This window comes from Protopterus annectens, chromosome 5.part0, assembly GCF_019279795.1.
Source record: "Protopterus annectens isolate FY-2018-M chromosome 5.part0, PAN1.0, whole genome shotgun sequence".
In the NCBI taxonomy this organism is placed as follows: Eukaryota; Metazoa; Chordata; order Ceratodontiformes; family Protopteridae; genus Protopterus; species Protopterus annectens.
In genome coordinates, this window is record NC_056735.1 from 1,011,551,583 (window position 1) to 1,011,623,671 (window position 72,089).

The window sequence follows — 72,089 nt, forward strand, 5'->3', positions numbered from 1 at the left end:
CCTCCCCCCTTAGCAACCACTACTCACTGGCCATGTTGTCTTCTGCCTGCCATTGACTAAAATGGCAGAAGAGTGATTTTAGTTAGAATGCTTATTTTAGGTTTATTTACTTACCCCCCCCCCCAGGTCCCATTTGCATGCTGCTGACCTATGCTTAAACGGCCGAGATCAGATTAAAAGAAATAAGAGTTGATTTTTTTATATTTTTCACCTGTTTTCTATGCCAATGGCCTTATACTTGGCCATTGGCATGCTTCCTAGATGATATGCAACCTTTATTTGGAGCTGTCATGGCTCTGTTGTAGAATTTGCAGAAATGTACTGCGTTACTGGCAGAGTAAATTTCTACAGATTACACTAGTCCTGCACGGCCGGTTGTCAGCTTCATGGATCACAAGTTCCCCACATTTTCATGGATTTCTCCTGCAAATGGGGTAATTTGCATACAGGAGCTGAGTCCGTGCATGACTAGTGCAGGTGTGCTCATGCACGTCCCTACAGGCTATTCCTGGATTGCACGACAGACATATTGCCTGCTAGAGCTCCTGCACTGATCCCACATGTCACACAATGCTTGCAGAATCCAGGGGCCCAAGTCTTCACTGTGCAACACATTAGGCCTCCGGTATTTATTTATTAATTTATTTGTCTTTGTTGACTAGGAAAAGTCCGACTAGGTAAAACCCATTTTCAGGGGAGGACCAGGGAGAAAAGCTTCACATTTAAGTTACACATGATGTATATTTATAATTGCAGGGTAAAAACATCTATCCATGAGCTTATTTACATGATTTTTAAATATTTTAAATATCTCTTACATGAACATAGCACTTAACACAAAAATAAAAGAGAAATGATCAAATTGGAACACAAAAATAAAAGAGAAATTATCAAATTGGCTAATTATTGAATACAGAAATAACATGCAATAGCAGTTACTCTATTTACAGCATGATGGCTGCAGGGAAAAGATCATACATAATCTGCAGAAAGACAGTAGAATGGAGCTTAAAAATATAATAATGATGATAAGATAGATATGAAAGGAGAAGGTATGGAAATGATCAGTAAGAAAAATGGACAAATGAGGATTTTAGTTAGTGCTGGAGTACGAGAGAAGGAGAAAGAGTAAGAGTTTAGGAAATAAGTGCAGTATGATGAGAAGCAATAAGGTACAAAAAGATTAGGAAGCAAAGTGGCTGTACAATTTTGAGAAAAGTAATCTGAGTAAAGTTAGCCAGATGAGCAGGAAGAACAGAGCCATCTTTGGAATAGGTGCTGTTTAAGCAACGTTTAGAAACTATTTAAGTTTACTACCTGTTTTACCTGTGGGGATTTCCTTCCGGCATTTTGACAACTAATGAGATTAGAGAGAGTGTTTGAATGTCTTAGTGATACATATTAAAAGTTTATTGCTAGAGTGAAAGCCTGTAACGGGTGAATAGTACAACATAGTATATTGTAATGATGGCCATTTGTCTGGAGAGTACAGCAGGTTGTGAGCAATTCTTATTTCTCAGTGTGTAAACTAGTTTGGAGGATCAAGCTAGTTTAATTGTTTTAATGCAAGGTAATGCTGTGTTTTATAAGTTTGGTTGGTTGAAAATTTAGCTATTTTGTACTAGCAGGAGGCTCATTTAGTTTTATACATAGTTTTGATATTTGTAAGAACCGGAGAATCATATAAAAGAGAAAGAAGGAGGTATGTTGCTGCTAAGGTAATCCTTGCTTGAATTGTCAGGTAGTATTTGGCCCTACAGACAGTCAAGTTTTAAGTGAGTTTTCTTGACGGAATGAGTTATGTAGTGATCAAATTTGAGATTGTCATCTGTTATGATTCTGAGTAGCTTTGTTTGGCGTATAGTTTCTAGTTTTGTGTTATTACTTGAGGTAATATGAAATGTATATTTCTTGTTAAGCTGTTGTTTTGGAGTAAACAGCATGAGTTTGGTTTGTTTGACAATAAGCAACAAGTTATAATTTTTTTGCCATATTTCAATGTCAGTGAAAATTTTTTGAGTGATTTCCTGCAATTTTACTATGGTCGGGGCAGAGCAGAAAAGGGTTGAATTGTCGGCATATAGTATGAGACTGGAAAGTGTTGTAGTGGTATGAAGTTTATTTATCTTCTTCTTCCAGCTTTTCCTGGTTAGGGGTCGTCACAGCGGATCATCTGTCCACTCATGATTGGCAGTGGAGTTTTATGGTGTCAAGTTGCCAGCCAGGCACCCAACCTTCCACAGAAGGCACACATACGCACACTCTCACACCTAGGGCCAATTTGGAGCATCCAATCCACCTACTGCATGTCTTTGGGATTAAACCAGAGAACCCGGAGGAAATCCACATGACCACAGGGAGGACATGCAGACTCCACACAGAAGGCACCCCAGCTGAGAATCGAACTGGAGAAACTCTTGCTGTGAGGCGGCAACACTAACTGCTGCACCACCGTGGCTGCCCTATGAAGTTTATTTATAAAAATATTAAATGGAAGGGGGGGTTGAGTATTGATGCAGTGGAACATCAACAAAGATTGGTTGAAATGCTGAAAAATGTTGTTGTCATTTAGTTGCCTGCTAACGATTGCATAAATAATTGTGACACCAGGAGAGGGAGGGGTAAATGAGATCTATTATTGCAAGTTCAGAGAGGCACTTTTAGTAGGACACTGTGTCAAATGCTTTGGAAAGGTCAAGGAAAAGTGAATAAACACAGTTGCCTCATTTCTGTATTGCTTTACTGTGCTGGTGAAGTGGAAGAGGCCCCTTGAGATAAATGGGAATGACTGGTTAAGGACACAACTGTGTTTCAGCTACATGGCTTTTGATTATGCATGACTTTTTACTCTTTATTTATTTATTTATGTATTTATGCTAAGTCTTTATGGGTACATTCACGCCAATAATGCTAAATCCCACCTGCTGTAGACATGCCATGTTTCAGACTTCAGAAGCCTATAGGAGATGATGGATTCATAGATTCATAGGTTCAAAGGAGATTACTAGGCTAATGGCTTAAGAGCCCTTACAATCCTTGCCAATATAACCCGATTTATATGGTCCCTTGGGGCAAGAGGAAGATATGGATTCGAGCCTATGCCTTGAGTTTCTTACAGATTGCCCCATCCACAAGTGGCATATGGGCTATCCCTAGTGTGAATTTGTGACTTCATATCCATTTATCCAAATTGCATTTGAAGAGGGCCATGGAAGGGCTCTGCTTAATGTGAATAGGAAGCCCGTTCCAAAGAAGGTAAATCTTTAAGACACATATCTGTCTCTCCAGCATGTTTTATGTGAATTGATGACTAGGTGTATATGCCTGGATCAGGTGACCCTCATACTGTTTGACTTGTGGATGTGTAGCAGCTCCATCAGAGTTGGATTTGTGAGTGACTTGTAGGTTAGGCATAGGTCATCTCTCAAAAGCTGGTAGGAGACAGAGTAAAGATAGGGATTTTAGTCTATCCACATTGGACATGTTGTTCCCACTCTGTACTTTTTTGTGAGGAACCTCTGAGGTCACTCCAGCTGCTGTAAGTGCCTAGTTAAGTATATACCAAATAGTGCATTGCACTCAGCTATTTTTCTAATGAGAGCTGATTATAGTGGGACTATAATTTCCTAGGGCCTGAATGCCATACCTTTACTTATAAGTTGTGCCACATAGCAGGGTTTTCTCAACACTGTGGACACGTCAATCAATGTTCAGGCTACTATCTATCTGTATACCTAGATCTCTCACAACTGAGTCTACTGTTAGAGCTGTGCTATTGATGTTATCATTTGCAGGAGTTTTGACTTCACAAAGGTTATGATAATAGGTTTTTAAAATTTAGTTTTAGACCATGGTTCTGGCACCAATCATTTGTGTGAGCAAGAACATCCTGAACGATATCAACACAATAGGGGGATTCAGTGATTGTCTCCAGCTTGCAGTCTTCAGCAGACTTTGTCATACAGAAGCCTTCCACATTAGGCTTAATGTAAGAGAAGTATAATCCAAACAGCAGTGGTCCCAGGACTGAGCCCCGTAGCAAACCACTAGTAAATGGCCTCTTGCTCAATCTGGATTCACCCACTTTAACCACGTGTGTTCCATCCATGAGCAAATTGGCCATCCATCTCATGATGCAAGGATTTATGCCCAGTTTTGTGAGTTTATTTGTAAAACCTAAGTGGGGAATTGTGTCAAATACCTTGGCCAGGTCAACATAGGCAGTAATTACTATTTTACCCTCATCCATGCCTTAGTAACTTTCTTAAAGAAATCCACCAGATTCAGTAGGCATGACCTGTCCTTAACAAAGTTGAATTGGGATTGTTCCAGTGTTTGGAGGTTTCCTGTTATTATTTATCAGGTCCATGATTATTCTTTCCATGGCCTTATGTATAAGACTAGTCAAAATCATGGGTCTGTAATTTCCCAGGTCAGTAGATGGTCCCGCTTTATGCAAAATATTAACTGTTGCTGTCCTTCACTTTATTAGGATAAAGCCAGTCCAGAGGCTGTGGTTACATGGAGATCCTAATGGGCCTGATAAGTCCTGATTTAAGCTGTTGAAGAGGCAACTTGGTATATTGTCAAGCCCCATGAAAGTCATGTTTTTAGCTTTAGAGAGTGCAGTGACAACCTGTTCTTTGGTGACAATTGGCAATGGAGCATTGGAGAGTGTTTCTTGGTCATGGGGAGGTGAAATATGAGCTGAATTTGTCACCCAGCAAATTTGCTATATCTTCTGTTTGAGTATAGGTGATGCCATCTACAACTGATTCTGCACATTGTTAGCTATTGCCCTTACAATTGCCGGCATAACTGATAGATGCCTTATGGTAATCCTTAGCTTTAGAGGCAACTTTTTCCTGAAAGTCTACTTTCAGAGATTTCAGTAGTTCCGTGATTCACTAGTTTAGATAAGGGACTGCTGTGCACATACCCTCTTACTTCTCAACAGGATTTTCTTTTTTTCTTTTTTGTTTTATTACTTTCTTTCTTTTGTTGTACAACCTAGTTATATCAGGGGTCCACCAGGGTAGCTTGTTTTTGCAGTTTGATGTGGGTTTATTTTGGTCTGATACTGACGTTTCTATACAGTTGTTTATAGGGTCATACGCTGCTTTTCTATATGCCTCATGCATAGGTTTCTGTGTTTTCTGGATTTAGGGGAGCTTGTAAACTAGCTATGCCATCCCTTAATAGGGGGGTAATTTACCTTAAAGAAGTTCTTAAAGTTTTTGAGGTTAGGTACAGGACTAGTTTTACCCTTATTTCAAGGGAAACCACTTTGTGATCTGAGTTTACCAGTGAGAACATCACACAGAGGAGAGGGTACAGCACTCTTCCATATTTGTGAGTTCCAGATCTAGGATATTTGTTCCCCCAGCTGGAGTGCAAACTAGCTGTTCCAGAGCATTAGCATTTGCAAAGTCAAGAAATCTTTGAGCCAGCATGCCAGTGGTCATTTATACCTCCCAATTAATGGAAGGGTACCTAAAATCACCCATGAGTATGGAATTTGACTGGATGGTGAATGATTCTAGTAACTTTGGGTATGATGTATGGGTTTCCTGGTTCCTGGTGGGGGACCTGTAGCTAGCAAGAATATGGTAATGGATTTTTCCCATGGTTAGTTGGACATGGAGCAGCTAAAGCATATAATTTAATTTTACCAGGCTTGAGTTTTGCTTATCCTTTATGTAGATGATACACTCCTGCCTATTGATCAAACATGTTCAGTGGGTGGTCAGAATACATGAAAGGCATTATAACCATGCACTGTCAGAGTGCTTTCCATGCCTTTGAACAATGTTTTAGTAACTGTACAGACATCAGATTCTCCAGGGTGAGGACAGCTTCCAAGCAGTGTATTTCTTTTGTTGTTGAAACTCCTAGCATTATGCAGTCACACTTTAACTTGTTCTGGGTAGCTTTTATTCTTTTGGAAGGATTGATATGCTGGTTGGCTTGGCTATTAGTTTGCACCTTGATTAAAACTCAGAAAGCAGAACAGAGATAAGGGACAGGCATTAAGCAATGACAGGGCTAGTGTTCTCACTTGACATGGCCGGACACTTTTAGACCATGATTAACTGCATTTAGTGGTCTCTGGAAAATGATGCCAATACATAGGGGGTAGTCTCTCGAAGGAAAAACAAATATTCCTAGGCCAATATGTTGTAGCACTGATTAATAAACTCATTTGCTTGGTTGTAGGAGGGAATTGTAGCCTGTCTAGCCATGGAGGTTATTCTCGTTTGGAAAGATGGGACTCATTTAGTAAAGGGACACACAAGGGTGGCCCTGGTAAGGAAGGAACTATAGAGAAAGCTAGGGATCTAGAATCAGTTATAAGTTGGCCAAAATAATAAATAAGTGTTACTAAATTACATGGCCTTAGTAAATTTTTCCCTTTTAGCAGTAGCCTGCTATTGTTCACCAACTTCATAATTAGCTGAGACGAGATGGTATATATTTGTTTTAGAGTATATAAATTATACACTGTAAAAAAAAAAAAAAAAAAAAAAAAAAAACATATATATATATATATATATATATATATATATATATATATATACACACACACACATATATATATATATCTGTGTGTGTGTGTGTGTGTGTGTGTGTGCATATAAATATATATATATATATATATATATATATATATATATATATATATATATAAATATCATGTGTGAATTTTACAGTATATAAATTATAGCAGTTCAACACCAAAGTTGAGACTTCTACATGCAGTGGAGGCACTTCATACTGTCTATATTCTGTCATTGAACTGCCTTGGTCATGGTCCCCTGTTGCATATTAAGTCTTACAGCATCTTCCAAAAATAGCTGAGAATGGAATGGGTGAGCTAGAGCAAACTGCAACACACTGGCAAGGCTGTACAGAAGGGATATATTAGGTAAAAACACAGAACAAGCCGAGTTAGAGCTACAACAGTAGTTCTTTTCCCCAAGACTCGATACAATTCTGTTAATCATTCAGAAATTTTGAATAGAGCAATAATTTGTATATATATATATATATATATATATATATATATATATATATACATATATATATAGATAGATATATATATATAGATAGATATAAAATATTTTCATATTATTGTATTATCAGATGATTGAAGGTCACAACGTTGAGACCATAACCAAGAAAAATCACATAAATCACATAAGAGAAAGTTTAAAACAGATCCCAAAACATCAAAAACTGGAAATCAACCAAACCTACCATTTCAAACTTCTTTCACTCTTGCAGAGGAGTTATGCCCCCCTACGCCCCCTACACACCCTGCAAATTAAATATACCAACTCTGAAATTGCACTACTTTGACGGAAACAAAACAGCCTAACAATTGCTAAATAACAACTCTCTTCACATTTCAGTGCTATGGCACATAGCACAGTACTGACTACACCTTCCCACTTCACCAACATCTCCCTCGACATTATAACTAATACCTTTTTTTAATTAGTAAGCACCAACTGCACATACATTAACACCTACACTACTACATTAACCAATACGTTTCTACTTACAACACCACAATACCTTTATGTTAAAACTACATCTTAAAGTAATAACTACATAACAATTCTTAAAAATCTTTTGCTTTTCAAAAGTCAAACTTACCCAAACTTCTCAAAATGCAACTAAACTGTTCAACATCAACTCTGCCATACTTTTGTATGTTCTCACAACAAAACCTAAAGTGACAGCACACCACTAACTCACTTACTCTTTACAGTTTGCCTTACGGTTTGATAAGTCGGCATACAATCTGCCCTTTCGCTTATGTGATTTTTTTTGTGGTTATGGTCTCTATGCTGTGATGTTCAATCATCTGGTAATATGATAATATGATGTAGAGCCACATACACACACACACACACACACACACACACACACACACACACACACACACACACACACACACACACACACACACTCACACACACATATAGATAGACAGATAGCTTGGACAAATGTCTTCTCAGTAGTGGAAAGTGAGTGAATGAGAATTAAAGCAAGTTGGGTTTGTGGTTAAAATGCTAGAAGAGTAACTGTATGTCACTATAGGTAAATAATGACGAATTAATGTGTTTCTGAATTTAGGAGTTGCAGTGTGCATGCCTGCAAGTGTTTGCTAGTTATACAGATGTAGTAGTGTGTGTGTGTGTGTGTGTGTGTGTGTGTGTGTGTGTGTGTGTGTGTGTGTGTGTGTGTGTGTGTGTGTGTGTGTGAGAGTGTGTATGTGTGTATACATGAGTGTATGTGTGTGTACTTTGAATGTCTGTGTGAGTGTTTGTGGGTTAGATTTAGAGTAAGGCCTATGGAAGGGGGATAGATTTAGTAATGTGTGTGTGTCTGGGTTAGGGATATAGTTAGGGCTAGGTAAGGGGATTTATTTAGCATTATGTCTGTGTGATAGTGTATGTGATGTGTGCCTTTGTGTGTCTTGAGTATTGATATTTCTAATTAAATGGTTTTGGTAATGCAACGTGTAGGGCTGTGGTTAGGGTTTGTTGCAGTCATAGGGTTAGGGTTAATCACATATGACTAAAGTGGGACAAATAGGCTGTGATCGCTCAATGTATACTGAGAGTTCATCATTGCACTGAGTATGGCTAAAGGCATATATTGGAATTACATCCAAATAAGGGTATATCAAAATATCCAGCAGCATAGCCTTCTATATGGTTTTTACTTTTCCATTTGTTGGTCTGACCACTGAAACTCTGAATCAGAATGAACTTTTGGATTTCTGTGTTTTCAATTTTTTTGTACCAGGACTCTTTGTAAGCTTCTGAGCCCCCCCCCCCCCAAGCCTTTCTGTGTAGGAGGGAAGCTTTCTAGCTTATCAGTGGGAGTAGTAAGCATTAGGTAGCCTATCTACCACAAGAGGAGTGGTTCCTGGCCCAGAAATAGTAGCTATTGGTCATTTGGGCAGTTTTTTCCATCTCTTTCAATGTTCTGGTTTAAAAGCTGCACTTGCACTTGTTTCCCACCTTTCCTGTAACTAGCCTAGTCCAGATACAGAGTTGCTGTATCCAGGACTGTCGGTAAGCTTTTGAGCCCCACAAGCCTTTCTGTGTGTGAGGAAAGCCTTCTATCTTATCAGTGGGAGTGGTAAGCACTAGGTAGCCTGTCTACCATGAGAGGAGAGGTTCTTGGCCCAGAAATTGTAGTTTATTGACTATTTGGACAGTTTGTCCATCTCTTTCAACTTTTTGGTTTAAAAGACCACATCTGCACTTGTTTCCCATCTTTCCTGTGACTAACCTATTGGGTAGCACTATAAAGCCTTAAACTGATACAAGCCTTCTAGCTTAGAAGAGAGACTTTGGAGTGATTAAGTATTAGTTTTCTGTACTTTCTTGCTGAACTTAACTGTTTTCTGCCTAAACGCAGATTTTCCAGAATTTATTGTGATTTAAAAGCTTGCTCTTTTCACATAGTGTACTCATTAGACTGCCTGAACTTTTAAACAGTTGTTTTTTGTTTAAATAATTTATTTTACTGGTGTAGGCTAATCGCTAAAGTATGATAGCCTTTTCTGATCATTTGTAGTTGTTTAAAGCTGTTTTAAGTGTACTTTTTACTGTTTTTCCCTTATCTTTTCAAAAAAACAAACCCCCCCCAAAAAAATTCTGTGTTTTCCACCTTTCTAAGCTAGTATTGTCCACTTTTCAGGCTAGTGCTGAATTCAGGGCTGTGATACTAGTTTCTGAGTTGCCCATACCTTACTTGGATAGAGGGAAGTTTCTCTGTTCACCTGTGAGAGAGGGGAGCTTTAAGCAACCTATCTGTCCCTGGAGGAGTGGTTTGAGCCCAGAAGTTAGTAGTTTATTAACCATTTTGGGCTAAATTTCTATCTCTTTCATTTCCCTACTATAAAAACCACGTTTGCATGGTTTTGCACACTGGGCAGCGCCGGTTAGTTACAGTTAAATTATTCCCAGCTCCACTAAGTCTCCTCTTCAGTTTTTCCCTTGAAACTAGTCTAACTCTCAACCTAAGCACTCAAAAAGCATACTACAGCCCAGCACTTGCTCAGACCTAATAGCAAGTACTAATATACCCAGAAACTGATTGCCCAGCAGGGCAAGGCTCTTTATTCACCCCTCACCAACCAAGCAACTAAGCAGCTCACCCTACTATTCAGGCATGACAAAAGGGCAATTTCAGGTGTACTCTCCAGTCCAGCTGGTGAATCTAGGTATCCTGAGGCAATGTTACAACTGCCTCATGTACACAGACAACCCTCTCCTCCAACCACAAAACATTAACATATACAAGAGATGCAATTATACAGCCAAACTAGAAGCTAAGCTGTCTCCACCCAAGACTGGAATAGACAGTAAAGAGGAGAAGGTTAACACTTGCACCACACCTCCAGCCACACACAAACCTACTAAACCAGCACTGGCAACAAATACACATAAATATGCAAAATCATACTCTGAGGCTCAAAATAAAAACCTGCAAAAGCATCAGAGACCTCCAAAGCAGACACCCAAACAACCTGCACCTCCCGTCACAAACCAGACAACACATAAAACACAAAATCAGTGTGCAGCACAATCGCAGCCCTTAAGGCGAAATAACATACCTAACACACTAGCAATAGGTGACTTTATATTCAGGCACACTGACATCCCACTCACTAGGCTGGACAAGCAGAAGGTTACTGTTAGCTGCCAGTCGGGACCTAGAATCTGCCACATAACACAACCACTCAGGTCACTCCAGAACAAGTACAAATATGACTCTGTCATTGTTCATGTTGGTGTGAATGACCTGAGACATGCCTCCCTGGACTACATGAAAAGAGACATGGAAGTGCTTTCTCATCATGTAGCCCAGGCTGGTATGACCCTGACCCCGAGTAGCATCCTGCCCTCACCAAGAATGATACCTCAGTATAAAGAAAAAAATTATCAATTTAAACAATTGTCCAAGCTTCTGGTGTCATTCAAAGGGGATACAGTGTCTGTCAGCCTGGGACGGCATGCTCGACAAGCCGCATTGCTTTGCAAGAGACGGCTTGCACTTGTCACCCTTAGGCTTTTGAATACTGGCCAAGGCTATTGCTGCCCCCATAGTGCCTTTTTTAGGCAAGACTCAAAAGTCAAACCCACCTCCGTAAACAGCACAATTAACAAAAAACTGAGGGTTATGCTACTCAACACCAGGACTTTAAATCTCAAAATGCACGCACCCAAAGCACTCCTCAGTATGGAGAACATCAACATCTGTGCAGTAACTGAAACCTAGTTCAAGGCTCCAGAGAGCACCCCAGCACTACCAGGCTACAACTCATACCACAGGTTTCAGCCACAGAACATGGATCGAAACACAAAAGGAGAGGGGTGTATCCGTAGTCATTAAGGATATCTACACCTCCAGGTTAGTGGCGCAGCATGATACCTCTGAGATCATCCATGTGCAACTAACATCGAGAAAATCTGTAATGCAAATTGTGGCCTGCTACAGATCACCCTCCGTGACCCAGGACCACCACTCCACCTTTCTGGATACACTGGAAAACATGAAGGTCCTACCGAACACCCTGATATTGGGCGATTTCAATTACCCTACCATTCACTGGGAAAACTACTCGAGTACAAACTCCCAGGCCCAGCACTTCCTGGAATTCATCAACTCAAATGCTCTGGATCAGCTGGTAAACTCCCCTACCAGAGGTGAAAACATATTGGACCTGGTCTTCAACAACATGGGTGACAGGTGTTCCACACCAGAGGTCAACCTGTCACTGGTTAGATCAGACCATAAACTAACCACTCTGGATGTCCACACCCCACCACCACCCAGAACTAAGGAAACCACAGTAAAAATTATTTCTAAAGCAAACTTCACCTTACTTAAGACAGAGGTGGTAAGTTTCACAGCCCCCACGCTAAAGGATAACGCTGCCCAAGATGCAGAAACCTTTACAAATACACTCTATGAGCACCTACAAGGATGCATGGATCATGCCATCTCTAGCAAAACCAAGACTCACTCCTCTAAAAGAAGGAAACCAGTTTGGTGGTCCACTGCCTTAAACAGGCTATACAATAGAAGGAGGAAACAGAAAAAAAGCAAATCCCAAGAAGGAAAGACATCCCTGATCAGTATCAGTAAGAAACTAAGGTCCCTCATGAAATCATCCAAGGCTAACTTTGAAAGAAAAATAACCAAGGATTCAAAAGATAACCACAATGCCTTCTTTAGCTATGTTAAGAACCTAAGTGGCAACTTGCAGATATGCACTGAACTAGTGCAAAATACACAAAATATACTGAACTTACTGATATTGCCAACATCCTGGCAGATAGAGTCAGTGCAAACTTCACCCCTCTCTCACCTCCAAAAAATCCCACAACAATACCGGAAAAGTGTAGTGTCCTAAAAATCACAGATGCACAGGTGCAAACAGCCCTTTTGAAAGTCAAATACACAGTGTTAATGGGACTAGATGGTGTCCCAGGCTGTGTCTTGCATGAACTACAGAACGAACTAACCCCCCACCTAAACACCCTGTTCAACCTCAGCTTCTCCACAGGCTACTTGCCCATAGAAAGATGCACAGCAACGGTTATTCCTCTCCACAAAGGAGGGGCTACAACTGACCCTGGTAACTATCGCCCCATAAACCTGACTAGCCTGGTCTGCAAGGCTATGGAGTGCATCATCATGGAACTCATTAACAAAGACATTGGGAACCTCAAAACACTTGACCCAACCCAGTTTGGCTTTGTTAAGGGAAGATCATGCCTACTAAACCTGCTTGACTTCTTTGAGACAGTCACCAAGGCCATAGACAAGGGAAAGGTGGTTCACACAGCCTACCTTGACCTCGCCATGGCTTTTAACACCATTCCCCACTCGGGTATTACAGAAAAACTCACCAGCCTGAACATAAACCCCACATCATGAGATGGGTTGCCAACTGGCTTACAGGCAGAACTCACACAGTAAGAATAATGGGCTCCAGGTCCGACTCTATACCAGTCACAAGTGTTGTCCCACAATACTCGGTCCTGGGACCCCTACTGTTTGGCATATACTTTTCAGAAGTGCAGGCAAACACAGGAGGACTATGGCTAACCAAGTTTGCCGATAACTGCAAACTGGGAGTCATAATTGACTCTCCGGCTGACACAGACATCCTCGAAAAGGGCCTTACTGAGATGGACACCTAGTGTCAAAGTAATGGCCGCAAGCTAAGTGCCAAAAAATACATAGTCATCCCATTTGGGAAAAACAAAACACCCACGAATTACCACATAGGTGGCAGTCCCCTTAATACAGAAGAGGTAATAAAAGAGCTGGGGACCCAGGTAGATAGTAATCTCTCCTTTGACAATCATATTGCCAAAGTAGTTAGGAAATCCTTCTATGTGGCCCATCTAATTACTAAAGGGTTTGCATCAAGAAATAAAGAGGTTATAGTGCCCCTCTACTCATCACTCATTAGACCCATCATAGAGTACAATGCCCCATTAGGATGTACCTCACAAGGCACTTCCAACAGCTGAAAAGACCACAAAAGTACCTCACCAAGAGGATTACTGGCCTCAAACATATGTCCTATGCAGCCCAACTGAAAAAACTCTGGCTGTACTCAGTGGCATATCGCTTACTCAGAGGTGATCTCTGCCTGACTTACAAAGCCATGTCCAACTCAGACTTGATGGACATGCTCCACCTAAAGAAATCCAAGTCACTGCAAGCCATGCACTCTAGTGATCTAAACCTCACCACAACAATAAATAGAACTTGCTGGAGGGATAGATTCCTGTCACAGAGACTCCCCATGCTTTGGAACAAAATTCCAAACTACATTAGGCAGAACCCCTCACTAACACTCTTCAAGAAAAACCTTGACGAGTGGATGGGTAACAGAAAATACACCCCTGGGATCACTTCATTGGCTCTGCTTGACAAATGATCAGTTAATTAATCAATGGGGTGGTGAAAGCTGACAAACTCTGGCTAGGCTTATAAATGCCCTTGGGCAGATAGCCTAGTACCTACCTATGAACCTATGAACCTATGACAGTCTCTACAGTTCACTCAGATGTTTTGTTTATTTCTCTCCATATCACAACTTATGATTTTCTACTCCAAAGGACATGGCTTCTTTATTTTCCATATTGATGGCAGCTGTACCTTGTTATATTGATGCTAGGAACAGAACACAATGTCATGGTTGATATGCAGATTTGCTTGTGCTTGAATGTCACCTTTTCTGTGTGTGTGTGTGTGTGTGTGTGTGTGTGTGTGTGTGTGTGTGTGTGTGTGTGTGTGTGTGGTCTCATTTTTATGTCTATGCACACATGTGTATGTGTGTTTGGGGGGGGGGGTGAGTGTGCTGGTGTTTATGTGCAGCAGGATGTGGATTTTTTTAAATTAAATGTTGTTATCCATTTTACCATATCCGGTCAATTAAATGTCAATGAATATCACCTTTCTGGGGTTATTTTGTTGATGCTTAATGACTGGCTTTTATGGAAATTTGATGACAAGTTTGAGATTTAGAGAAAATAGATTGACATTTACCATACAAGCATATCCTGCATCCACACTGAGTTAACTACAACATTTTCTGTGTGTAGTAGGTACACAACAGTGCTTTGCGTTTTTAAATCCACACTTGCTTGAACAATATATGCACACTGAGTATGATAATACTGTGCAACACTATTGAACTAGGTTGAGCACACATTGCATGTGTGATTCATTTTTTTAAATGACAGTGGCTGAATATGGTTTCCTTTATCTGCATTTCTAGCATTTTCTGAGCATGGTTACCACTTGTAAGGTGCATGCTTGCAAGGATCTCCAAGGCACCTACGTAGTTTGAAAAGGCAATATTTTTTCTCTTGCAATATAACTATTATGTAATTGATTATTTTGTGAATTTGCTTTACAGTAAATGTGGTCCTGTGATATGAAGATGAACATTTTCCACTGACTGTCTGTACTACTAGTTATCCTGAGAAACAGCGAACCCTGCCACCAGTGCCATTTAGCATACCTGTATGAGCAGAGGACAAAGATCAAGCAAGCGACTATATATACAGTAGGGAAGTTAATTAATAACTTAAATGTATACAGCTCTTTTACAGCATGATCTTCATTATGTAGCATAGTATATTCAGTTCATGCAGCTGTATTTTGGTGAAAATCTATTATATAGGTTTTCTTCATTGCTGCATTGTATATGTTTACTTATATTTGTTTACTAGGGTAGTGCACTGATCTCATTGGACCATTTGCAGGTACAGCATTAGCAAATATGATCACATAAGAAATTAACAAAACACATTGACAGATACAATGTATGACAGCCCACCACCTCTGGGCCAGTAATCAAGGATCCTCAATCCTCACCACTGGTACCAGGGGAGGACATTCACTGGGAAGATAACAGGGACACACACAGTATCTCCAGATGCAGCTCTCTACATTAAGCGCAATCCAGGAGCCTCAATCCTCACCACTGGTACTGGAGGGGGGGGGCATCCACTGGGAAGAAAACAGGTACACACACACACAGTATCTCCAGATGCAGCTCTCTGCAACAAGCACAGTCAAGCACAAGTTCCATTAAGAGCACATGGGGAACACAGTCTGTCCACAGCTGGTTTATCTATCTTTCTCCAGATCCCCAGTAAGACTCCCCACTGGCACAGCTATAGAGTTGAGATCTCAGCTGAGTGTCAAACCAAGACCTCCAGCACCCTGTCTGTTCAAACAGTGTTTCATGTCCCAGATCAAGTAGCTGATACAAAACCTCTTTGAGATTTGATTCACACACACACACACACACACACACACACACACACACACACACACACACACACACACACACACACACACACACACACACACACACACCTGAAAAAGGCTGGTACAGGTTTAATAGCTATTCCCTCTTCTTGCCCAGACCATAAGGTAGTTACTACTGCCACTAGACACTTCTGCCAGCTACTTTAAGGTTCTTCCAAGGGTACCCAATATACTGAGTGAAATTAATATTAATCCAAATGGCAGTCTGACCAAGAGCAAGGCTGTTAGCAGTGGCCCACACAGTGTCACCAAATAAATATGCAAGTATTCTCAAAAACTTAAATATCTCTGCAAAGATCGGCCACAATGAAATGTTTAAATATATTTAATAAATAATAAAAGAACATGAAAATACCAAGTATATTTTCACAGTGACATCAAAGTTCAACATCACAGGAAATACTTAAAATAACAATGAAGGACAGGCTCAAACAAATAAAGAAAAACAATATCTTTACTAAGCTTCTCTATATTACTGACTGAATCTAAGAGAATTATACTATTCCCTACTTACTTAATACAGCATGGCAGATGATGTGGTGAATGTCTTGTTGTCAGACCAAAGACAGAATTCAGAATGCTCAGTCTCACTGAAATACGTCTTAAAACAATATCTAAAATATTATTTCTGGGATAGCTTGCAGAATGACATCACTTCTGGTCATCTAATTTCTAGCTCATATGTACACCCCCATTGCTGAAAGTTGGCAGGATTTAGCACCTACCTGTAAAAATACACACACAAGGGCTTTTGCTCAGATCTGTAGCAGGTACTGTAAGTCATAAAGCAATTTCATACCTCCATGCTTCCAGAGTAGTAATTAGTTCACCCCAAAGACAATACAGAAAGCTTCCTAGTACAGACTTTGTGTCTCTGGCTGCATTGAAACCTATGAGATACCATCTTTATGGTGTAGCCTGTAAAGTGGTTTAATTTCAGATATATGTTAATGTTTGCTGGACTGATATTAACCTTCCAGTTTTCTCTGTTAAATTATCAACATTAAAACAGTTGCAATAGTGCATGCACATTTCTGTTCTCTCCAGTAGGGAACACTGTGCATACATTTCAAACACAAGCACTTTACAAATACCTTTTCAGCACAATAATCTATACTAATCAGTTTGATGTACACATAACATACAGTTCTAATACATTTTTAACATAAGCATCTTGTATAAATCCATTTGTTATTCACAAATGACATATCGTTATTCACAAAATTCCAGCTAGCTGTACTGGCTTGTCATACAAAGATATGCTAAAAACAAATATATATATATATATATATATATATATATATATATATATATATATATATATTAATCAATTATTATACCCAGGTCAATCCATCACACCAAACCCACAAGGCACAGAGAATCTCAAGCAGACTGTTAATGCCTTTAATACCTTTTTCACTGAGGCCATTTAAACTCTTGTCAGTCAGTTATCTACTCAGAACTTAACTATATCCAACTCTATCTCTAAGCCATCCCCTCCATTTCTCTTCCAACCATTACCAACAACATATATTTTTACCCTTATCCTAAAACTGAAACCGTGCACTCCTTCAGCAGACCAACTATCTGCTGAATATCTACAAAAGGCAGCCAAATCCATCGCCTATCCCATTTCCATTCTCACCAATAGAACCATTAGTGAAGGACACAACCCTAAAATCTGGAAAGTATCCCATATTATCCCCCTTCACAAGGGTGGGAACTCTACTGAACTCTCCAATTACCGTCCCATAGCCCTACTTTCTCCCTTAGCAAAGATCTTGGAAAAATTCATCAACAGACAATTGCTATACCACCTAATCCAAAATAACTTATTTTCAAACTCTCAGCATGGTTTCAGACCTTCCCACAGCACTACTACTGCCCTCCTTTCCTTTACTGACTGTATTAACAAAAAACATAACCTCGATATGCTTTCCTCTGCACTATTTATAGATCTGTCTAAGGCATTCGATATGGTAAATCACCAGATACTTTTAAATATCCTCAAATCCCTGTCACTAGATGCACTAGCTATAAAATGGTTCCAGTCCTAGTTAGATAACAGACAACAGGCTGTACTTTGGCATAACATTCTATCTACCCATCTGCCCGTTAACATTGGTGTTCCTCAAGGGTCCATATTAGAACCTCTCCTGTTTTCTATATTTATCAACGACCTTCACCTGGCAATCCCCCATGCTACATGCATACAATATGCAGATGATTCCACACTTATATGCTCAGCCACATCTATATCTGAACTTCACTCCCTTACCAAAAATGTGTTTAATGCAGTTGAACAATGGTTTACACAGTGCTGTCTCCTTCTGAACCCACAAAGAACTAAACTCCTCCTTTTTACTCCTACTTGTAAGTCCCCCCCAATAGACTTCACAGTAACATCCAATAATGGTACTCTCATATCCCCAGATCCAACTACCAATCTACTACGTATCACCATAGATAACAACCTTAACTTTGACACCCATATTAACAATACTCTAAAATCTGTTAATAGAAAACTAGGCTCTCTCCACAGGATCAAACCCTTCCTCTCTCCTGCAGCTAGAATAACTATTGCTCACACCTATCTAATTTCTACTCTCCTCTATGCCTCACCCATATATACTAATCTCTAAAAACAACCTTAATAAAATGGAAAACTCCTACAATAACATAGCCAGATTTGCTACAGGTAACCCTTTCAAAACCCACCACTGTTTTAATCTAAAGCAGCTAGGATGGCTTAAATTACCACCAACTGACCATTGCCCATAAAACCCTTTATCAACATACCAATACCCCTATACTATCTACCCTCATTACCCCCTACAACAATCTAAAGACCTTACGATCATCACATAAACTTCTTGTAAATATTTGTAAATCAAACAACAGGGCTGGGGACTCTTGCTTCTCTAATACTGTTGGAAAATCCTGGAACCTTCTTCCTAATGAACTTTCCTCTCTTCCCTCTATATCACTCTTTAAAACCAAAATGCAACTTTTTCTTAGAACACACTGGTTGTGCCCCTGTACTAAACTTGACTGATCAATTAGCTCTTCTTACTTGGTTCAACCTACCCTCCTCTTCTCAGTAACCAAGTTCCTTTTCTTAATAACAACTTACTTTGTCCTTCTATACTATTACTTACATCTTCAGAATCTCATTAAGGAGACTACTTTTACTAATATATTGTATAATTTCAACTCCTACTTTTTCTTTATGACTACTTGTATACTAATATATTGTATAATTCTGCTGCCATCTTTTTCTTTATGATGTTTTGCAACTACATTTTATATTGTACTAATCGTATCTGTATATTTTGCACTATGTTATGAACGAATTACCTATTTGATTATTCTCTGTACTGCACCTGCAATGTTCATTGTATACATTAATTTTTGTATATGTGATTTTGTTTGTTTCCTCGGAGCTTATCTCCCCGAGCCTCTACTGAAAATGGACATGTATCCAGTTAGACTAGCCCAGTCAACAAATGTAAAATAAAAAAAAATATATATATATATATATATATATATATATATATATATATATATATATACATACATACATATTCACAAATGCAAGAATATGCTACAGCATTTAGTTCAAGAAGCAGCTTACAACATCAATACATGGATGGAAAAATGGAATTATGCAGATCTTTATGGATAAGATGTAGCCATAATGACTAAGATGGCTTATGCTACAGGGATAAAACATTACATAGATATGTAGATCTTAGAAGAGACAAGTTGCAAGAAAGAATTTTTAGAGGCATACTGAGGAATCCTGAGACTGATGTGTGTTCATGATTATAGACTGTGTTTTTAAGCCATTTTGTTGTAGGAGTATTTATGACATGCAGAGGATGTGAGATATGCATATTCAGCACTGTAGTGCTGATTTGTTTATTGATATTCATGTGGAATGAATATTTAATATACATTTTATAGTGGTATACTTGTATAATAGGTACCAATTAGTGGTACTGGAGTCTATTCAATAAAAATATACAAAATAAATACCCTCAGTTCATCACTTATTCTGATAGATGCAAAACTTTACATATATGTATACTTCATTATAGGCATAAAAAAGTAAAGTCTGTAAGTGCATACAAAAATGTTGGTATTAATTACTGCATATCATTCTCTCATTTAACATGAGAAGACACGGATATGATAATATCAATTGTAATACTTTTTATTGAAAAACACAATTACGATGGAATTATATAACTCAAATGATTTCTAGAGTTTGGAATCATATGCCAAATGATATTAGGTTGTCATCCAATACTGAGCATTTTAAAAGCAAATTTGATCACTGGATATGTGATATTGTGTTTGTAATTGATTTTAATGAGTGTTCTTTATGGCCTAAAGGCCTGAACACTGAAATAAACCAATGAAAAACCCATAATGCAAAGTTTTGTTCACAGTGTTACACATTTCTAAAATTGGTTCATGTTAAACAAGATCTGTTTTGACTGCTGAATGGTTCTATGACATGATTTTTTTGTGAGTGTGTGTGTGTGTGTGTGTGTGTGTGTGTGTGTGTGTGTGTGTGTGTGTGTGTGTGTGTGTGTGTGTGTGAGTGCGTGTGTGTGCATGCGTGCACGTGCGTATGCATGTGTGTGTCTGTGTATTTGTGTGGATGTCTGATGGTTACATTTTCATGAGTGAGGGTGTGTAGAATATGTGGGTTTTTTTTTTGTTTCCTTTTTGTCATTGTTATTTGCCAAGGCTGGATGACTGCATTGCCTGCACATGGAGAACATGTATGCTATTGCGCAGAGGATACAACACAACTACTTTCCTTGCATAGTGTCTGCGGAACTTACTGTGCTACATGCCCAGCTGTACCTTGTCAGTTACTTTGATTCTGCTCTGTTAGATATTGCAGTGGTATCACATTAGGTGTGTATGTTTTTCCTATATTACATACATTTGCCTAAGAACCTATGTTCCTGTACACATATATAATGTCCTGAACTGCATATTCACTGGAAATAACAGTGCATACAACAGCATATAATATTTGGACTGACGTTCAGATATATAAAGCAATGGTCATTGCTGATATTACATAATTGTATTTAGAAATATAGATATATTCCTTATAAGTTAATTTGAGTTTGATTTTTTTCCCAGACGTACTGTCAGATAAAAAAAAAAAAGCCGAATGGATATTATATGTAGTATTTAACCCTGGGAGACATACAACAGCTTTGAAACACACCACAGGTTTGTATATTTTTCAGCTGAAAACCAGGATATATATTAAATAGTCATCATACTCTGAAATGTCTTCAGATCACTGTACAAATTCAAAATGGGGATGATGGAAAATAAGCCATAAAGAGTGTAGAGGTGGACTACAATACATTTTAATGTGGTCACACATTGACATCCCAAACTCAATATGTGTTCCTAAACTTACTCCACTATTAATCCCTAAGTATTTCAGATTTGTGGCATATCAGCCTTGGCAATGAGTTTTAGCATGTTGTAAAATATCATATCTGCATATCAGTCTATGATGCACAGCTGTATGATGTAGCACAGAATAACACACACTAATGTATCTTTATGAAACCTACCCATGCCATAAGCAAGTGAGATTGTTGAAATCTAGCTGTAGTCTTTACTTTTAGGGTTATCTCATTTCTTGTTTGTATGCTAATGCAATTCATCAACCGTGTGATTCAGAAATGTTATTGCCAGTGGTAATCCCTATGTATTACTGAAGGTAGTGGTTTCCAGTTCAACGACAGCTATACCACAATGTTTTATCTCAAGGATTTGAAATACCCTAGTGAGATGGCCTTCTGGCTTAGTGGAAATGTAATTGGAGCATTAGAGTCATCTGATAATGAATCATATGTTCTCCACAGAAATGTATGTGATATCTGATCTATGCTACCAAGTAATTCGTGAAACTGCTCAACTGCAAAATCGAACACCATCATAGCCAAAAGTCTGCACTCATTTATTACTTTCAATGGGAGAGATCACATTGGAGTTAAGTGGGATTTTAATGGACATGAAGTGGGGAAGGGAGTGGCTTTGTCTGTCTGTGTGTTTGTGTTTGTGTGTGTGTGTGCATAGCCGGCCTTAGGCATAGGCCAACTAGGTGGCTGCCTAGGGCGCTGCTCTGGTACGGGTGCTTTTCTAGCAATTATTCAGTGTAGTTAGACCAGGATGGGGGCACCAGGTAGTGTGGTTGGGGGCGGTGTGGAGTCCTTTTGCCTGGGGCGCCAATTGACGTAAGGCCGCTCCTGTGTGTGTGTGTGTGTGTGTGTGTGTGTGTGTGTGTGTGTGTGTGTGTGTGTATACATGCGCGCACGTTCATGTGTGTTTGTGTGAGTCTTAATGTGTATATTTATGTGTGGGGAGGTGCTTATACAATGCATGATCTGCCAGTGGTCATTACCTCAGAAAAGTGTTTTTAATGATTGCAGTAATAACCAAGTGATTCAGAGATATGCAAGTTAGCTGATAATATATTTCCTCATTGCAGGCAATGTGTATTAGAATTAGTGGTTTCCATTAGTAAGTTAAAGGGACTTGTTTGCCATATCCTCACACTTGGGCTATTTCTGTATCCTGTACCAAGAAATATGTATGTTTTATTTCATCCATTGTAGGGATCAATGTCTGGTAATGATTTAACAGCTTGGAAAACAGACTAAAGACTGACGCCACAAACATGGACACATATATAAAGTACTCACCTTTTCCAGTGGTGGATGTGTGTGGATGGGGCACCATAAATTCTTACCAGGGGTAGAGCCCACAACTCTCCTTGACATAGACAGTCATCATTAAATGCAATTTTGGGTATTGACTAGCATTTCTATGATATTACATTGGGATGAAATGGCTAGGCTTAATATGACCTCCAGGTCGATAGCCTAGTAATCTCCTATTATCCTATCCATGAAATACTGATATTGTAAGACAGCATTCTTTTACAATTTTTTTTAAAAATAAACTTTAAAGTAACTTTTTTTTAATTTATTTCTCTTTTGTCGATCAGGTTGATCAGGTTAGAGCCACTAGGCTAGTGCCTCTTCAGGGAGACCCGAGGTGGTACTTATACTACTAGGATAAATTTGGCCAGGACATCAAGAAACTTCTGTTACTCTTTGTAGCTGCTAGATGGTGCCAGATGGCTACTACAACAAGAGCAAAGAGGCCTACGAGAAGCATATCCATGGAGAAGGAGAGAAAAGCTATGGAGAGACTGGAGATGGAAAATGAGTATTTGGAGAAAAATGTGTTAGATGTGGCATATCAGAATGCAGATATAGATTTCTGTGTGGTGCATGATGCCAATGGGTATTGTTTTAATGCCTTAATGGAGAATGAAGTAAGTTGACTCCATTACAGCAGTGCAGATAGCAGAACTAGTATAAGGAGGGCCTGCAGACAGTGTTCTGATGAAAATAATCAAGCTGGGTGATGCAGGAGACTGCTGTTGGCAGATTTTTTTGGATGTACTGAGTATGGTAATGTGGAGAAAGAAGTAGGTGATGTGGCAGAAGAAAATGCAACAGTTAAAACTTATAGAGCAGGAGCAGAATGTAAAGGAGGAAAGCAGCTACGAATTAACAAGGAGGATGGTTTTGCGAAAGCAGAGAGTGCAATGGATAAAATGTATTCAGCAGTGTCAGCAGGAAAACAGCAACAAACTGTAGGTAAAACAGTTTTTAAAAAGAAGAGAAAGCCAACTGTGAGAATAAGAATAAAAATGAGAGTGTAATTGATAGATATTATATATGGTGCAATTCAGTAAATGTTCTTGGTAGTTAAGGCTTAAAAAATTTGGCCTGTTATATATAGAGGGACAGAGACTTCTTGTGACTTAACATTTGAAACTGAGGGACTGATTATGAAATTTCTCTAACTATGTAACAAAAAGGACGTTTATCCATGGAACAATTATTTGTTTTCTAGTAGCACTTAAATGTTTAAACAATCTTACTTTGCAGCATAGAACTGATTAACTGGAAGAAGATGTTAAAAATGCATGCAGGGTTTGTGTGAAACTGTTGATAACATTGTGAAAGTTAGAGATGAGAGAAACTTATGGAATGGAAGGTAGAGGTTGAAAGTTATTTTGAAATGTGAGAAATATAGTGAAACACTTGCCAAGTGTCATTTGTATAACCAGTTGGAGAGTGACATTAAGATATGTTGGCCAGCCTAAATATTTCTTTGATTGGAACTTTTCTCATTTAATTAATGATTGTGACAAGATGCAATGTAACCAGTGAGATGAAAAAAGACATACAGCAAGAAGTTGTGTAGCTGACTGCAGGTTGTGCGAAAGTAGGACATTTTGGGATGGACTGTCAGAAGTAAACAGTAAATAATGAAAAAGAAGGGGAAAGGAAAGAAAACATACATGAAAAAGGACAATAACACAGGGGTGAGGGTTAACTAGTTGAAGAAGAAACTGTAGAAGAAGAAAATATGGAGGAGAAAAAGGAGAAGAGAGTTGGGATACAGAAACTGAGGTCAAGAAAGGTACTGATACTAAAATTGTTTTTGAAGTTCAAGTTAGAGGAAAAATATGATTCTGGGGATCAAGGATTATTTTTATATAAGCCCAGGAAAATATTCAGTAGAGGAATGAATAAAAATTAGAAAACAAACATTTAAAAATATTTCCCTAAACTTAAGGAAAAGGAAAAAAAAGAATTTTAGTGTACTTTCAGTAAATGTGAACAGTATTATTAACATTATAACAAAGACAGAAGCACTGCAATGGTGAGCTAAATATGATGTGGGTGTTATTCTTTCAGGAGATATATGATTCATGACAAGTGAATAAAAACTAAAAGCAGAAAACAAATTGGTGATGGAAATTTAATAAGGACCTTAGGAAGTGAAAGTTGTTTTGGAGTAGCTGTGTTGTTACAAAAACAGTGAAAGTACTACATGTAATGCTGGTAAGGATGAGAAGGTTAACTGTTGTGGATGTGAGGTGGAGAGAACATGTCTATAGAATGATAGCATTGTACGCATGTATAACTACCAATGAAAGAGATAATCTGTTTCATCAAACATTAGACTACAAGGTGGTAAATATGAAAACAACATTTTCAGGGACATTAATTGTGATATAAGTGGAGAACATAAAAATAAAAGAAAATATGTAAAAATACATGAAGTGATAAAATGTGGTTAATTTTCTGTGTGAAACAAAAGTCAATGAACTTATAGAAGGGAGAGAGGTTACTTGGATCTGAAATTGATTACTTTGTATTATTGGAAGGTTTGGGTGTAGTAGATGGTGTTACAGTTGTGATGAAGTTTTTCAGACCATTTAGCAATACAGATGTTGCTGATAGAGTATCTTAAAATAAGAGAGGGAATAAAACAGAAGAAATGAGAAGTTAAGAAATTGGAGAGTGGGAACAAGGAAGAACCTCTATAAAAACTGGTGTGAATGGTAGACTGAATTTAAAAATAAGTATAAAAAGTGTTTTTCCCCCAGTGGCAGAGTGATATAAAAAGGAAGAGAAAATGAAGTATAGGAAAACTTACAGAATTGTATTATAGAATTTATAGAATCATTCAAGACAGTGGGCCATATTCACGAAGGCTTGCACGGAGTCTAAGAGTAGTGTAAGACGTCAGACAGGCAATATGTCTGCCGGGCGATTCAGCAATAGCCGGCAGGGGTGTGCATGAGAGCTCCTAAAACTACTCTTGCACGGACAGTGTTATGGTATGCAAATTACCTCATTTGCTGCTGAATTGTATGCAAATGAGGTAAATTTGCGATCCTGGAACCACTAACCTGTCCGTGGAAGAGCAGTGTTATTTGCAGAAATGTACTCCGTTGATAATGGAGTAACGTTCTGCAAATAGCTAAATGGAGCTATGACAGCTCCAAATAAAGGATGCATCCAGTTGAGGAAGCATGCCAATGGCCAAATATAAGGCCATTGGCATTTTTATAGGTTGTAAATTAATAAAAATTAATTTTTATTTTTTTCCCCGATCTCCGATGTTTAAGCATAGCACAGAACTGCGCAAATGTGTGGCACTTTAAAAACCAGAAAATAATAAAAAATAGCCAAAACTAGGCATATTTAATAAAAAGATTATTTTGCCATGCTGGTGAATGGCAGGCTGAAGACAACATGGCTACTGAGTAGTGGTTGCTAAGGGGGGAAGCTCAGTTTGAGAGATGTAACCAAGCATTAGTAGGCAATCCTATGCAAATGAGGATAAGGATAGTGAATCCCAATTTACCCTGGCATGTGAGCCATGTCCCTAGAGTGTAAGTGTAGGAGTAGGGGAGTAGTAGAGTAGAAGATAGGTGACATCATGTGGGGGTATGTCTGAAAGACTGTAAGCTTATTGGAGCAGAGTGGCTTGTATTTGACATGAGTTGCTCAGGATTGCAAAAGGTGTGTCTACAGTTGCCTAGCTGAAACCCAGAAACCGAAGGTCTACGCTGTGGATATATCTGAAATTTCTTGCAAACGTGCTTACACCGTGTGCATGCCTGTAAGCCTGTGTAAGCCTGTGCGCGTGTGTGCACCTGTCTAAGCCTGTGTAAGCCTGTGTAAGCCTGTGTGCGCACATGTGTGCTCGTGTGTGCATGTTTGCACTTGTTTGTGCGGCGCTGCCCCTTGTTGAAACAGAAAGGGAAAAGGAAGGAAAAGAAGTAGTAGGAAGTTAACCAAGGAGAACTAGCAGAGCTGCCAGGTGAAATAAATCAGAATCAGCCAATTACACAGGCAGTACACTAACCCAGCCCAGCCCAGCACTTAAAACTCTGCAAACAACATTCCCCTATGTTTTTCTCAAAAAACACTGCAACACTGCAGTATACAAAGAGTGAAAACTTAAAAAGCTTAACTCAGACAAAAAATGTTAGGGGCTGCCATTGCTATTATAAGCCAACATGTGCAAGATGCTGAGGGTGGTGCCATTGCGAATGCTGCTGAGCAACCCACAGTGAGGAGACGGAGAAGAGTGCACAGACCCAGGGTAACCTACCAGGGGCTACATGAGCTGGAGATAGTGGAGTGCTATAGAGTGGACAGAGACCTCCTGCAGCAAATTGTTGAGTTGTGCAGGCCACGCCTCACACACAGAACCAACAGAGGGGAACCCATCCCAGTGGAAACCAAGGTATGTGTTGGCCTAAGAATACTAGCAACAGGTACCTTCCAGAGACCAACTGGTGATATGATGGGGATTTCACAGGCATCAGCATCCAGGGTACTGCACCAGTTCCTAAATGCCATGTCAGTGAATCATGTATATTTCCCCAATTCCCGTGAGGCATTGGCCAGCAATATGCGTCTTTTCCAGCAAATAGCGGAATACCCTGAGTTGTGGGTGCAATAGACTGCATGCACATACCCATCAATGCACCAGCTGGTGAGCAGGGTAGGGCCTACATCAACCGCAGGGGCTTCCACTCCATTAACTGCCAGGTCATGTGCGATGCCCAGGGCATAATAATGAATGTGTGTGCTGGCTGCCCTGGAAGCTACCACGATTCCCATATCTGGCATCTGATGCAGCTCTACCAGACATTTATTTATTTATTTATTTATTTATTTTATTTTATTTCAGTTTGATTACCGTGGAAGTCCACTGGGCCATGAGGTACCCATTTTCAGTGGAGGCCTGGGGAGAAAAGCTCCAAAGGCAGTACAATCAAGGTTACAAATGAAAGATAAAAATATAATAGAGGTACACTAGAATGTCTCGTATTAATTATACATAGTAAGAACAGTGCAACAAACTAAAATAATGTTTTAAAGTTCTAAAAATGTTCTAAAAAAATCTAAAAGATTCTAAAGAAAAAATGTTCTAAAAAATTATCTAGAATTTTTTTTTTTTTTTTTTTTTTTTTTTTTTTGTTGTGCAATGTTTTCCTCTGTACAGTCAACTGAGAGGTAGCTTAGACATTTTGGGAGTTAGAAATGAAATCAGAGAGCAGATATGAGAGAGGATAATTTATGTAGGGTGAAAGCAAGAACATTTCCATTTGAATGATAGGTATGAGTGGAGTTGGGTCTTGAAAAATTCCGTGTGAGGTATAGTCCTAAGTGAAGGAGGCAGAGAGTTCCATTTTTTGCCAAGAGAGTAGGATAGTAATAGCTGGCCAGCAGAATGTTTTGAATGGAGATTATGTTTTGGTGTTCTGATCTCAATGATCGGCTAGGGATGTAAGGGGGAAGGATGTTGGATAAAGCAGGGCATTTTTCAGGGTAGAATATTAATCTATGAGCGGTTGTTAGTTGGAGATAGTTGAGGTGGTTAGGGAGCTCTAACCTGTTTAGAGATTGAAGGGTAAGGCAATGGTGGTTTGAGGTTTTGGATTTAGTGGCAAATTTAGAGATTTTATTATAGCAAGCTTCAAGTTTAGAGGTGAGGGATGCAGATAGATTAGTTGGTAGAGGGGCACCATAAAGGAGAGAGGGAAGGAGGTAGGAGGTAGTTAAGGTGTGCCTAGTGGAGTTTGAAAGAAATTGGTTGTTCCTGTAGAGCATGCCTAACTTTTGGTGTTTTTTTTTTATGTTGTGTTGTATGTGGAGATCAAATTTGAGGTGCTCGTCAATGGTAATGCCAAGGAGTTTTGCGGAAGGGACTACTTCTATGGGAGTATTGGTTTTTCTTAGGATGTTGAAAGTGTTTTTGTCAAAGGAGGAAGCCTTGGTAGGGAAAAAAAATAGTATTTTAGATTTGTTGGAGTTGAGGGAAAGATGGTTATTGTGCATCCAGTTTTCTGTAGTGGAAAAAGCTTTTTGTGTTTTGGACAGAAGTTCGGAAAAATTGGGGGCGGCACAAACTAAGGTAGAGTCATCAGCGTATTGGAAGACTGTAGTGTCAGGGAGGGCAGAGTGAAGGTTATTTATGAAGATGTTGAAGAGTATGGGACTGAGGATGGAACCCTGAGGAACTCCAGTAGGAGTAGGTAAGAAGGAAGAGGTACAGTCCTTCCATCTGACAGCTTGAGATCTATCAGAAAGGTAACTGGAGAACCAGGAAAGAGTATTAGGGGAGAGATTAAGGTAGGAGAGATGAGAGAGAAGGTGTGTGTGGGATATGGTGTCAAAGGCTTGTGAAAGATCTAATAGAACAGTGGATACAAGTAAACCAGAATTGCGGGCTTGATTAACTGTTTCTAAGAAGGAGAGTAGGGCAGTTATGGTGCTGTGGCCAGGGCGGAAGCCGTGTTGGGTGGGAGTAAGTAGCTGATTATGCATTAAGTAGGGTAAAAGTTGGTGGCAGATGCATTTTTCTAGAATTTTAGTTAACGGAGAGAGTAGGGCTATGGGGCGGAAGTTAGAAATAGAGGCATTTTTACCTCCTTTGTGAAGTGGTAGAATGTAGGCAGAGCGCCAGAGTTTGGGTACATATGACTCTTTTAAGGATCAGTTGATCAGGATGCTAATAGGGAGAGCAATCCCTTCGGCTGCGTGTTTGAGGAAGGAAGGTGGAATTTTGTCAGGGGCATTAGCGCATGGCTTTAGTTTAGATAGCAGCTTTTTTATAAACATTGTGGAGACTGGTTTGAAATGGAACATAGAGGGGCTGTTATTTGGAGACTCTATGAAATTGGATGTACTGTTGTTGGGAAATGTTTTGGTTAGCTTAGTTATAGAATCAGTAAAGAAAGTGTTGAAGTGAGAACTTAGTTCTTTGTCGGATAAATTGGGGTCAGGGCAGGGGTTACTTCTTGACCCAGGATGGAGAAGAGAGTTAACAGATTTCCAGAAAAGTTTAGGGTTGTTATTATTATTGGTCTAAAATTTATTGTAGTAGTTTTTTTTGTCTGTGGAAATTAATTTTTTTACCTGGTTGCGAAGTTGGGTATGATGGAGCTTAGCAGAAGGAAGTTTAGTTTTCTGAAAAAGCTTCCAGGATTTGTCTCTAAGATGCATGGTATGTTTAGTCTCTTTGGTCAGCCAAGGATCAGAATTGGCTTTGATTCATTTGTATCTTAGGGGGGCTAGGGAGTTAATAGTATTGAGGAAGAAAGAGTTGAAATGCTCAACAGCATTGTCAAGGGAGAGAGTGTTAAGGAATTGCCAATTAATTTGCTTGAAAATGTTGGAGAAGTATGTGGGGTTGAAGTCGCTAAGGTTATGAGTTTGGATGTAGTTATGTTTGTATTGGGAGATGTTGGATGAGCGATGAATGAAAACAGGGAGATGGTCACTAAAGGTGTCAGGGATAGTGCCAGAGAGAGAGATTTTGTTTGGGTTGGAAACTAAAATCCAGTCTATGATAGAACCTGGGGGGGTGGGTTTTGTTAGGTCGGGTTGTGGAGTGGATTACTTGGGAGAAGTTGAAGAGATTGATGTCTATATCCCTGACTGTCACCTAGTGGGGAATGCTGGATATACACTGGAGCTGTGGCTGATGACACCCATCAGAAATGCACACACACCTGAACAAGAACTCCAAAATGAGGCACACGCACAAACACGAAATGTAATCGAGCGTGTGTTTGGAATGCTCAAGTCACGGTTCCGGTGCCTGGACACATCTGGTGGAGCCTTGCAATACTCACCAACTACATGTACCCAAATTGTCATGGTATGTGCCATGCTACGCAATATGATCCTGTGAAAACAGCTGCAGCAGGAACAGCATGGGGTAGGGCCAAACAGCCCCCCACCATTGCCAAGGCCATCACAGGCAGAGCGTGACTCAGAGGAGGAACAACCTGAGCCTGCCCCAGTAGGCAGAAGGAGGCGTGCCCAGTATGCCTTGGCCTTGGCAAAGAGGCAATGCATAGCACATACACTGGCTCTGTAGGAACCCTGGAAATGATACCTCTCTCTGACTCGCACATAAAATAAAAGAGATGCCTAACTTGACACTACCTGTTTTCATACATGTATACGGAGTGTACTATGTGCATCTGACATAGGCAGCCCTGCAGCACCACCTGAGGCATGATTGCCATGTTTTAAGCAATATAAAGCAGTTCTAAGCAGTTTTACCACTATTTTGTATATGTAAACAAAATTGCCCGTGCTAACTAGCGCAATGTTGGGCAACGTTGAGCAATGTTGGGCAAGGTCGGGCAAAGTCAGTCAAAGTTGAGCAAAGTCAGGTAAACATGCTCATATTTCCTTTACTGTTCCTTAAGCAGTCTGGTCTGCCCAGCATGAAAATAAAAAGCAGTAATAGGGCTCAAACACAGGACACTGTGTACTATAGTCACAGTACTGAACCACTAAGCCATGACAGCATTTGACTGGCATAGACACAGCAGGACAGTTGTAAACTAATACAAACACAAAGAAATGCTATACCATGCCCCTAAAGAGGCATATGGGTATCCTCCCCCACAGGCCTATGCAGACAGAGAACAGCAGGCCAGGCAGTGTGATGTGGGTTGGGTGGGCTATGAAGTCGCAATCTAATATACGTGACATTGGACGCTAAGATCTGTAGTACAGTAGTATGCCTCAAGCCAGTATGATAGGCAACAGTACAGACTGAAATGGTGTACCTTACATAGCAGTGCTAGGCCTAGCAAATGTGTATAAGTGTCAGGTGAACCCCTCATCCTATGTACACCCACAATAACAATCAGGTGTGCCCCCGGGTAGAAATGTACAAAGAATAGTTGTCCCCCCTGTATGTAGAAATGTTGATAAGTCTATGCAAAGTGTCTCATGGAAACCCTGCAGGCACAGCATGATCTCTGTTAATTTATGACACAAAGGTGGGCCCTGCAGTAATAATACAACTTGATTTTCCACACACATATAGTACAAATGTCTATACCGGGTGTGCTCTCACACTTCAACAAATGTAGTGGATTTCAGTCAGCAACATACTGAAAGATCATACTGGGCATGCTCGCACACTTAAATAAATGAAGCAAATGTCAGGCAACAACATACTGAAAGGTCATACTGGGCATGATCACACACTTAGGCCATGTCTGAGTACAGCAGTGGGCCACCAATATCTGGCAGTTGCATGTTTTACCCCAGGAACCTGCCACTCTTCACCAATCCTGCCTTATGCACACAGTTATATGAAAACAGACACATATAATATATTGGAAAACTGTCATAATCAAACTATGTACCACAAGTACTTAAGTTGTTCACAGAAAGTGAAAAAGCAAAAGATCAATAAACCTGCAATCAGTATCATCAATAAACAATATGCACTCCAAACATTATCCAATCCATGCTCTGGCAAAAGAATCTCTGAAGAAGCCCATAGAGAACCATGACGCTTACTTCCGCTATGTTATAAATAGCAATGTACACTTATATATGCCCTGAGTCAGTGCAAACTGTAAATGACTGACATTGCCAACATCCTGTCAGACAGGCTCATACATACATACACCCCTCTCACTGACAAAAGGCCCTATCATCATACCTGGAGATTGTGAAAGCACAGATATCACATATAGAATGGATAAACAGCTCCTTCCAAACCTGAAAACACAGTATCTATGGGATTAAATTGTTTCCCTAGCTGTGCCATAAGTAAACTCCAGAACAAACAGACCCTGCACCTGAGCAGTCTGTTGAGCCTCACCCTCTGTACAGGATATGAAACTGTTGAATGTGTTACAGCAACGTTTGGCACACTCCACAAGTGTTGGTGCACAACAGAACATGGGAACTATTGTCTTATAATCCTATTAAGCCTGATCTGCAAGGCCATGGAGTCCATCATGATGGAACTCATAAACAGAGCTATTGGGAGCCTACAAACACCCAACCCTACCAATATTGGTTTGGTCAGGGGCAGATCATGGTTCCCAAACCTGCTAGACTGTTTTCAAGGCAGTCACCCAGGACATACATCAAAGAAATGAGCTACACACGTCCCACATAGACCTTGAAAAGCCCTTTGCCGACATCCCAGACACATGTCGTATCCACAAAATCAACAACCTGTGCATAAATATGTCTGTCATCTGATGGATTGCCAACTGGGGCACAGATAGATCACATAAGTTAAGAACTGTGGTCTCCTGTACAAGCTGGTAACAACTGCTGTCCCCCATGGCTCAGTCCTGGGACCCCTCCTGTCTGGTGTATACTTTTCAGAAATACAGTCAAACGCACGAGGGCTATGCATAGCAATGTTTGTGGATGACTGCCAAAAAGTTGTCATAATCAATGTTTGGGGCAACAGAGACATCCTTAAAAAGGGTCTCAGTCAGACAGATGTGGTGTCAAAATTATGACCTCGAGCTACAGTCATACAAATGCCACATAGGTGGCAACACCCTAAATATGGAGGTGATAATAAGGGATCTATGGACACATGTGGATAGTCATCTCTACTTCCAGAAACTCATTCACAAAGTGGTCAGAAAATCATGCTATGTGTTCCCACAAACTGCCAAGGTCTTTGCATGTAGGTTAAAGGAGGTTCCCTCTACTCATCAGTCATCAGACCCGTCAGAGAGTACCACAACACACTTGTGATGAATCTGACTAGGCATCTTCAGCAGCTGTAAAGACCACTGAAGTACCTCAACATGAGGATTACTGGCCTCAAACAGTTGCCACATGCAACAAGACTGAATTTAACTCAATCTGTACTCTGTTGCATACTGTCTACTCAGGAGATCTCTGCCCAACAGACAGGTCCATGTCATGGAAACACTCAGATCTGCTCTGAGTTACAGCTCAATGGCACTAAATATACAGACCCAACTGATATTGCCAACATCCTGGCAGATATGATCAGTGCTAACTTTACCCCCCTCTCACCCATGAAAAAGCACATCTCTATAATGGAAGACTGCAAAGTTGCTGTCATCATGGCTGCACAGGTAAAACACACTCTCCAAAGCCAGTATCACAGCATCCATGGGACCAGATAACTTCCCAGGCTGTGTTCTACACAAACTACAGAACAAACAGGCACCACACCAATGTACCATGTTCAGTCATAGCCTCACCTCAGGCTTTGTGCCTGATGAATGGTGCACAGTGACGGTTATCCCACTACACAAGGGTGGAGACACCACGGACCCCAGGAACTAGCGCCCAATTAGCCTGATGAGCCTTCTCTGCAAGGCCATGGAATGTATCATCATACAACTTATAAAAAAAGACATTGGTAATCTCCAAACTCTGGACCACAACCATGTTGGGTTTTTAAAATGCAGATCATGTCCCCTAAACCTGATAGATGACATTGAAGCAGTCACCAGAACCGTAGACAAGAGTAAGGTGGTTCGCACAGCCTATGTAGATCTTGCCATGGCTTTCAACACCATCCCCCACTCTGGAATTATAGATAAACCCACTAAACTAGGTATAAATTGCTATGTCACAAGATGGGTTGCCAACTAGCTCACTGCCAGAGCACACACTGTGAAAGTAGCAGACTCCAAATATGACTTTGTACCAGTGATGAGTGCAGTACCACAGGGTTCAGTCCTGGGTCCTGTCCTGTTTTGTATCTACTTCCCTGAAGTAAACTTTAACATGGAAGGTCTGTGGCTAATGAAGTTTCCAGATGACTGCAAACTAGGAGCCATAATTGTAAATACTAAAGATGTGGACATCCTACAAAAGGGCCTCACTGAGACAGATGCCTGATGTCAAAGCCATGGCCTCAAGCTCAATGCCAAAAAGTGCATTGTCATCCCCTTTGATAAAAACTCTGTAGCCATGAACTACAACATAAGTGGTAGTATACTTAACAATGAAAGTGTGATAAGAGACCTTGGGTCACAGGTGGACAGTGGACACACCTTTGATAATCACATCCCCACAGTAGTCAGGAAATCCTTCTATGTGGCACACCTCATCAAAAAAGGTGTCTCATGCAGAATAGAAGAGGATATTGTTCCCCTCTACTCAACACTCACTAGATCCATAATAGAGTACAATGCCCCTTTTGCTATGTACCTCACAAGACATCTACAACCACTGGAAAGCCTGCAGAAATACCTCACAAAGAGCATTAGCAGCCTGAAATGCATGCCATACACAGACCATCTCAAAATGCTCCAGTTGTACTCTCTCGCATATCGCCTACTCAGAGGTGATCTCTGCCTAACATACAAAGCTATGTCAAACACAGAGCTATTGGACATGCTCCACATAAAACACTCACAATCCCTCTGATCTTTGGCCCCAAAACCACGAGTGAAATACAAAAGAAAGGGGTGTATCCATTTACCTTATGGATACCCACACCTTCAGGTTAGTGGCACATCATGAGGCCTTGGAGACCATGCAAGTGCAACTAACATTCGGCAAAGCTGCTTATCAGATTGTAGCCTGCTACAGATCACCTACCTTGTCTCAGGAACCTCACTCAGTATTCCTGAGAACAGTGGAAAATATAAAGGTCCTATCAAACACCATTATATGAGGAGATTACAACTACCCAAACATTGAGTGGGAGAATTACTCATGTACAACGTCCTTTGCCCAATGTTTCTTAGAGTTTAAAAACTCAAATGCCCTGGAACAGCTGGTCACCATGCCACTAGAAGTGACAACATACTGGACCTGATCATCACCAACATGGGGTACCAGTGTTCCACAACAGAGATAAACCCCTTGCTGGTAATATCACATCATAAAGTAATCACACTGGACATCCACATCCCCCCACCACCACCACCAGTCAAGGAAACCACTGTGAAGACATTTTCAAAAGCAAACTGCACACTTCCCAAGACCAAAGTGGAAAGTTCCAAAGCCCCCTTGCTATAGGATAATGTTATACAATCTGCCGAATCATTTACAAGTGCATTCTATGAGCATCTACAGGGATGCATGGATCGAGACATCCCAAATAAAACCAAGATGCACTCCTCCAAAAATAAGAAACCAATCTGGTGGTCATCGCCCATAAATAAGCTATACAACAGAAGGAGGAAATGAACACATGATAGAGCAAACTTCACAAAAGGAAAGGCATCACTACTCATTATTAGGAAGAAACAATGATTGCTCATAAAATAATCCAAGGCCAGTTTCTAAAGACAAATTGCTAAGGAATGCAAGAATAACAACCACAAAGCCTTCTTTAGCTATACCAAACATTTAGGTGGCAACTTCCAAATATGCTGTCAGCTACTGCAAAATGGCAAGAAATACACTGAACCAACTTACATTGCCCACATCCTGGGGGACAAGTTCAGTGCAAACTCCACCCCCTCATCACCCCCAAAAGGGCCTGTGTCCATACCAGAAGAATGCAGAGCCCCAGACTTCATGGACATGCAGGTAAAAACAGCCCTCTCCAAAGCTAAGAACACAGCATCAGTGGGACTGGATGGTTTCCCAGGCTGCATCTTACACCAGCCCCAAAAGGAACTGCACCCTCACCTACATTCACTGTCCAGACTCAACCTTACCACAGGCTATGTACCCAAAAAATGGCATACAGCAACATTCATCCAGCTCCACAAAGGGGGTGCCACAACAGAACCTGGAAACCATTGCCCAATAGGCCTACTCAGCCTGGTCTGCAAAGCTATGGAGCAAATTATCATGGAACCCATAAATAGAGACATTGGGGACCTCCAGACACTGGAATCTACCCAACTTGGCTTTGTTAAAGGGAGATTCTGCCTCCTAAACCTAGTTGACTTATTTGAAACAGTTACCAAGGACATAGATGGAGGTGAAAGTAGTCCACACAGCCAACCTGGATCTCACTAAGGCCTTTCGATACCATTCCCCACTCTAGCATCATGGACAAGCTTACCAGCTTGAACATTAACAGCTATGTCACAGGATGGGTGGCCAAATGGCTCACAGATCAAACACACATGTTCAGAGTTGCAGGTGCCATGTCCGACTCTAAACCAGTCACAAATGGCATCCCACAGGTCTTGGTCCTGGGACCCCACCTGTTCACTAGATACTGTTCAGAGGTACAGGCAAGCACGGGAGGAGTACGGCTGAACAAGTTTGCAGATGACTGCAAACTGTGGTCCATAATTGACTCTACGGCTGACACAGACATCCTCCAGAAGGGTCTTACAGAGACAGATACCTGGTGTCAAAACAATGCCCTCAAGCAGAATGCCAAATAATGCATAGTCATCCCCTTTGGATAAAACAAAATGCACACAAATTACCACATAGGTGATAATCCAGTATGTATGGAGAAAGTAATTATGGCCCTGGGGGCCCAGGTAGATAGTAAACTCTCCTTCGATGATCACATGGCCAAAGTGTTTAGAAATTCCTTCTATGTAGCCCACCTAATGTCACCTAATGTAACCCACTTTGTCTAGTCTGATGATGTCACCATCCTACAAATATACCTGTGGAAAGGTGAACTCTTAATAATGTGTATAGCTTGTCATGTAAATGCATACTCCTTTAGTCTCAAAAAGTAGTTAGGTAGGTGTTTGAATCCTGCACTTGACAACTGTGTGTCTATCTTCTTGGAGAGGAGTAACCTTTTTGGAGACTACTAAAACACCTTAAAAGTGGTATACTTATCTTTGTCAAGTCTGATGATGTCACCATCCTACAAATATACCTGTGGAAAACAGAACTCCCAGTAATGTGTATAGTGCATCGTGTTAATGCGTACTCCTCTAGTATCATAAAATAGTTAGATAGGGGTTTAAATCCTGCACTTGACAAGTGGCTTGTGTGTATCTCCTCGGAGAGGAGCAACCTTTTTAGAGACTAATAAAACACCTTAAAAGTGATATACTTATCTTTGTCAAGTCTGATGATGTCAACATCCTACAAATATACCTGTGGAAAAGAGAATTCACAGTTATGTATATAGCGTGTCATGTTAATGCATATTCCTCTAGTATCCTAAAGTAGTTAGGTAGGGTTTTGATTCCTGCACTTGACAAGTGTGTGTGTGTATCTCCTTGGAGAGAAGCAACCTTTTGGGAGACTACTAAAACACCTTAAAAGTGGTATACTTATCTTTGTCAAGTCTGATGATGTCACCATCCTACAAATATACCTGTGGAAAAGAGAACTCCCAGAAATGTGTATATTGTGTCATGTTAATGCATACTCTTCTAGTATCATTAAGTAGGGGTTTGAATCCTACACTTACCAAGTGCTTGTGTATATCTCCTTGGAGAAAAGCAACCTTTTTGTTGACTACTAAAACACCTTAAAAGTGGTATACTTATCTTTGTCAAGTCTGATGATGTCACCATCCTACAAATATACCCATGGAAAAAAGAACTCCCAATAACATGTATAGCACATTGTGTTAATGTGCACTGTTCTGTTATCATAAAGTAGTTAGGTAGGGGTTTGAATCCTGTACTTGGTGATTGTGTGTGTGTGACACTGTTGGTTAATGTGTTGTGGGTTTTGCTTTTACTACTGTATGACATATCACTATGACAACAGTATGTGCATTGCACATGTCAGGTAGCTGTGTGGCAAATACATATATGTACATGTGACCTCAGTTATTTAATAGCTGGGAACCCTGCTTTCTCCATGTACATATCTGTTATCTTTGCCAGAGTGTGCTTCTGCTTTCCAAACCTTAGGTCATATCTGTATGTTTGCAACAAGCCCAGCCACTGCAGTGATCCCTGGCCTAGGTCATCCGTGTCTCACACACACTCATTACGGTTTCTATTGAATAGTGTGAGTGAGGGTTTATGCCTGAGGTATATTTCAGACCTGTTCAAATGCAGCAAAGTCTGTCAATGATGGCTATTCATTATAGGTGTACAACATCCTTTGTGGATATGCATGCAGACCCCTTATTGCTTATGTGATCCACCGAGGGATTTCAAAATACCTTTGGACATGTGATTACCAAAGGAGAGATGACATAACACTTGGCTGTATGTACACATCGGTACCTGTTCAACATGTTGGGGGCTACTACCTATGTGGTACTGTGGGGATACTATGCTTTGTAAAGGTGGATGACTATGCTTTAGTTGGCTTATAGCTTTACAGCATGGTTTGACAACAGGTATCTGTCTGTATGATACCCTTGTGGAGGATGTGTGTGTCATCTGGAGAATGTATTATAGGCCACAGTATGCATTTCCAGATGTGGACAGACATATCCCTACTGTGTTTGCTTGTACCTAAGAGAGCTATATGCCAAACAGGAGTGGTTCCAGGAATGGGTGCAGGTAAAAAACACTGGTTACTGGCATAGTATAGTACCTGAAGGATCCAAATGTTACTGTGTGTCCTATATCTGTGTGTCAGATGTCAAGACATCATCTAATGATTGTTTATGATCAGGCTGCTGAGGTTATGCATACTACCAGAATGCAAACAAATGACAGATAGTAACAGTATCACCCACAGCACAGTGTCAAACCATGTCATACACACATGTGTACTTAAGTTCCAAAATGTGTGTAGTACAATGCATACTGGCCACCAATAGAAACTATGGAGTGTTAACACTGTGTAATACAGGGCATGTCACCCTTCCCATTTGTCCACTATGCACGTATATGCAGAGAGTGCACCTCCACCATGTTCACAAATGTACCCCTGCAAATCTGTACTGCACACATCCCACACATACTGTCCACTCTCTAACACATGCTGCCAATACTACACACATCAGCCAAGTGGCACATGGGCAGACAATACACTATTGGAATTAACACTGGTGTAAACAATACTACATTGACAATCATAGCTTTAATGCATCATGCCTGCTCAGCTACACCTTCAAGGATATCATTACACTTTACTGCTGACAACGTGCTAACATTGCTATACTGCTATAAAGTCACCCTGTGCATCAGCACCATGTTAGCCTGTTCCTGCATCAATGTTACAGATGACAGGAGGTGGCGCAGGTTTCATCATATGCACAGGGTGTGTTGTTGGTTTGCCAGAGGCCTACATTGAGCCATACAATTGACATGTATGTGTGTGTGTGTGTGTGTGTGTGTGTGTGTGTGTGTGTGTGTGTGTGTGTGTGTGTGTGTGAGGGCCAAGAGTACTGCTATGGGCCAATGTTGATGTAATGTGTGCGGGTATGTGTTAGCCCTAGGTGTCTGGTTTATGTGTGTGTGTGTGTGTCTGCATACACACAGTTCCACCATGTGGCTGCCATATACGACGATTTGTGGGACAGCCACAGACTGTACCTGCCAGGCTTTACAGATCACTGTCTCTGGCCACGGATATGGTACCTGTGCCTGGCAGGGGTGCTACTGACAGTATCAGGTGCTAAGCCAGATTGGGTACTATCCTCAGAGGTAGACATATGTACACTGGACCCAGGTCCCTGCTGGGACTGGCCAGAGCCACATGCACGTGGTCTTCTAGGATGGTCTATGGACAGCCCACCCCCAACATTGCTGGGGCTGGTACTGGCACTACGTGAGCATCTGTGACTTGAAGGATGTCCACGGCGACTGCCAGCTGCTGATGTTGCTGGCATACGTCCATGTCGATGTCACAACTGTCCAGCACTGTCCTGACACATGGACATGATATTGTGGAGGACATCTAATGTCTCACCCCAAAGTCTATCAGTGACCTCAGTGTAATTATGGATGGCACCTGCTAGGTCATGGATACTGTCATTTAAAGCAGTGTTATGTGCCCTCTGTGCCCTTAGTCCCTGTCTGGTGTACCGTTCCATATGTGCCTGTGCCTCCATGACAGCCTGGAACATGCGTGAGGTTGTAACTGTGGCATGTCTGCCAGGGGCATGATGACCAGCAGTGTTCTGATGAGAACCCCTGGACATCTGCCTATGTGATACAGTTCCAGACATCTGGGTATGGCTGCTGTGTTGGGATGCATGTGCCATAGATACCACACTGTCCTGGCCAATACCGACTGTACACTGTCCCTCAGCTAAGGGCATTGGTGATGGATGTATTGGCAGTATGACTGTGTGCATGGATGGGGTGGACACTTGTGTACTGTCGATTGGTGGCCCAACGATAGACCCTGGCAAACATGCCTGTGCCTCAACACACCTATCCTCATTATCACTATTTGTGTCAGTGACATCAGGTTTCCTGCTGCAGTGAACCAGCCCAACCTCAGCACATGTGAGAAAAAGACAGGAAACACACTTTGCGACCCGTACATGATGTCAGAACACATGCACACATGCACACATGAACACATGCAGACATGAACACATGCACACATGCACACATGCACACATGAACACTTGAACACATGAACACATGCACACATGCACACAAATACACTCCTCACTAAAGCAGACACACACACACACACACACACACACACACACACACACACACACAAACACACACACACACACACACCACCAGCAATCCAGAACATACTCAATAGCAGTTGATGGTGGGGTACAGTATAACAAGCCAAACAGTCATATCACACATGTCAGCATGCAGGACGTGTGTTGCTCAACAGCATGCAGTGCGAGTATAGACAGTCCTTGCTAATAACAGTATACATGGCTTTGATGCATGTGTATTGTTGTTCAGTGATTGGCCTCACCCTGGAATGCAATGTGTACATGGACACAACATTGCTGTGCAAGTATTAAAAGCTCTTCAATGTCCTGTGCACCATCACTCACAGGTATACATACCATGGCTGGATGTGTATCTGTGTGTCACATAGATATCCATTTCTGATTAGAGCGTCTGTGTCTTTAGCAGATAATTGTGGACACAGGTTTAGCTCATGCATGCTATGTATACACACAGAATGAGTGGTGCATGTATACCTGATGGAATACCATTGCTCAACATAGCCATTGTACAGTGGTTATGGTGAGTGTAGAACATATTGTGGACATGCCAGTGCCAGTCATGACATGGCATGCTACAACACAACTGCAACATTAAACATCACACATACCCAATGTGTGTCATGTGATCTATACACTCAATAGCATTACAAGACATATGTGTCACTTTGTGCAAATGGTGATTGCTATGCATATTGTGTATAGGTGCATATGTTTGCACACACACAACATTGAGGTGTATAGCAATGAATGCTATGGGTAGTACTGTGGTTACTGTAACTAGATGGGGTGTAGTACCATGAGCCATCATCATGCAGCAGCATGTGGTCATTGAAGGCTACTAATGTGTGCCAGCCCGGCACCTATCATGCTGTACCTGAACTGCAGTACCATGGCTACATTCACCATTTCACAGCCAGTTGTTGCATGGGTTTGTAAGGTGCCCAATAGGGAGCATTGCCTAACATGAATGTGTTGTGTGTTGAAGAGTGTCGCACCACCCCATGATAGGCCTCTACCCCTCAGGTATATTATGTGTGCTGTGTGGATGACATTTGGGATACTGGAGTGTGACCTTACAGTGGGTGTCTGAATACGCCATGTGTAGCATATTAACATTTACTGCGTATGACAAAGTTGTGTATGTTGTGTGCATGTGTACTGACTCTGCCTATCCAATATCCACTACAGTGTAGCCACAATTGTTTGGGATGCTCTGTGCATTGCATGTGTTTGAGGCAGCTACTCACGTTACTGAGATGTGCATAGTTTCACAGCAAACATGCACAGCATGCATTATGCGTAGGTGTGTTACATGTGTACATGGCCTACACCTCACCTATGACATGCACATTTTATTTGCAATATTAAATGCAGAACACACTCACCAGCATGGGTCTGCTGCCTTGCTGTCACACCAGAGGGACCTATAAGGATATGAGACAGTTTGTCAGTGGCAACAACTGAGGTATTGCTACTGTAGGTTTGCAATCTTACAGTAGTACAACGGTTGACAGTCACAGGCCTACAGATTATGTTCCAAATTATGAGTATTGCACAACACCAGGATCCACATCTTCTAACTACACAGTACACATCTCACATATGCATGATCTACCAATAGAGGTAACAGCAGAATACAGATATGCCATGTTACCTGCACGCTCTATGTGAACTTGCTGGGTGGCTCCGGCCTCCATGATGATACATGTCTGCTGTTGTTGTTGTTGGCCAGGAGCCACCAGGTTCAGGAGCAGCTCCTCCACTCTGGCGAGGAGAGGATGGATGGTAACCCCACCACCTGTGGCAAGCTGTTGTCTACAGACATCAGACACATGCTGCTGGACATGTCTAAGTAAATCACTGCAGTGATGGCATACCTGCTCATATGTCCGGTCATGCATGCCCATGTCATTTACCCTACCGACTACATCTTGCCACATGCAGTCCACTCATGCTGGTCCTGGCTGGTTCTTGAGAAAAGCAGGGTGTAGTGCTGAACCAGACTGGTTGTTATTATTTCATCCTCAGCAGGACTATAGGTTGGGTTGCGATGGTGGCCCATGACCCTGGAAGACAATGAAACAATATGTGTGAGCAAGTCATGTGGCACACTTAACATTCTACAGTACAAATATCACTGAACTGCCATGTATAGCAACCTATTGGCTGTCAGAGGATACACACTTTCAATACCACATATCAGTGCTCAACCCACAACTGCCTGACATTGCCTGGCATGCTCTATATATTAAACCATGTTCTGCACAGCAACAAAGATAAACCAGTATGTAAGACTATACAACAGTACATGGCACACTGTATGCGACACAATGCACCACCTAGCCACAGGAGGTATATATCAAGCTAATGCATAAGGAAATATGACATCCATTGCAATGATTGTAAAGTCCAGTTACAGTATTACCAGTATACCACACTAGTTGTTGATGGCAAACCCCTGCCTAACATATGTGCACATTTGTGAATATAGGTGGCATACTGCTGTACTAGACTATACGTGTTGCTAGATACGCACTTATATCCTGTAACACACATATGACCAAGGGCATGTTACAGACATACCCACACACACATCAGACATACATACAAGACACAAAGGCATGGCAACCCAGATGAGCTTTACCTGTGTACCATACAGCACTGTGTGTCAGTACTTACAAAACCTTATGCCTGAGGTATGTAATCTGTGATGACTACAGGGAACACACAAAACAGTGGTTCCAAGCAATGTGGACATACACCATACTGGGCTGTTTAGGCCTGCAGCTTCAGGAAGTACTACAGTTCATACGGGATTTGGATTCACCAGCAGTACCAGTCAATAAGCATACATGTACTGCTTTAGCCTACAATGGCATACCCCAGTTAACACCAAGGACCTATGTCAGACCGTATGCCATACTGCTTTTTCTGCCTAGCAATAGCATACACATCTTTTGTTGGGATCACCTTTGACACCCAAGTAATTTAGTTCCATGTGCCCCTGTCAAGCAGAGCCACAGAGGTGATTCCCGGGGTGTATTTCCTATCTCCCATCCAATCATCAGGATTATTCATGACGAGTGCTAAAGAGGAGCTTTGTTTGCTATTGATAGGTAGTTTGTTTCAGAGTATGGGATGTCTCTGAGATAGGAATCTATCCCTACAGCATGTTCTGTTTATTGAGGTGACAAGGTTTATGTCCCTAGAGTGTGTAGCTCATAGGGATTGTGATCTGTTTACGTGGGGCATGTACAACAGCTCTGGGTTTGAAGTAAAGCCCGAACTAGCGTGATAAATATAAAAGGAAAATTTTATTTAAAGTGCTTTTCGTTAGCTTAATAAGCTAACTTCTTCAGAAACAGAATAAAAAATACATTTTCAAGTTCAAATAAATAACGTACCATGCGTCTTTAAATAACATTTTCCTTTTATATTTATCACGCTAGTTCGGGCTTTGCTTTGACAGTACCTGTTGCTATTTTTATTAGTTATTTTGTTTGTTCTTTCTTAGCTCTGGGTTTGACATAGCTTTGTATGTTAGGCAGAGGTCACCTCTGGGTAGGTGGTATGTGACACAGTCTAGCTGTGGTTTTGTGAGACCGTCTGCATAGGGCATCTGTTTGAGGCCGGTAATACTGTTTGGTATGTCTGTGGCCTTTCCAGTTGCTGTAGATATCTTGTGAGGTACATACCAAAAAGGGCATTGTACTCTATAATAGGTTTTATGAGTGATGAGTAGAGGGGAACACTGACCACTTTTTCCCTGGATGATACACCTTTTGTGATGAGGTGTGCCACGTAGACAGATTACATGACTAGTGTGGCACTATGATTATTAAAGGGGAGACTACTGTCTACCTGTGTCCCATGGTCTCTTATCACACTTTTGGTGTTAAGTAGACTACCACCTATGTGGTAGTTCATGGGTACAGAGTTTTTACCAAAAGGGATGCCAATGCATTTTTGACATTGAGCTTGAGGCCATGGCTTTGTCACCAGGCATCTGTCACAGTAAATATGACTCTCTCTCTCTTTCTCTCTCTCTCTCTCTATAAATATATATATATATATATATATATATATATATATATATATATATATATATATATATATATATATATATATATATACACACATACATATAAACACCATTGGTGTACATATAGATATACATATAGGCACATATACAGTCCACCTTTCATGGTGGGAATATCAATTATGCAAAGGTTGTGAGGAATACAGTTATGTAATAATATTGCACAGTCTTGTGCGAAATGCATTGAAGGTGTTCTCAGCCCATGTAGCTTTAGCAGGCCTCACTGGCTGCAACACTGCAAACCTAACAAATCACACCCGCAGCGTTTAACCATCACATGTCATATACCAGTACTGTATGCTGTCTTGTTTGCCACACACTACAACCTACATACAAATATGCACATAACAACCTTCACCAACATATATATGTCCACCCTTCACAAACAGTTGCAGTATGTCCCTTGCTCTAGACACATGTACAAATGCTAATATATCTGACACAGATATATCTCTCCATATGTGTGTGCCACACACACACACACACACACACACACACACACACACACACACACACACACACACACAATGTCCACATTGTTGTAAGTCCCAGGACCTCATGGCTGACCTGTTGGGCCTTGCTGCAACATGAACAGGTGTCACATGTGAGCACACAGTAATATTAGAGGGTGTATAAATAGCTGCAAATGCTAGATTAGCATATTATCCTGGTACAGCAGTTGCCAGTGCTAAGCTACACGTTAATATGACTATCATGCATGTGTTACTCTGTCACATCCATGTTTATATAGCTGTATGCGCTACTCTCCCAAACAACCATTGTCCACACTACTATACAGAACACAGATGACATGGATCAGATGTTTGACATTTAATGCTGAGCTACATATGTCACAGTTATGTCCCACTGCACACAGCTACACACTGATTTGTCCATGGCAGTAGTTATGTAGGGCATCTGTGCATAGATACCTACTGCTGCCACAAATGGATGTTTCAAAGTATGTAGAGAACTCTTCAAAAACATCTACTACATGCCAGTAAATACATATCTGTTACATACCTTTCCTTTGTATGTGTTGGTAGTATTACGTTCCGTGTGTCTTTTTTTTTTTTTCTGTTGATGTTGATGTGGGTGTGTGTCTGTCTCTCTCTCTCTGTCTGTCTCTGCCTCTGTCTCTCTCTCAATATTTTCAATGGAATGATTGCATGTGTGGGCAGCAAGTACAGCCTGCTTTTATAGGTATCTGCACATGTGCATGTGATGGCCTCTGCACCAATCGGTGGCCACCGTTTGGTAATTGCATGCAGCCTGCTGTGTGGTAATTGCAGTAATCACTGTCATAGCAACCCAATGCTATAAATTGCTAAGTCAGGTAGGCATAGCCCTTTCAGCTTTCAAAAGTGGGGCCCATGCTTCTTTGCTGTGGACACCGTTGTTTAAGTCAGAAGGTTGGTATAGTTCTGATATCTGAAGCTAGGGGTGTAGCCAGTGATTTAAATGTTGTACTCAGACCTGAATGTTGCCAATTCCAGTGCACAGTTGTCAGTGTAGAATTGTACTCACCCCTACAAATGCTAACACAAGATACATGGGAGTATGTCATTTCTTTTCTACTTATACAATTAACTGCCATACAAATGTAGTTATTGAGATGTATTCATTTGGCACATGAACTGTTTGGGAACTGCTATACTGTGAATATTAATGTACTCACTTCTGCACAGTTTGTGCTTTTTTATTGTTGACATTAGCACAGGATGGTCAAGAAAACTGGACAATTCCAGTACTGAGTATGCCTACCTACATCCTTGGTAGACCCTGAACACACAGGTATATTGTACATTTGGGTGGGGAGGCAGACATACAGAGAGCATTATGTATTATTGTGTGAATGTTATCTTGCAGGACTTAAGGGGTTGTTGTGTACCTGTTAGTTTAGCAAGGCAAGTAGTCTGTCTACATAGCTCCCAACTGTGGACCTATCCTAAAGGTAACCAGACGTTAGGCTGTTATTCTCTGTCTGTGCAACGCACAAGTCATTTCAGCACTGGTACAATGGCATTGTTACAGTCGTTTGCTACCAGTACATGGCTACATCCTTTGGTATTTCAGTGTTGTACTCCTATATAAGGGCATGGTTGTAGAACTCCTTCCAACGCTATTTGCACAGTGTGTAACAGCAGAAAAGCTGATATGCCTGTGTGTTTCTGCCTCGGACAAACCTCTGAAACACTCAGGTACATATTTGAACAGAGTGAGGTAAAGGTAGGTAAAAGTGAGGTACACCTTCAAAATATTAGAGACAGTAAGTGGAGACTTTGAGAGAACCAGTGCATATGGATTACTACACCTTTTCTGAAGTACAAGCGGTATCTAACTCCTGCATATTGTCATTATTCATTAGGTGTAATACCTCACCTTTCTGCCTAACGTCAGTACTTTTCAGGGGATTCAGAGGGACACAGCTAACATATGTTTCAAAATCAGGGACATCCCTGAAATGTAGTCACAGCTGGGATGCATGTCCTCTGCCCTAATCAGATATGCCACTGTTTGTCCTGCTATGATACTGTGTGGGGGTTGTAAAGTGCTGCTGTAACATTATTTACTGCTAGAATGGCTGGTTCTCTTATCACAGTCATGTTTGTAAAACCTCCTCTGCATTTCTGTATTTATGGTGAAAGTTCAGGATTTGCATATCCACATAGCACCAGTCTTCATGGATTACCACTGAGAGCATGTGAAGCCCCAGACAATGAATACTAGATGTAAGATAGAGAATAAAGCATGCTAAATGTAATACCTATAGTAGGAGAAGCCGCGGTGGTGCAGTGGTAGCTTTGTTGCCTCACAGCAAGAGGTTCTCCCATTCTATTCTCAGCTGGAGCACCTTCTGTGTGGAGTCTGCATGTCTTCTCTGTGGTTGAGTGGCATTCAAAAGACATGCGTAGAATGGGTGTGGCTTAGTTGAAGGTTGGGCATCGAGCTGGCACCTCAGCACTGTAAAAATCTACTGCCAATCATTAGTGGACCGGAGTTTCGCTGTGGCGACCCCTAACTGGGAAAAGCCGAAAGAAAAACAACAACATGTAGTACCAATAGTACTATAATGCAATCAATAGAAAAGAATTGCACAGTTTAAAAAAATAATGCTCTAGTAAGCCATAATATATTCAGAATATTCAGGATTTGGTAACAGTCAATTAAAGGAGAACTATGTTTAGACATAAATTCTTACATATGTTACATTTGCTTATGCACTCTATTGACCTATAACATTCTGATGTGCTACATTTATTTATTAAAATGTCTACTTAAATCATTCTAAGAATCAACTGAATTAATTTATGCTTCGATTATTTTATAATCTGCATCATGCAATTATACTGTTTTTGTTCTCTTATAATTTACTACTCTGCTAGTATTACTTGTTCAACCATTCAACCTCTCTAATCTAGAGGGAAAGTTGGTTCCATGTTACTCATATATTCTTTTTTGGGCATTTAAATGACCAAAGTAAAGGCAGTAAAATATGTTATTTGGGATGCTGAAAGACAGTGGGCCGGATTCACGAAGGCTTGCATGGAGTATAAGAGTAGAGTAAGACTCCATGCAGCCAACATGTCTGCTGAGCGATCCAGGAACAGCCGGCAGGGGCGTGCAAGAGAGCTCCTAAAACTAGTCTTACACAGACAGGGCTTGGATATGCAAATTACCTCAATTGCAGGTGAAAGCTATGCAAATGAGGTAAATTTGCAATCCAGGAAACCCAAACCTGTCTGAGTAAGAGTAGTGTTATCTGCAGAAATGTACTCAGTTGACAACTGAGTACCATTCTGCAAATAGCAAAACGGAGCCATGACAGCAACAAATAAAGATTGCATCCAGTTGAGGAAGCATGCCAATGGCCAAATATACAGCCATTGGCAATGTTCACTGATGCAAAATAAAAATAAAAGTATTTTTTTTATCCCGATCGCTGGTGTTTAAGCATAGCGCAGCACCACGCAAAAGCGCTGCACTCTAAAAACCAGAAAACCAATAATTAAAATCCACAAATGTGGATTATATTGTAATTCCTAATTTACAATGCAAGGGAATGGCAGTCCGAAGACAACATGGCGTCCGAGTAGAGGTTGCTAAGGGGGGAAGCTCAGTCTAAGAGATGTAACCAAGCATTAGTAGGCAATCCTATGCAAATGAGGGTAAGGATAGTGAATCCTAAGTTTACATAGCAAATGAGCACAGTCATTGAGTGTAGGAGTAGGATAAGGGGAGTATCAGAGTAGAAGATAGGTGACATCACGAGGGGGGTATGTATGAAAGAAGTGAAGCTCATTGGAGCAGACTGGCATGTGTTTGCTGTCAGTTACTCATCACTGGAAGAGGTGTGTCAACAGGTGCCCTAGCTAAAGGCAAGAAATTGAAGGTGTATGCCATGGATAACACAAAAGTTTCTTATAGAAGTGCTTGCAATGTGTTTGCGCGCGGGTGCGCTCCCATATATCCGAGTAAGACTGTGTGCGCATGTGTACACCTGTGTGTGCACGTTTAAGCTGGAGTAAGCATGTCTAAGGTTGTTTAAAGTTGTGTAAGCGCGTTTGCGCAGGTGTGTGCGCGCTTTAGCAGGAATAAGCAAGTTTTAGTCCGTGTAAGCATGTGTGCGCGCGTGTGAGCTGGTGTGAGCATTTTTGCGCTTGTGTGCACGGCACTGCCCTCCTGAGGAAACAGAAAGGGTAAGGGAAGCATAACAAATAGTAGGAAGTTAACCAGGGAGTACTAGCAGAGCTAGCAGGTGAAAACAATCAGAATCAGGCAATTACACAGGCAGTACACTAGCCCAGCCCAGCCCAGCACTTAAAACTCTGCAAACAACATTCCAGTATGTTTCTCTCAGAGACACTGCAACACTGCAGTAAGCTAATAGAAGTGAAAACTGAAAAAGCTTTACTGAGACAAAGAAATGTTAGGGGCTGCCATTGCTGTTATAAGGCGACATATGCAACAAAGTGAGGGTGATGACAATGTGAATGCTGCTGGACAACCCACAGTGAGGAGATGGAGAAGAGTGTACAGGCCCAGGGTAACCTATCAGGGGCTACATGAGCTGGAGATAGTGGAGCGCTATAGAGTGGACAGAGACCTCAAGCAGCAAATTGTTGAGCTGTGCAGGCCACGCCTCACACACAGAACAAACAGAGGGGAACCCATCCCAATGGAAACCAAGGTATGTGTTGGCCTAAGAATATTATCAACAGGTACCATCCAGAGACCAACTGGTCATATGATGGGGAAATCACAGGCATCAGCATCCAGGGTACTGCACCAGTTCCTGGATGCCATGTCAACACATGTCAGTGATCATGTATATTTCCCCAATTCCCGTGAGGTATTGGCCAGCAATATGCATCTCTTCCAGCAAATAGCGGAATACCATGAGGTAGTGGGTGCAATAGACTGCATGCACATACGCATCAAAGCACCAGCCGGTGAGCAGGGTAAGGTCTACTTTAACCACAAGGACTTCCCCTCCATCAACTGCCAAGTCATGTGTGATGCCCAGGGCATAATACTGAATGTGTGTGCTGGCTGCCCTGGAAGATACCATGATTCCCATATGTGGCATCTGACACAGCTGTACCAGACATTTGCCAATGGGGACATCCCTCATGGTCGCCTACTGGGGGATACTGGCTATGCACTGGAGCCGTGGCTGATGACACCCATCAGAAATGCACACACACACCTGAACAGGAACGCCATAATGAGGCACACGCACAAACACGAAATGTAATCGAGTGAGTGTTTGGGCTGCTCAAGTCACAGTTCCGGTGCCTGGACACATCTGTTGGAGCCTTGCAGTACTCACCAACTACATGTACCCAAATTGTCATGGTATGTGCTATGCTACATAATATGATCCTGTGAAAACAGCTGCAGCAGGACCAGCATAGGCCTGGGGTCAAACAGCCCCCCACCATTGTCAAGGCCATCACAGGCAGAGCGTGACTTGGAGGAGGAACAGCCTGAGCCTGCCCCTGTAGGCAGAAGGAGGTGTGCCCAGTATGCCTTGGCCTTGGCAAAGACGCAACGCATAGCACATACACTGGCTCAGTAGGAACCCTGGAAATGATACCTCTCTTTGACATGCACATATAGTAAAATGGATGCCTAATTTGACACTACCTGTTTTCAAACATGTATAGGGAGTGTAGTATGCGCAACCGACATAGACAGCCCTGCAGCACCACCTGAGGCATGATTGCTAAAGCGTGCAATATAAAGCAGTGTTAAACAGCTTTTACCACCATTCAGTATATGTAAACAAAATTGCACACACTAACTAGCACAACTGTGGTCAATGTTGAGCAATATTGTGCAATGTTCAGCAATGTTGGTTAACGTTGAGCAACGTTGGACAAGCTTGGTCTAAGTTGGGCATAGTTGAACAAAAGCGAACATGCTCATATTTGATCTACTGGCGTTTAAGCAGTCTGGTCTGCTCAGTATGAAAATGTAAAGCAGTGACAGGCTTCGAATCCAGGATGGTGGGCACTATAGTCATAGTACTGAACCACTAAACCGTGACAGTATTTCGGTGGTCAGCCTGTATGAAGAAATGTTGATAAGTCTACGCAAAGTATCTCATGGAAACCCTGCAGGCACAGCATAATCCCTGTCGAGTTGTGACACAAAGGTGAGCCCTGCAGTAAGAATAGAACCTGATTTTTCAGCACACATATAGTATAAATGTTAATATTGGTCATGTTCACACACATCAACAAATGTAGTGGACCTCAGACAGCAACATACTGAAAGGTCACACTGGGCATGCTCACACACTTGAATAAATGAGACAAATGTCAGGCAACAAAACACTGAAAGGCCAAACTGGGCATGCTCACACACTTGGGCCATGTCTGAGTACAGCAGTGGGCCACACATATCCGGCAGTTGCATGTGCTAACCCAGGAACCTCTCACTATTCAGCAATCTGCCCTATGCACAAAGTTATATGACAACAGACACATATATGATATAGTGGAAACCTGTCATAATCAAATATGTTCTGCAGATACTTAGGTTGTTCATAGAAAGTGGGAAAGCAAAGAAGATAAAAAAAACCTGCAATCAGCATCATCAATAAACAATGTGCATCCCGAACATTATCATAGGTTCAGAGGTTGATACTAGGCTATCTGCCCTACAGCATGTATAAGCCTAGCCAGAGTGTGTTTGGCTTTCACAACCCTGTAAGATTAGTACACTGTGCCTCTGAATAGTAGGTCACAAAAGATAGCCCATTTACGTGTAGTCTTTTGTGCCTCTGTCTAGCAGGGACCCAGAAGATATCCCAGGGGTAAACATATGATCACCCATCCACTTATCAAGATGTCTCCTGTAGGTGGTCAGTGGGGGGCTCTGCCTATGCGGGACTGGGATTTCATTCCAGAGTGAGTGGAGCCTCTGGGATAAGAATCTGTCCCTCCAGCATGTCCTCTTAACATCTGTGCAGAGGTTTATATCCCTGGAGCGTGTAGCTCTAAGGGATTCGGATATCCTGAGGTGGAGCATGTCCATTAATTCTGGGTTGGACATGGATTTACACAACAGGCACAGATCGCATCTGAGTAGGCAGTAAGTGTCTGAGAAAAGCTGGAGTTACTTTAGACAAACTGTGCAGGGAATCTGTGTGAGTCCCTAGATCTACTTGTTGAGGTACTTTTGTGGCCATTACAGTTGCTGCAGGTGTCAGGTAAGGTACATCCCAAACGGCGCATTGTATCCAAGCATGGTCTTGATGAGTATAGGGGCACAATCACCTCACGTGATCTAGATGTGAAACATTATGGGATAAGGTGGGCTATATAGAAGGTCTGTCTAACCACTTTGGCAACATGATTGTCAATGGTGAGAGTACTAACAACTTGTGTTCCCAAATCCCTAACAACTCCTACCATACGTAATGGATTACCACCTATGTGGTAATGTGTGGGCACGTTATTCCCAAAGGGGATGACTATGCATCTAATGGCATTTAGCTGTAGGACATGGCTCTGGCACCAGTCATCCATCTCTGTGAGACCCTGTTTGAGTTTGCTTGTGCCAGCTGGAGAGTTGATTATGGCACCCAGTTTGCAGTCAGCTGCGAACATGGTCAGCCATATTCCTCCTGTGTTAGGTTGTACGTCAGAGAAATATATACTGAACAAGAGAGGTCCCAGGACTGAGCCTTGTGGGATACCATGTGTAACTGGTGTATAGTCAGACATGGCACCTGCAATACTGACCATGTGGGTGCTATCCCTGATCCAGTTAGCAATCCGTCTTGTGACATATGTGTCGATATCGAAGCTGGTGAGCCTATGTATAATGGCCGAGTGGGGTATAGTGTTGAAGGGTTTTGCGAGGTCCAGGTAGGCTGTGTGGACAACCTTCCCTACGTCTATGGACCTGGTAACTGTTTAAAGAAGTTGAACAGGTTCAAGAGGCAAGATCTGCCCACAACAAAGCCAAAATGTGTACGATCCAGTGTCTGTAGGTTCCCGATGTCTATGTGTATGAGTTCCATGACAATACGCTCCATAGCTTTGCAGAACAGGCTAGTTAGGCTTATAGGGTGATATTGTCTGCGGTCCGTTGTGGCACCAGCTCTGTGGAGTGGGATCGCTGTTGCTGTATGCCATTCCTTGGGTACATATCCTGTAGTAACTCTGATAGTGAACAGTGACTTAATGTGAGGGTTAAGTTCGTCATGAAGCTCGTGTAAAAGCTCGTGTAGAATGCAGACCGGGACACAGTCTGGTCCCATTGATGCTGTGTTGTCTGCTTTGGAGAGGGCAGCACTCACCTATTCATTTGTGATGTCAGGGAGGCTACACTCTGTTGGGATGGACAGTTGCTCTTTAGGGAGGATGAGGGGGAGACATTTGCACTGAACCTGTTTGCCAGGATGTTGGCAATGGCTGTGGGCTCAGGGTATGTTTAGTCAGTATGCAGTAACTCACAGCATATCTGTGAGTTTCCACCCAGGTTCCTGACATAACTAAAGAAGGCCTTGTGATTGTCCTTAGTGTCTGGTGCAATTTTCCATTAGAAGCAGGCCTTAGATGAATTCATGAGTGACTGAAGCTTTTTGCTAGTACTGATCAGAGATGCCTTCCCATTTTGGGATTGTGCTCTATCATGTAGTAGCCTCCTCCTTTCATTGTATAGCTGATTAATGGCCGGGGTCCACCAGACAGGTCCCCTGCCTTTGGAGGAGTAAGTCTTGTTGTTATCTGGGATAGCACGATCCATGCATTCCACTAGGTGTCCATAGAATGCGTTTGTAAAGGATTCAGCGGTCTGAGCCGTATTAACCACTGTCCCAGGGTCTTTGAAGGATACCACCTTGGTTTGCAGAGTGTGACATTTGCTTTTGAGAAGTTCTTCACCGAGATTATCTAGGATGGGGGTGGGGACGTGATATGGATGTCCAGTGAGATAAATGTATGGTCTGACCTTACCAATGAGGGGTATACCTCTGGTGTGGACCATAGAGTCCCCATGTTGGTGATGATCAGGTCCAATATGTTTTCCCCTCTTGTGGGTGTGGTGACCAGTTGTGCCATAGCATTTGAGTTTACAAATACTAGCAACTGTTGGGCGAGGGTGCTGGGGTTTGAGTAGTATTCCCAGTCAATGTTTGGGTATTTGAAGTCACCCAATATAATAGTGTTTGGGGTGACCTTCATATTCTCCAGTGTTCCCAGGAAAGTCGAGTGGGGTTCCTGAGTTTGGGAGGGTGGTCTGTAGCAGGCTACAAACTGAAAGGCAGTTTTGCCCACTGTTAGTTGCACATGTATGGTCTCCGATGCTTCATTCAGTGCTACTAACCTGGAGGTGTGTGTATCTGTGATGTATATGGATACTCCCCCTATTTTTGTTGGCCGGTATGAGTCTTGTGGCCAAAAAGCATGGTATGAAGTAAAACCTGGTAGTGCTGGTGTGCTTTCGGGAGCCTGAACCAGGTGTCTGTTACTGCACAGATACTGACATTCTCCATACTGAGGAGAGTCCTGAGTGCATGCATTTTGTGGGTAAGACATCTGGAGTTAAGCAGCATTACCCTTAGTTTCATTTACCTTGTAACGTCTATGGAGGTGGGTTTGTCTTTTGAGCCTCACTTAAAAAAGGCACTATGGGGGTGACAAGAGCCTTAGTCAGTATTCGAAAGTCCAGGGGTGACAGGTGCAAGCTGTCCATAGCGAAGCTACGTGGCATGTCGAGCATGTCATCCCAGGCTGATAGACACTGGATCCCCTTTGAATGACACCAATATGTTAGCCAGCTGTTAAAAGTGATCAGTTTGTCTGTATACTGTGACATCATTCTTGGTGAGGGCAAGATGCTACACAAGGTCAGGGTCATACTGGCCTAGGCTACATGATCAGAGAGCTCCTCTATGTCTCTTGTCATGTAGTCCAGAGAGGAATGTCTGAGGTTATTTGCACCAGCATGGACAATGATGGAGCCATTTCTGTACTTGCTTTGGAGTGATCTGAGTGCATGTGTTATGTGGTGGATCCTGGCACCCGACAGACAGCTCAAAGTGACCATCTCCTTGTTCAGCCTGGTGAGTGGGACGTCAGTGTGTTTGACAATAAGTGTCACCTATTACAAGTGTATACACAATACCTATTACAAGTGTACACACAATACAGAATCCGGCAAGTCCAAAGGGCATCCAACAAACAATGCCAAATAAACAAAGTAAAAGTTTAATGCAGTAGTTTAAAGCACTTTTCATCTGCAAAATGTGCAGACTTCTTCAGAAACATGTATAAAGGTTACAGTCAGTCCTTATAAAGGAGATCATACTCACTAATTGTTAAAAACATCAATAAAACAATTAAATACGGTTAATTAAACAGAAGGTTACCATAGACACAAACTCCTCCAATCAATTAACTCCACTATCATCCTAAACAGTAAGAATATAAACTACATTGTCTAACTCTAAAGTAAATTAGTAAATCAAAGGCTTCCATAATAAAAAACGCACTACTACTTACACAATGTGTATGTGTTAATGCTGATTATATTTGCATTCAGAACTATGTAGTGCCCTGTCAAAGACATTGTTTTAGTGGTTGTGACTGTATAATATTGTGTTATAATGTAATATAAAATAAAATGTGCAGTATATAGCATAAATGCAAAACATTAAGCCCACACAGGGTTATCTCTGTAAACTTCTAAGTTTTAAAACACTACTTATTGAACACGAGTCATTCAATCCTGGAAAAGAATACACATTAAGCCTAATTTGCCATTTAAGTTCTGATTCTTCTAAAAGTAAGGGTAAGGGACCTCCCCTCTTGTTTTCAAGTATTTGATCAATAACCAAAAACTTAAAACTATGGTCATTGTAGCTACAGATGTGTTTAGCCAGTGCATTCTCCTGTTTTTTCTTCATAATGGCATACCGATGCTCATATATTCGTTCACGTAGTTTCAGCTCCGTTTTTCCTACGTAAAATGCGGAGCATCTCTGGCACTTAGCTAAGTAGACAACCATTCTGGAGTTGCAACTAGCTCTACATCTCAACCTGTATACCCTGTGTTGTATTATGAATCTGTTACTTTCTATAATGTACCTACACTGATTGCAGTTTTGACATTTAAAGGTGCCAGGTGTCCTTAAAAAACTAACACAAGGTTGTTCTAGAATCATTTTCAGGTTCTTACATCTCCTAAAAGTTACCTCTGGGCGAACTCCTACTTTGGCATAAACCATGGGGTTGCTTTTAAATGAACCCCAATTCTTACCAATAAGGTCAATGCAATGGTGACTATGCATATCATAAGTCATAATAAGTCTAGGACCCAGGTTGCTAGTGTTAGTGACCTTACTGAGTGAGCTAATCGATCCAGGAATGTTTGTGACATCTATATTGACCCCACTGTCAGTTGAGACCAGTCCAACATTCAAAATGGGTTTGTATATCCCATTCAACCTTTTGTACTTAACCTCGTTAATCAAGTTGACAATAAGATTTAACGGGTAGCCTCTGTGTAAAAACATACTCTTTAGTACTTCGCACTCGCAGTGAAAGTCAACATCCAAACTCACTATACGGGCCGCCCTAACTAACTGACCTTTAACTACCAAGCGTTTCTGGTAGTTAGGGTGGCAACTACTGAAATGTAAAAAAGAGTTAGAGTATGTATCTTTTCTATGAATACTAGCCACGTAACTTTTTAACTCCATGTTTTTAGCCAACCAAATATCAAGGTAAGCTATAGCTTGATAGCTTATGTTGAAGTAAAATGTAAAAAGTCCGTGGAAGTATTAAACAAATCCAGTAGTATGTTGCCAGCTGTTTCACCGCCCTTAAGTAGGATAAAGATGTCATCCAAGTACCAGGTATAAAACACTATATGTGTCATCAATGTGTCCTTAGTAAAGACATATTCTCTCTCCCAATAAGCCATTACCATGTTGGCTATACTAGCTCCACATGGGGAGCCCATAGCGACCCCAACCTTCTGTAAGTAGAAGTTATCACCCAGCATAAAATAATTATTAAACAAAATTATTTTAAGAAGTTCTATTGCCAGGGAAATTTCTACAACAGTGGCTCCATTTTTCTTCATCATAAGGCTCACCCAATCTATTCCTATGTCCTGAGGGATACAAGTATACAAATCTCTTACATCTACCGTTAGAAAGTTGTAGCTGATGTCAAACTCTATCTCATCTACCTTCCCTAAGAAGGACCATGAGTCCTTACAAATTTGTTGTTCGAAGGACAAGTATTTCTGTAGGATCGAGTCAACTATCTTTGCACATGCATAGGTAGGTGCGCCACGTCCATCCACTAATGGTCGCATAGGGGGGTTCTGTAAATCCTTGTGGATTTTAGGTATGCCAAGCAGGTATGGATATCTATGAAATTATAGTGTTCCTGCTGTAATCTACCCTCAATAAACATGTCCTCAATACTATTCCTTATAATAGAGTATGCCCTGTTAACTTCAGATCTGGAACTCAATTCATATGAGGTGTTATCCAAATGTTTTAACATATGTTCAAAATAGTCATTGTTGTCAAACACTACTACACCCCCACCCTTATCTGGCTTACAAATCCGAATGTTGTGTGTCCTGATATACTCCAAGTGTTCCTGTTCAGTTTTACTAATATAATCATTGTTATGAGCATAAAAATGATCAAATCTCTGTCTCAAGTCTAGTTCACACATCTGTTCGAAAATCTGAACTAATGGATGCAAAGGAGGGTTAAAAGTGCTAGGAACTCTAAATAAATTAGTGTTTAAATTGTCTGTATTTCCTCTTAACATCAAATTAAAGTTCAGCTTACTTACATACAATTTAATATCCAAAATTGCTCTTACAATATCAAATTTTTTTTAGGAACATAAGTGTGACCTTTCAACAAAAATCAGCTATCTCACTGGAAATTGGGACAGAGGAGAAATTGTATACTTTAAAGTCACCAGTAAAGTTAGTGATGGTTATGGGTTTTGCTTCCATACACATAGAAGAAACACCATTTCCACCATTATTCGCAACTGGGCCAACAAAAAAGTCATCACTAGTTTGGCTGAAATCCTCGCTCAAACAATCTGTATCTTGTCCAAAACTAAGTTCCATCACACTCACAGAGTTTCTGTTAATACAGTCAGGAATGCTTGTCAAGGTCTGCATTTTCTGAACTTCTGTTTGTTCATTTTGTTTGGAAAAAAGTTGTTTCGTTGTTTGGGAATTGCACCCAAACGACTGCTGTCCCGAAAATTCTGAGACTTACTATTAAGATTCTGCTGCCCTTCGTTACTGTATTGTTGGTTACAGTTCTGAAGTCTTTCACTCCTCCTGACTTCAGCTTTAGGTTGTGAGTTAATATTGTCTGAATCAGTATTAATACTCTGTGTTGTGTTATAAACACTAGGGTGACTCTTAGCATGTGTGTTTGAGTTATTGTTAGACAAAAAATCCCCATTACTATTAAGAGAGTGTTTCTGCAAATTAGAAGAACCTTGCCAAATTTGTGAAACAGATGGGGTAGGGTAAGCAGTGCCCTCCCCATAAGCTTTACAGTCCCATTCCAGCTTCTTTAATTTATTAAGCTTAAGTTTTTCCAGGTATTGATCTATACTGTTGAACGTGCGACTGTACTCACACTTGTATCTCACAAATTCATTATGCATTTTAATACTCAAATTTAAGTCTAAAACTTCTTTACTCAAATCATTCACCCACACAGAGTAATGTTTTATCATTAGTTCCAGTAGTTTGGAACCTTGTCGGTCAAATAACGAAATTAACTCATTGTGAAAAACAGAGTTAGGAACCAACCCTGTTGGAAACTGGAAGTGTCTTAAGCCCTTTGGTACAACCTTCCGTGCCAAGCATTCACGGAAGTAAGAAATTTCTAATTGTAATTTCTTCAACTTCACTAACATATTATCAAAATTTTTAAGTTTAAGAACAATGTCCGGTGAAGTATTTACCTCAGGGTTACCACCTCCATTTTGTACGTGTTGCTGACTGTTCGAATTCGTAGGGAAGGAAAAAGAAAAGCCTTCAGCTAACCAGTTATCCAATGCTGGTAACCTTGTGTGATTATTGTCATCTGAGCCGGTTTCAGGATTCCTCTGTTCCTGCATTCCATTAGTGTTTGAATTAATATCCCCTATATACCGAACACCTAAAGCTGTAACTGGGTTGGAAAAAGCTCCTATTCCATCTCCGTTAGGTGAACTCATCACCGTAAGTGTATTCTGTGTGTTGGTACCTAGATTTGAAATTACTGGCTCGCCTTCAATTGATCTAAGTGGTGGAGTCCCTCGTACATAATTAGCAACAGCCGGTATATTGTTGCTGGAAATAGAGTCACTAGAAGGATGCAACAGGTCCTTCAAGACCTGCTGTTGAGTATCAAGGTGGTCGAGTCTTGCACACAAAGAATCAATTCTCTTTAAAAGAGAATTGAGTAAAGAGCCAATATTTGCAGAATTAGATAAAGCTGGTGCTGCAACCACAGCACTATCACAGCTCCTCAAAAGTTCAGGCGTTGCGTTCGCTGAGAAGCCACTAGGGCTTGTAACAGATCCTGAAGCCATAAAAACTCCAAACGATACAGGTAAACCAAGAAACCACTAGATAATACACAATACAGAATCCAGCAAGTCCAACGGGCATCCAACAAACAACGCCAAATAAACAAAGTAAAAGTTTAATGCAGTAGTTTAAAGCGCTTTTCGTCTGCAAAATGTGCAGACTTCCTCAGAAACATGTATAAAGGTAACAGTCAGTCCTTATAAAGGAGATCATACTCACTAATTGTTAAAAACATCAATAAAACAATTAAATACGGTTAATTAAACAGAAGGTTACCATAGACACAAACTCCTCCAATCAATTAACTCCGCCATCATCCTAAACAGTAAGGATATAAACTACATTGTCTAACTCTAAAGTAAATTAGTAAAATTAGTGGGCTTAATGTTTTACATTTATGCTATACACTGCACATTTTATTTTATATTACATTATAACACAATATTATACAGTCACAACAACTAAAACAATGTCGTTGACAGGGCACTACATAGTACTGAATGTAAATATAATCAGCATTAACACATACACATTGTGTAAGTTGTAGTGCGGTTTTTATTATGGAAGCCTTTGATTTACTAATTTACTTTAGAGTTAGACAATGTAGTTTATATTCTTACTGTTTAGGATGATGGTGGAGTTAATTGATTGGAGGAGTTTGTGTCTATGGTAACCTTCTGTTTAATTAACCATATTTAATTGTTTTATTGATGTTTTTAACAATTAGTGAGTATGATCTCCTTTGTAAGGACTGACTCTAACCTTTATACATGTTTCTGAGGAAGTCTGCACATTTTGCAGACGAAAAGCGCTTTAAACTACTGTATTAAACTTTTACTTTGTTTATTTGGCGTTGTTTGTTGGATGCCCTTTGGACTTGCTGGATTCTGTATTGTGTATTATCTAGTGGTTTCTTGGTTTACCTGTATCGTTTGTACCTATTACAAGTGTATTAGGTGTGTTGTTTAGCCCTAAGGGCAGTGACTGTGTGGCACACTCACTTTGTAACTATGTGATATGTGGGTATTGTTGTGGGGTAGCAGTTGTTTGTGTGTCTGCTTTGGAGGTCTCTGCTGCTTAGGCAGAGTTTATTTAGAGCCTCTGAGTATGTTTTTGTGTGGTAATGTAGTTTGATTGCCATCACTATAGGTCTATGTGAGACTGGATTTGTGGTGCGTGTGGTTACCTTCACCACATGATAGACTGTGCCAGTCATGGATCGAGAGAGCTCAGCCTCCTGTATGTCTATATAGTTGCATCTCCCACATATATCTGAGTTTGTTGGGAGGAGGAGAGGGTTGTCTGTGTAAATAAGGCAGGTGTAACTTTGCATCAAAATTCCAATATTCACCAGCTGGACTGGAGAGTACACACGAAACCGACCTTTGGACATACCAGGATATTATGATGACATACTCTGCTGACTGATCACAAAGGATCAGTAGGGTGTTAAGTGTGAAAAAGAGTATAACAGGGGTTTAGTGCTCAGGTTTGTTGGTGTTTTGGAAAGATTATCTGCGAAGGAGTCCAGACTGAACCATGACACCTCCTTCAGCTATGTCATAAATAGCAATGTACACTCATATATGTCCTGAGTCAGGGCCAACTGTACCTGACTGACAATGCCGACATCCTGTCAGACAGGCCCATATATACATACCCACCTCTCACTGACAAAAGGCCCTATCATCATACCAGGAGATATCACATGTAGAATGGGTAAATAGCTCCCCCCAAAGCCGAAGGCATGGCATCATTTGGATTACATTGTTTCCCTATATGTGTCATGAGTGAACTACAGAACAAACAGACCCTGTACCTGAACAGTCTGTTGAGCCTCACCCTCTCTACAGGATCTGAAACTGTTGAATGTGTTACAGCAACATCTGGCACTACCCACAAGTGTTGGTGAACAACAGACCATGGGAAGTATAGTCCAATAAGCCTATGAAGTCTGATCTGCAAGGCCATGGAGTCCATCATGATTGAAGTCATAAACAGAGCTTTTGGAAGCTGACAAACACACAACCCTACCAACTGTTGTATGTTCATGGGCAGATCATGGTTCCCAAATCTGCTAGACTGTTTGCAAGGCAGCCACCCAGGACATACATCACTGAATGGAGCTACACACTTCCCACATAGACTTTGAATAGCCCTTTATCAACATCCCAGACACATGTTGTATCCGCAAAACCAACAATCTGTGCATAAATATGTATTGTCATATATAGGAATGGCAATTTGTCCACAAATAGATCACACAAGCTAAGAATTATGGGGTCCTGTTCAAGCTGTTAACACCTGCTGACCCACATGGTTCATTCCTGGGATTGCATAAAACAAAGTGTACACACATTACCATGTCCAGTATGATGATGTCAGCATCCTACAAATATAGCAGGAGAAAAATAAACCACCCAGTAATGCATATAGCGTGTCATGTTAATGTTTATCTCTCTTGTATCATAACATAGTTAGGTAGGAGTTTGAATCCTGCAATTGCTGCATGTGTGTGTGTGGGGGGGTGTGTGTAAGTGTGCGATTTCCTTTGAGAGGAGTGGCCTTTTTGGAGACTGGGAAAACACATTAAAAGAGGTACATTCCTCTTTGGAAAGTCTGATGATGTCAGCACCCCACAAATACAGCAGTGGAAATAAAAACTCCCAGTAAAGCATATAGCATGTCGTGTTAATGCGTATCTCTCTAATATCATAACATAGTTAGGGAGGGGTTTGAATCCTGCAATTGTTGAGTGTGTGTGTGATTTCCTTTGAGAGGAGTGGCCTTTTTGGAGACTGGAAAAACACATTAAAAGAGGTACATTCCTCTTTGGAAAGTCTGATGATGTCAGCATCTTACAAATATAGCAGTGGAAATGAAAACACCAATAAAGCATATAGTGCGTCTTGTTAATGCGTATATCTCTAGTGTCATAATATAGTTAGGTAGGGTTTGAATCCTAATTGCTGAGCGTGTGTGTGTGACACTGTTGGTCAATGCAGTGTGGGTTTTGCTTTTACTACAGTATGACATATCAGGATTAAAACAGTATGTGCATTACACACATCAGGTATCTGTGTGGCAAATAAATATATGTACATGTGACCTCAATTAGTACATACGTATGAAGCCTGCATACTACATGAATACATTTGTTACCTTTGACAGATTGTGCCGCTGCTTCTCAGATCGTAGGTCACATATGTATGTATGTGACAAGGCCAGCCACTGTAGTGATCTGTGGCCAAGGTCATCTGTGTCACAAACACCCATGACAGTTTCTATAGACTAGTGTGAGTGAGGGTACATGACTGGGGTATATGTCAGACATGTTCATACACAACAAAGTCTGGCAATAATGGACAGTCATTTTAGGTGTACAACAGCCTTGTGGATATGCATACAGGCGCCTAATTTCTTATGTGATACACCGAGGGACTTCACAGTACCTTTGGATATGTGGATACCAAAGGAGAGATGACATAGCACTTGGCTGTATGTACACATTGGTACCCGACATACATGTTGGGGGCTACCGGGATAGTATGCATAGTAAATGTGGATGACTATGCTATAGTTGGCTTAGAGCTATACAACATGTGTTGGGCAACAAGTATCAGTCTGCATGTTACCCTTGTGTAGGATTTGTGTCCCATCCAGAGAATGCATTGTAGGCCAATGCATGCATTTCCAAATGTGGATGGACATATCCCTAGTGTGTTTGCATGTACCTAAGAGGGCTATATGCCAAACAGGTGTGGTCCCAGGAATGGGTGGCGGTCAATACCACTGGTTACTGTTATAGTATAGTACCGGAAGGATCCAACTGTTACTGAGTTCCCTACATCTGTGTGTCAGTTGTCAGGACATCATCTAATGATTGGTTATAGTCAGGCTGTTGAGGCTGTGTATACTACCAGAATGCAAAACATTGACAGATAGTAAAAGTATCACCCACAGCATAGTGTCAAACCATGTCATACACACGTGTACCCATGTTAGAACTTATCTGTAATAGAATGCATACTGGCCACCGAGAGATACTATGAGATGTTAACACTGCGTAATACAGGGTTTGTCACACATCCCATGTGTCCACTATGCACGTACATGCAGACAGTGCACCCCCACCATGTTCACAGATGTACACCTGCTAATCTGTACTGCACACATCACACACATACTGTCCACTCACTAACACATGCTGGCAACACTATACACTTCAGCCAAGTGGCACATGGGCGGACAATACGTACTCAGACTTAACACTGGTGTAAACAATACTACATTGACAATCATAGCTTTGATGCAATATGCCTGCTCAGATATACCTACAAGGATATCATTACACTTTCCTGTTGACAACATGCTAACATTGCTATATTTCTATAATGTCACCCTGTGCATCAGCACCATGTCAGCCTGTTCCTGCATCAATGTTACAGATGACAGGAGGTGGCACAGGTTTCATCATATGCACAGGGTGTGTTGTTGGTTTGCCAGAGCCCGACATTGACCCATCCAATCGACATGTATGTGTGTGTGTGTGTGTGTGTGTGTGTGTGTGTGTGTGTGTGTGTGTGTGTGTGTGTGTGGGTGTGAGGGACAGCAGTACAGCATGGGCCAATGTTGATGTAATGTGTGTGTATGTGTGAGCCCTAGGTGTTTGATTTATGTGTGTGTCTGCATGCACACAGCTCCACCATGTGGCTGCCATATACGGGAGGTTGTGGGACAGCCACAGACTGTACCTGCCAGGCTGTACAGACCATTGTCTCTGGGCACAGACACGGTACCTGTGCCTGGCAGAGGTGCTATGGACAGTATCGGGTACCAAGCCTGACTGGGAAATATCATCAGAGGCAGAGGTATGTCGACTGGACCCATGTCCCTGCTTGGACTGGCCAGAGCCACGTGCACTTGGTCTACTAGGACGGTCAATCGACAGGCCAGCCCCAGCATTGCTGGGTATGGTACTGCCACTACGGGAGGGGCTGTGATCTGTGGGTCATCCGCGACGACTGCCAGCTGTTGATGTTGCTGGCATACTTCTGCGTCGACGTCTCAACAGTCCCTCATGGTCCTGGCTCATGGAAGACACATTGTGGAGGGCATCTAATGTCTCCCCCAACATCTATCAATGACCTCGGTGTAATTATGGATGGCACCAACAAGGTCACAGATGCTGTCATTGATAGTGGTGTAATGGGCCCTCTGCGCCCTTAGTCCCTGTCTTGTGCACCGTTCCATATGTGCCTGTGCCTGCATTAAAGCCCAGAACATACTTGAGGTTGTAAGACCTGTGGGGGCACGTCTGCCAGGGGCATTACGACCAGCGGTGTTTCAACAAGAACCCCTGGACATCCGCCTATGTGGTACCATTTCAGGAATCCAGGTATGGCTGCTGTGAGGGGATGCATGTGCCATGGATACCACACTATTCTGGTCAATGCCAACTGTATGCTGTCTCTCGGCTAAGGCCATTGGTAATGAGGGATGTATTGGCAGTATGAGTGTGCACATAGATGGGGTAGAAAGCTGTGTACTGTCGATTGGCAGACCAATGACAGACCCTGTCAAATCTGCCTGTGCCACAATACATGTATCATAATCTCCACTATTTGTGGCAGTGACTTTGGGTTCCCTGCTGCATTCAGCCAACCCAACCTCAGCACCTGTGAGAGGAAGACAGGCAACACACTTTACAATCTGTACATGATGTTATCACACATGCACACATGCAAACATGCACTCATGAACACATGCACACATGCACACATGAACACATGCACAAGTGCACACATGCACACATGCCCATGCACATATGCACACATGCACACATGGACACATGCACACAAATACACTCCTCACTACAGCAGATACACATACCAGCAATCCAACACATACTCAATAGTGGTTGAAGGTGGGTGACAGTATCACAAGGCAAACAGTCACCTCACACGTGTCAGCATGCAGAATATGTGTTGCTCAAGACCATGCAGTGCGAGTGTAGACAGCCCTAGTTAATAACAGTATACATGGCTTTGATGCATGTGTGTACTTGTTCAGTGATTGGCTACACCCTGGAACATAATGTGTACAAGGACACAACATTGCTGTGCAAGTATTATCAGCTCTGCAATGTCCTGTGCACCATCACTAACAGGTATATATTCCATGGCTGCATGTGTTATCTGTGTGTCACATAGATTTCCATGTCTGATTACAGTGTCTGTGTCTGTAGCAGATAATAGTGGGGACAGGTGTAGCACATGCATGCTATGTACACAAACAGGATGAGTGGTGTATGTATACGTGGTGGAATACCAATGCTCGACATGGCTGTTGTATAGTGGTTATGGTGAGTGTGGGACACATTGCAGATATGTCAGTGTCAGCCATGACATGGCATGCTACACAACTGCAAATTTAAACAACACACATACCCAATGCGTGTCATGTGACCTATACACCCAATAGCATTCCAGGACATATATGTGTCACTTTGTACAGATGGCGACTGCTATGCATATTGTGTATAGTTGCATATGTTTGCACACACACAACATGCTATGCATATTGTGTATAGGTGCATATGTTTGCACACACACAACATTGAGGTGCAAAGCAATGACTGCTATGTGTAGTACTGTGGTCACTGTAACTGGATGGGGTGTAATACCATGAGCCATCATCATCATGCATCATGTGGTCACTCAAGGTTACTAATGTGTGACAGACCACAGCCTAGCATGCTATACCTGAACTGCAGTGCCGTGGCTATGTTCACAATTACACAGCCAATTTGTACATGGGTGTGTGAGGTGCCCAATAGGGAGCATTGCCTTACATGACTGTGTTATGTGTTGAAGAGTGTTGCACAGCCCCATGATAGGCCTCTATCCCTCAGGTATATCATGTGTGCTGTGTGGATGACATGTGGGATACTGAAGTGTGACCTTACAGCAGGTGTGTGGTTATGCCATGTGTAGCATGTTGAGGTGTACTGCGTATGACAAACGTGTTATGCTGTGTACAGCTGTATCAACTATGCCTATCGAATGTGCAGTATGGTGTTGCCACAAGTGTGTCTGATGCTCTGTGTTTTGCATTACTGAGATGTGCAACGTCTTACAGCAAACATGCACAGCATGCATTATGCGTAGGTGCGTTACATGTACATGGTCTACACCTCACCTATGACATGCACATTTCATTACCAATACTGAAGTTAAAACACACTCACCAGCATGGATCGTCTGCCCTGCTGTCACACCAGAGAGACCTACAAGAATATGAGACAGTTCGTCAGTGACCACAACTTTGGCATTGCTACTGTGGGTTTGCTAAACTACAGTAGAACAACAGTCGACAGTCACAGGTATACAGATAATATTCCAAATATCAGTATTGCACAACACTAGGCAGTACAACTGCTAAACACACAGTACACATCTCACATCTGCATAATCTAACAATACAGGTAACAGTAGTCTACAGATAGGGCAGGTTACCTGCACGCTCCATGTCAACATGCTGCGTGGCTCCGGCCTCCATGACAACACGTCTGTGGCAGTTGCTGTTGTTGGGCAAGATCCACCATGCTTGGGAGCAGCTCCTCCACTCTGGTGAGGGGGGGACGAATGGCCACCCCACCACCTGTGGCAAGCTGTTGTCTATGGATATCAGGCGTGTGCCGCCAGATATGTCTAATTAAATAACTGCAGTGATGGCGTAGCTGCTCGTATGTCTGGTCATGCATGCCTATGTCATTTACTCGATGAACAAAATCTTGCCACAGTGCAGTCCGCTCATGCTGGTGCTAGCTGCTTCTGGAAAACAGCAGGGAGTAGTGCTGCACCAGGCTGTGGTGGATTTCCTGTTCCTTCGCTGCTGTGTAACAGGGATTACATTGGTGGGCCATCAGCCTGAAAGAGAAATGAACAATATGTGTGAGCAAGCCCTGTGGCACACTTTACACCCTTAACTACATATATCACTTAATTGCCATATATAGCATCTGTTTGTCTGTCAGAGGATACACACACATTCAATACCACATATTCGTGCTCAGGCCACAACTGACTGACAGTGCCTGGCACACTCTATATATCAAACCACTATACACCAGTACCCGGCACACTGTTTGTGACACAATGCACAACCTCACCACAGGGGTATATATCACGCTAATGCATGAAGAAAGATGTCATCCATTGCAATGAATGTAAAGTACAGTTGCAGTAGTACCAGTAAACCACCCTAGTCGTTGATGCCATAGCCCTGCCTAACATATGTGCACAGTTGTTAATACAGGTGGCATACTGCTGTAACAGAGTATATATGTTGCTAGATACACACATATACCCCGTAACACACATATGATTGCTGGCATGGTACAGGCATAATTACACACACATCAGACAAACATACAACAGACCAATGCATGCCAACCCAGATGAGCTTTACCTGTGTACCATACAGCACTGTGTACCACTACTTACAAAACCTTATGCCTGGGGTACGTAATCTGAGCAGACTACAGGAAACACACAAGACAGTGTTTCCAAGCAACGTGAACATACACCATACTGTGCTGTTTAGGCCTACAGCTTCAGGTAGCACTACAGTTCATATGGGAATTGGATTCACCAGCAGTACCACTCACTAAGCATACATATATTGCTTTAGCCTACAATGGGACACCGCAGTCATCAACAAGGAACTACGTCACAACGTATGCCATACTACTATGTCTGCCTAGCAATAACATACACATCTTTTGCTGGCCTCACAGCTAGAACACAAACTACCATGTCAGAAACAAATTCACACTAAGCTATCACACCTTTACAGACCTTGCACACATTCAGCGTTACACTCATTCAACTTCACATAGCAGGTATTGCATTGAGTACATGTGTGTGTGCATCGTGTCATAGGTAGGTAATATGCTATTGGCCCTAGGGCTTAGAGCAGCCTAGCCATATGCTACCCTGGTCTTTGACACACATGTAATTTGATTTCACTTGCCCCTGTCAACCAGAACCAAAGAGGTGATTCCCGAGGTGTATTACCTATCTCCCAAACAATCATCAGGGGTATTTATGACAACTGCTAACAAGGAGCCTTGTTTGCTATTGCTAGGTGGTTTATTCCAGAGTATGGCATATCTCTGAGATAGGAACCTATCCCTCCAGCATGTGCTGTTTTGTGAGCTGACTAGGTTTAGGGCCCTAGAGCATGTAGCCCAGAGGGATTGTGATATGTTGACATGGTGGTTGTCAAACAGCTATGGGTGTGCCATACCTCTGTATGTCCGGCAGAGGTCACCTCTGTGTGGGTGGTATGCAACACAGTCTAGCTGTGGTTTTGTGAGTCAGTCTGCATAGGGCATCTGTTTGAGGCCAGTATTACTCTTTGTGAGGTATGTCTGTGGCCTTTCCATTTGCTGTAATTGTCATGTGAGGTACATACCACACGGGGCATTGTGATGAGTAGATGGGAACACTGACCTATATTTCCCTAGATGACACACCTTTTGTGATGACACGTACCACATAGATGGAGTACAAGACTAGTGTGGCACTGTGATTATCAAAGGGGAGGCTACTGTCCACCTGTGTCCCATGTTCCCTTATCACACCTTCAGTGTTAGGTAGATTTCCACCTATGTGGTAGTTAATGGGTACAGTGTTTTGGAAAGGAGGGATGGCACTGCAGTATCGACACTGGTCTTCAGTCCATGCCTTGGTCACCACGCACCTGTTGCGGTACATTTGACCCCGTCTCTCTCTCTCTCTCTCTCTCTCTATATATATATATATATATATATATATATATATATATATATATATATATATATATATATATATATATATATATATATATATATATATATATATATATATATATATATATATATATGTGTGTATGTATATATATATATATATATATATATATATATATATATATATATATATATATATATATATATATATATATATATATATATATATATATATATATATATATATATATATATATATATATATATATATATATATATATATATATATATACACATACATCTAAACATCCATTGCTGTACATATAGATGTACATATAGGCACATGTACAGTCCACCTTTCATGGTGGGGATATCAATTATGTGACAGGTGTGAGATATACAGTTATGTAATAATATTGCACAGCGTTGTGCAGAATACATTTTAGTGTCCTCAGCCCATGTAGCTTTAGCAGGCCTCACTGGCTGTAACACAGCAGATCTGACAAATCAGTCCCACAGCGTTTAACCACCACATGACATATACCAGCACTGCATGCTGTTTTCTATGCCACACACTACAACCTGCATAGATATATGCACATAACAACCTTCAACAACATATATATGTCCACCCTTCACTAACAGCTGCAGTATGTCCCTTGCCCTATGCACATATGCAGATACATATAGATACGTACTGCTGCCACATATGGATGATTCACAGTATGTAGATTGCTCTTCAAGAACACCTACTACATGCCAGCAAATACATATGAGTTGCATACCTTACCTTTGTATTTCTCTGCTCCGTCTGTTGTTACTTTTTTTTTTTTTTGGGTTTTCTCTGTCTGTTTCTGTTTCTGTCTCTTTTGTCTCTGTCTCTGTCTGTGTCTCTGTCTCTGTCTTTTTCTCACTCTCACTCTCTATCTCTCTGTTCCTGCAGTGATATTATTGCATGTGTGGACTGCAGGTACAGCCTGCTTTTCTAGGTATCTGCACATGTGCATGTGACAGCCTCTGCACCAATTGGTGCCCACCATTTAGTAATTGCATGCAGCCTGCTGTGTGGTAATTGCTGTACTCACTGTGATTGCATCCCACTGCTATAACATTCTAGGTTAGGTAGGCCTTGCCCTTTCAGCTTTCCAATGTGGGGCCCATGCTTGTTTGCTCTGGACACCGTTGTGTCAGTCAGAAGGTTGGTATATGTCTCATATCTAAAGCTAGGGTTGTAGCCAGTGATATGCATGTTGTACTCAAACCTGAATGTTGCTGCTTCCAGTACACACTTCTCAGTGTAGACTTTTACTCACCCCTTCAAATGCAAAGACAGGATACATGGGAGTATGTACTTTCTTTTTGAATTAGACAATTAAATGCCATACAAAAGTAGTTATTTCAACGTATTCCTCTGGCACATGCACTGTTTGTGAACTGCTATACTGTAATTATTAAGTTACTCGCTTCTGAACAGTTTGTGGTTTGTTTGTGTTGACATTAGCACAGGCTGCTCAAGACAACTGGACATATTTCAATACTGAGTATGCCTACCTACACCCTTGGTTTTGCCTGAATACACAAGTATGTCGTACTTTTGGGTAGGGGTGCAGAACTGCAAAGATCATTATTTATTATTGTGTGATGTTTATCTTGCTGAACATACAGGGTTGCTGTGTACCTGTTAGTCTATCAAGGCAAGTAGTCTGTCTGCGTAGCTCCCACCTGTGGACATATCCAGATGGTAGCCAGAGGTTAGCCTATTATTCTTTGTCTGTGCACCACACCAGTCTTTTCAGCACTGGAACAATGGCATTGTCACAGTTGGTTGCTAGCAGTACATGGCTACATCCTGTGATATTTCTGTTGTACTCCTACATAAGGGCATACTTGTGGAACTCCTTCCAAAGCTATTTGTAGAGTGTGTCACAGCAGAAATGCTGATATGCCTGTGTGTTTCTGCCTCTTCCAGGCCTCAGATACTCTCAGGTATATATTTGAACAGCT